This window comes from Archocentrus centrarchus, chromosome 24 (genome assembly GCF_007364275.1).
Source record: "Archocentrus centrarchus isolate MPI-CPG fArcCen1 chromosome 24, fArcCen1, whole genome shotgun sequence".
In the NCBI taxonomy this organism is placed as follows: domain Eukaryota; kingdom Metazoa; phylum Chordata; class Actinopteri; order Cichliformes; family Cichlidae; genus Archocentrus; species Archocentrus centrarchus.
Window position 1 is genome coordinate 32,269,395 of NC_044369.1, and position 72,089 is coordinate 32,341,483.

Consider the following 72,089-nt stretch of genomic DNA (forward strand, 5'->3'; position numbering starts at 1 on the left):
TTATTCGTGGACTCTAACTCTTGTTTGGGTTGAGGTATATTAAGTGTCAGGGTAATATTTTGGAGTTCATTCAGAGGGTGTTCAGGAGTGTGAATCAACCCCTCCCCTGGAGTTTATGTTTAACCGTCACTATGACTACACTTGCGCAACAAAGAGAAACTGAAGTGAGGTAAGATTTTTGGTCAGTTTTTGGTTTCTTTCTTTACCCTATTATAAAATGTTAGGTAGGTACAGAATTTTTGTAGATGTCGGTATGCTTGTTTTTAAGTTAATGAAAACCAGCATTATTACAAGTATGCTGCATTTGGTCTTTGACTGCTGTTAATAAGTTTAGAGAAATTCATTTTCCCTCCAGATTAGTGTGCATACCGATACTGAAGACAGGAGTCTCACTGGCTAAAGGAGTGTTAATGAGGTAAGAGTAATGCTAATGTTATAGTGATGAGCTAATGCTACAGTTAAATAAAATAACTCTGGATTATGATTTTATTTAGCAAGTTTTTTTTTTTGATATAACAGAAGAGAGTCAGGTTCATGAAGCTGCTGCTCCAGAGCTCAGTGAAGTCTTGGCAGCAGTGTTTGGCATCAGAGTAAGTAACCGCTAACCTACATTAGCTAACAATCCAATAGCAATTTCACAGTGATTCATGAAACAACTAAACATTGTTATTCTTGATCCTTTTAATGTTAGATGACCAAGACATTGATAAAGGTACAACTAGGGGCAAAGAAGAAATATGTGAAATTAGAGGACGTTTGCTTCTCTGATTTCGTTAGTGCTGGTAAGGTCTCAGTTTTGCGTAAAGCTATGGAATAGCAAGTAAGAGTACTTTGTACATAAAGTGTTGGTTGTCTTGCTACAGTCCAGGAGAAGTTTCTCATACCACAGGACACAATACTGAAAGTCACAGATGACCACAGTGTAGAAGTGGATGACGATGTCTTTCCAGAACTTGCAGCCAGAGAAATCTGTTTTGTCATCTATACTGATGATGGTAGGGCATTAAATCATTTCTAAGTTTGCAATAAAAAAATATGGTATTTGCATTTTAACCCAGAGACAGCTGGCTGGGTTGTTATTCTGTCTTGAGAATAACAAGAATCTTAATAAATATACAATTGTTCCCTCGTGAACTAAGTATGGGTTGTATTTCAGAACTTCCACTAGCTGAATCCTCCTCAAACTCTGCTGACTGCTCAGACAAGACAGAATATGGGACTCTTGGTAAGTAGTGCAGTATAAGGTGATCATGTTTTTTTCTTCAACCCAGTACTGCAGCCATGGTAGATTTATGGTATCTGTTCTAAGCCTTTGTGTGCATTATTCTGTTTTGTGATTTTCAGATCTATCTGTTGTGCAGCAAGGGGGTGAAATACCATCTTCTCCAAGTCTGACAGATACTGCATCTGTCTCAAGTAGTCTTAGCAGCGACACAAGTGATCTGGGATGTAAAAGGAGTGAATCTTTGGACAGCAACTATGCAAGAAATGTAATTATATCTTTCAGTATATACATAAAATGCTTACATGACAAATGCATTTTGCAAATAATAATACTTATAGTTAAAATGAAAAATAAGTTATCTAAAAATTTTGAAATTTAATTTGTATTTTTTTCCATTCATAATTTATGTTTTTTTAGACTGTGCAGCAAATTCTGACCTCAAAGCCAGCAGGAATGACTGTGATTAAAGAGTATGAAGAAACTGGGAGTTTGAAAGATTCCACCAGGCGATTAATGGTGAACATCATTGTCGCACACATGCGTGAAAAAGAAGGGTAAGAACACAGAATAAGACATGACTTTCTAAATTTTTAAAGGACACATTAACCCTTAATAATGATGTTTGTTTTGCTCTTTTTTTCCTTCTGTAGGAGTCGTGTTAGTAAAGCAACAAAGGAGTTTCATGCACTCGGGATTGTGTCACGGTTTCCAGCTTTGAAGGACCCATACTCAAACAAGGGATATGTACGTTTGCACAGCTTTTCATGTGTAAAATAATGATTTTGTGCACAAGCACTAAAAGTATAACAGATGTGCATGACATTTTTTTTTTAACACACAATGTTTTTTTTTTCTTTTAACTAGGAACACTTTTACGACATACAGAGCAACAAAGGCTTTCTTGAGTGGCGTTTAAAGACTGTGCAACGTCAGTCCAGAACAGCCTCTTCATCCCTCAAGAAAGTGGTGCTTAAAGGAGGTCCCACATCCTTAAGACCCACTGTAGTTACCACAGGGGACCAGCAAACAGGAGATGACTGTATGGAAGCCATATCTTTTCTCAACCACACAACAGACCGTGACTTAGTCTTCCACAAGATGAGAGATACCTTCCAATACCGTCAGCAAATACTGCACAATCCACAGCACTCAGCTGATGTACTACAAATCTTTCCTCGCTTCTTGGATATTAGACTGGTAAGCATTAAAAATTAATTTGTAAAAGTTGTATTAAAATGTTATTGGATGGCTAAATTAGTTTTCCTTCCCTTTTTAATTAGATTTTGCAAGACTTTTCACTAATGTTTGGAGAAGAGACTGCATCAAGGTTCCTGCGAAAATGGAACACCAGTTTTAAAGACAAAGTCACCCAGGAGGCCAAAAACCTAAAGGAGACTTCACTTCTAAAGCGACATCTGAGATCTGCTCTGAATGAAGGATCTGATACCACTGATGATCCAGGTACATCAAATGTTGTGGAGCAGAGTATCGTGTTGGACTGTTTGTTTGTGCAGGCACCCAAGAAAACTCACCACTTTTTAGCAAAATAGCCTCAATCATTTTGCACAATGATCAAGTTGTTTTTGCTTTGATTGAGCATGAAACTTTTTTTCATGACCATTTTCATGTTTATCAAGTGATTGAATGCATACCTAGGAAGATACTGGTTATAGAAAGGGAGCAGTTAAGACATTTTAAGTGTTTTGATGCCCAAATGTCATATGGGTGTGATTCCCAATTTTATGTTGTATCAGAAAATTGTATTATTTGAATGGCATTCATGTGAAGTTGTTCTTTCCTGATTTTTTGCACTTCAGCAGGACTAAATGGAAAAGTTTACCTTAGCACAATATTGCACTAGATAGACATTGCTGTTATGTTTTTATTTTCTGACAATCTAATGCAGCATTTATGTTATTGACTTTATACAACTTAAATTTCCCTGTTGTGAGCTTGAAGATGTTTGAATGTAAATGATTTGTTTTGAATAAAAATATCAAAACAGTGCATTGTGCAGCACTAATTTTTACATAAAAATATGACTAATATAAAATTGTTAACTGTAAAAAAGGGTTGAATGAAATCTATTTTGTGTTCCTCCTAACACTGGCAGTGAGTAAATATTGAAATTAACTCAGTTTTAGTGTTGCATATACTCTATATTGGTGTAGAACTTTAACACCTGAGGAGTAAAATTTTAACTCAGAAAAAGGGGTTCAAGATCAACTCCAAAATAATAGTTATTTTTACTCATCTCTGGAGTCTATGTGATGGTCACACATGTACACTAAAATTGAGTTGTTTTTGACTCACAGGGAGTTTATTCCAAAAGGCAAAATTTGCTGTGTAATATTTACTTAACTACACTGTGTGGAAATTGTTCACATAATTAGATTTAGTAACTCCAAGGAGAAAACCCAGTGGTTGTCACACTCATTTAAGATTGTTAATTTGAATTAATGGTTAAGTAAATCCAAAGAACAATTTTTTTTCGAATTAACTGCAGCTACACATAGTGGGGTCTTACCTTTCACCTTTACAGTTAAGTCACTATAATTACATTTAATTCAGTTTTCAAGTGTTGATTTCAGCCTCACCTTCACTCAAACATTCACATCATCTCCAAGAGTCAGACATTTTTCCATCAGTGTGACCTATTACAACTCAACAAATGATCAATCATTGATCAGTGTGTTCTGCTTCTAAAGCTTCATACAGATAAGTTTGAACAGTGATAGAGGAACGTACAGTAAACATTTCAAAGGAACTGACAGCTGCATTACTGTGCACAGAGTCACAGAGTTGGAAAGATGGAGACTACAGATGTTATTCTGAGCTGATTATAAATCTGTGATATAGCCTATTGACAAGTGAACGACTGTAAAAGCGCTCAAAAATAAATAAATCAATGAACGAACTAACGTCTAACTGGGATTTCAGTGCTTGCAGAAACATAAACATCTGCAGATGAATTCGCTCCTCTGACGCTCTGACTGCACCCAGACCCGTCGCTATGGGCGGGCCCTATGGGGCAGTGCCCGCCCACTGATACGCTTGGGCCCGCCCTGGCCCGCCCACCCAAGCCAGATCACTAATCAAGCTAATAATAGTAGTGCCCCCCTGTTGGATTCATAAGCCCCCCTTAAGACTGAGATCTGGCGACGGGACTGACTGCACCTTCATGAAAGAGGAAATGAATGGGAGTGTCAGACAGGTGGTGCAGCAGGAGGGGTGGAGTCAGAGAGACACTCAGAGTTGGTTGGATAAAACCTGCCAGCTTCACAGAGTCTGTTACCATGGTAACTGTGTCAGAGTTGGAGTTACCTGTTTCCTCCAGGACATCTGCAGGTAAAAAAATTTCTACCAAGAGGATTGGTGGTGTCACAGAGAAAGTCTGGACTTGTATTCACAGTAACACATAGGTAGGAGTAATGTTGAACTTTAATCTGGTGAAACCTAATCTACCGACCACCTTTGCTGCTGTTGGAAGCTTTTGCAAAGACTAAAGCAGGTGACACGGGGAGGTGAGTTCAGAGAAAGACGATAGTCGGGTTAGTCAGATGGAGGCAGTTGATGTGGCGACCCCCTAAAGGGACCCGAAAGAAAAACAAGAATACAGAACGTCTCACTAAATTACAGTATATGCTGAGCTGTTTGCCGGTGACTATTTTAACTTTCTACCAAAAACTGCCGCAGTAAAGACACAAGTTGCTCTTTAAAATTCGCCTGAAGAAAGTACAGAATGCTCCAAATTCCTGGGGGATCCCAGAAAATCTGTTTAATTATTAAATAGATTTTATTTAATGTTCGGGTCAAACATGCTATAAATCAGGCCGGCTACTTTTGGGTAATGACTGAATTTCAGCTCAGAACATGGGAAGAAACCTGGTATACACTCCATACCAGTTGGTGGCATTAACAAACTCTTTCGTTGTTTGCCGACCGATAATAAATCAGACGAAGAAGAAGGAGCTGTAGAAGAAGAAAATACAGACCCAGTCCCGCGTAAGTGAGCTGTCTGATGGTGGGCACGAAGGTTTCTCAGTAGAACGTGTTTCTGCGTTTGTGATTTACGGTATTTTGAAGTCTTTATATTATTACAGCGCTATTCAGGAGTTAAGTGGCAGGGTGCATAAGCTAAGCCGTAAAATATTCATAAGATGAGCTGTTTAGTATTTTCGTTGTGTTTGAAACATGCAGTACAACATGGAGAGCAATACTGATTACTGTGGTTGATGATAACAGTCCATATGGAATTGTATACTAAGCAAAAAACCTTTGTAAACGAATCAAACTGCATTTTTGTTATAAGTAGCCTTACTATTGAAAAGATGTGCTGTTATGATGCTTGAGTGAGGCTTATCGGTTTTCAGGGGCTATACATGCTATATGATGCTCCATGTTATTGAAGCTTGTAGTATTTGTGGAGAAAATTATGATTAAATGCCTCTCATTACTTTGCACTGACTCGGGTTGGCTGTGGCTCAGGGGGGTAGAGCAGGTCACTTACTAACGGGGAGGTTTGTGGTTCAGACCCTGGCTGCTTCAGCCTGTATCTGCCAAAAATCTGTATGTCCCCAAATTAAAAATAAATAAATAAATAAGCAAATATAAAAGGGAGCAAAATTATTTGTCGGGTTTTTGTGCTGTTGGCTGCAGTTTTAGGCAAGTAAACCTAATTTAATTTTTTTATAATCCTCGATCTAGTACTATTACCCTAAACCTTAAACTTGTTACCACTTTATAAAATTAGTAGAGTATGTACTTTATGCACAGCTCTTCTCTAGTCTTTTTGACCACACAGAGCATTTTAAAAATGCACAGTGCTTTATATTAGGTTAGGTTAGAATATCAGGGCATCCATACTGTAATATGCTTTTCCTCTCACACACTGCTGATGACTGCACGAGCTGTGTTGCTATTAGCCTGCATTTTGTGCTTAACCTTGTCATATTTTCTAATGTTACGGTTTTATGTTCATTTATATTTATAAAATGCCATTCTGCTACCAGTAGACTTGTCCATGTTTGTATTCTGGCTCTTTTATGTGCAGCTAGATTGAGTAACTATGGGTTGATTTACTGAGTTGATTAACAACTTTGTTTAACTTCTTAGCATGATTGCCAATGTTAGGGTAAGTGAAGTCAGATAAGGTAATAAGCAGTGGAAGACCCAGAAAAAACATCTTTAATTGTGAATGTAAAGTCTTAGAAAGCTGTTGTAAACTTGGCTGAATTGGTTTAGTTGATTGAAAGTCTAGCACATGGCCTTTGTGTAATTTTAATCTTTAGAAACATCAGTTGCATTGTTTGTCTATGTACTTGCAGGGCATCATATTGTTTCATCATGTTGATAAGCCCGGAACAGGAAGCCCTGATTGGTCGGGTGTTTGAATCCTATCTGACAGATCATCATCACAATGACATTCTCCAGCTTACTGCAGACACTAATGAAGTCACCCATCACCCCGTTGTGGTTAATGCCATGACACTGTTTGAAGCTAATATGGAGGTAATGGTCAAACTTTTTTTTTTTGTGTACAGAAGTAAGCCAGTTAACTTGAGATTTAGATGTCTGTTTAAAAAGTCATGTTATGGTAAAACTCAGTATAGTATTAATATAACAGAATGCAATGATTTGTAAATCCCATAAACCTGTTTTATTCACTATAGAACACAGGAAACATGTCAAATGTTTAAATTGACAGTCTACATTTTAAGAAAAATAGTAGTTCATTTTAAATTGATTGCAGCGAGGCATTGCAAAAATGTTGGGATGGGGATAACAAAAGGCTGGAAATGTAAGATTTACTCAAAAGAAACAGCTGTAGGAGCATTTTGCAATTAAGATTAATTGGCAACAGGTCTGTAATGTGATTGGGTATAAAAGGAGCATCTTAGAGAGGGAAAGTTTCTGAAAAGTAAAATTGGGCAGATTCACCCATCTGCAAAACACTGTCTACAAATGTTGGATCAGTTTCAGAATGTTTATAAAATTGTGAAGTCTTTGAATATCTCATGATCTACAGTAGGGTTGATTATTTCGGTAATCAAGTATTCTATCAATTATTCCACAGAGTAATTGGATAATAAATACTTTTTTCTTATTAACCCATTAACACCAAGCGTATCACCACTGAGACATCTAATCAAACACACGTTGGATATGGAATTACGCAACTGTTCGTCCTATTGGAAAATTTAAACAGTTTCGGAAAGCTGGGGGGACGTTTGAAATACGTTGCATCACAGACGACACATTTGTCTCTGTGTGTTTAAGTGTGCTAGTGAATAAGTGAGTGTGTTTTTTCTGTAAGCCACTGTAAGCAGTGGTGACTGCAGTGAAGCAAAATGAGCATGTCAAAACTAGAGTTTGCCCGGTGCTTTGATACAATGTTTCCTGCTGCAGAACATTTATGATGGTGTAGGTGTTATTTTAGTAATCGACTATTCTGTTGATTAATCGCATTCTTCAATAATGAATGCATTTTAATGCTTCTTTTAAATGCTTCTTAATTGTATGGCACCACATCAGGCAATAACAACACTACACGCTATACTCCAAATAGACACCAAAGAAAAAAAAAACACATTACTGCAAATGATGTTTATGCATCATTAACCTATGAGAAAATAACACTGGAAAAATGAATAAATTGCCACTGGAAAGTGTGGCGTATTGTGCCGCGCATTATTAACAGGGCTCGTTCTACAGTTTATGACACACATCTCAATAAAAGTTAAAATCTAAAATGATAATAATACAATACAAACATCCATCCATTTTCTACCGCTTATCCAGGGCTGGGTCATGGGGCTGTAGCCTTAGCAGTGAAGCCCAGACCCAGACCTCCCTGTCCCCCAGCCTCCTCCTCCAGCTTACCCCTGATTCAGACTTTAGTGCTGGGTCTTTGTAACCTAGGTAAGTGGCTGGTGTTGTTGCAGTGTTTATGCTTGTGCAGGTGCGTTGTGTGTGTTAATTACCTTTCGGTTGTGTCCTAGTGTTTTACATGCGGTGATGCGGTGCCGGCCAAGTGAAACATAAAATGCTGGGACTCTTTTCCCTTCTGGGTCCTACTCTTTGCTGTGGTCTTTTTTTTTTTTTAAAGCTGCAATACATTTGTCCCTCTAATAAGTAATAAACGCATGAATGAGCTTTTCAGCATCACTCTGAGAAAGGATGTTTCTAATTTTAGAAATATTGCGCAAATGCAAAAAAGCGGTCCTACATATTTGTTTAATATGTGCATTGAAGGACATATCCTGGTCAAAATGACTCCTAGATTTCTCACTGTGTTACTGGAGGCCAAAGTAATGCCATCCAGAGTAAGTATCTGGTTAGACACCATGTTTCTAAGATTTGTGGGGCCGAGAACAAGAATTTCAGTTTGATCTGAATTAGAAGCAGGAAATTAGAGGTCATCCAGGCCTTAATGTCTTTAAGACATTCCTGCAGTTTAATTAATTGATGTGTGTCATCTGGCTTCATTGATAGGTAAAGCTGAGTATCATCTGCATAACAATGAAAATTGATGCAGTGCTTTCTAATAATACTGCCTAAGGGAAGCATGTATAATGTAAATAAAATTGGTCCTAGCACAGAACCCTGTGGAACTCCATAATTAACCTTAGTGTGTGAAGAAGACTCCCCATTTACATGAACAAATTGGAGTCTATGAGATAAATATGATTCAAACCACTGCAGTGCAGTACCTTTAATACCTATAGCAAGCTCTAATCTCTGTAATAAAATGTTATGGTCAACAGTATCAAAAGCTGCACTGAGGTCCAACAGGACAAGAACAGAGATGAGTCACTGTCAGAGGCTCTAAGAAGATCATTTGTAACCTTCACTAATGCTGTTTCTGTACTGTGATGAATTCTGAAACCTGACTGAAACTCTTCAAATAAACCGTTCTTCTGCAGATGATCAGTTAGCTGTTTTACAACTACTCTTTCAAGAGTCTTTGAGAGAAAAGGAAGGTTGGAGATTGGCCTATAATTAGCTAAGACAGCTGGGTCAAGTGATGGCTTTTTAAGCAGAGGTTTAATTACAGCCACCTTGAAGGTCTGTGGTACATAGCCAACTAATAAAGACTGATTGATCATTTTTAAGATTGAAGCATCAATAATTGGAAAGACTTCTTTGAACAGTCTAGTAGGAATGGGATCTAACAAACATGTTGCTGGTTTGGAGGAAGTAACTATTGAAGTTAACTCTGAAAGATCAACTGGAGCAAAAGAGTCAAAACAAATACCAGCAGTGCTGAAAGCAGCCGAACATGAAGAATAATCTTTTGAGATGGTTATGAATAATTTTTTCTCGAATGTCTAAAATTTTATTTGTAAAGAAATCCATGAAGTCACTACTAGTTAACGTGAAAGGAATACTCGGCTCTACAGAGCTCTGACTCTTTGTCAGCCTGGCTACAGTGCTGAAAGAAACCTGGGGTTGTTCTTATTTTCTTCAATTAATGATGAATAGTAAGATGTCCTAGCTTTACGGAGGGCTTTTTTATAGAGCAACAAACTCTTTTTCCAGGCTAAATGAGCATCTTCTAATTTAGTGAGATGCCATTCCCTCTCCAGCTTTCGGGTTATCTGCTTTAAGCTGTGCGTTTGTGAATTATACCACGGAGTCAGGCACTTCTGATTTGAAGCTTTCCTTTTCAGAGGAGCCACAGTATCCAAAGTTATACGCAGTGAGGATGTAAAACTATTGACGAGATAATCGACATCACTGGGAGCAGAGTTTAGGTAGCTGCTCTGCACTGTGTTGGCACTGAAGAGCATAACAATGAAGGAATTAGATCCTTAAACTTAGTTACAGCACTTTCAGAAAGACTTCTACTGTAATAAAACTTATTCCCCACTGCTGTGTAATCCATTAAAGTAAATGTAAATGTTACTAAGAAATGATCAGACAGGAGGGGGCTTTCAGGGAATACTGTTAAGTCTTCAGTTTCTATGCCATATGTTAGGACAAGATCCAGAGTATGATTAAAGTGGTGGGTGGGCTCCTTTACATTTTGAGAGAAGCCAATTGAATCTAACAATAGATTAAATGCAGTGTTGAGGCTGTCATCCTCAGCATCTACATGGATGTTAAAATCACCCACTATAATTATTTTATCTGAACTGAGCACTAAATCAGATAAAAAGTCTGAGAAATCAGACAGAAACTCTGAGTAAGGACCAGGTGGACAATAGATAATAACAAATAAAACAGGTTTTTTGATTTTCCCAATTAGGATGGACAAGACTAAGAGTCAGGCTTTCAAAAGAATGAAAACTTTGTCTGGGTCTTTGATTAATTAATAATTAATTTCATTAATAACAATGAAATGAGATTCCGTGTCTTCTGAGGATAGAACCCAGAGGCAGTAAATATAGTAAGAAGAGCAGTGGGCCCAGAATTGAGCCCTGCGGGACACCACATGGCAGGGAAGCAGCAGATGATTCAGAGCCAAGAATGGGTTCAGAATCCAGATGGTTTTCAATCCATTTCAGTCCATTCAAGGGTGGAAATGCTATTTTGATGTACTTATATTTCATTATTTAATTTGCATTTACTCTGCCATCTTGTCTGTTGTCTTTTCACAGGTTGGTGACTATTTCAATGCATATCCCATTGATGTCCTGGCTATATTTGATAAAGTATTAAACAGGAAAGCCATGGAGTTAACAGATGATGGCTCAAGCAAAAATAATGGAGGGCACAGAAATCAAGAGAGGAGAATGGCATCCACTCTTCATGCCCGCATTACAGGTTAGACATGCAGCTACACCAGTTTTAGATTAGTTTGCATTGTGAGAAGACTGGATTATATCAACCAAAAAATTATATTTTGTATATTTAACCTGGGTGGCAACCTATGCAAAATATCTTAGTACTTTCTATGAAAGCACCAGATGAGATGTCAAAAGCAATTTTATGAAAAGACAGAGAATGAGTAATGTAACTTCATATTAACTCTGGCCAAAATGTCATTCGTGTGTGTTAGCGTGCCAGGCTGCGCTGCTGCGGATCCATCCCCAGCGTTTCCTGCCTGTGTCGTTATGCGCGCGCAAAGCCGTAAATACGGTGGCGTTGACCTGTCCGACACTTTTCTCGGTTCGTTAGATTATATTTAAAAGCAGTTGATTATTGCAGCTTTCAGGAGGCCTAGAAAAACCATTTATACCAATGATGCAAATATTCTCTCTATTAAAATGAAACCATCATAAGAATTAGAGACTGCTCATTTCTTTGTAAGTCAGAAAACTTATAAATTCAGCAGGGGTAAAATCATTATTTCTAGTAAGTATTTTTTTTTTAAGAAAGACAATAAAATTCCTAGGTTTCATAATTTGGTATCTTGTCTTTTTCCTATTTTACAACAAATGTTTTATATAAATTTATATTAATATACATTTTATAGTCATACAAATGTTATGGAATCCCAGCTTTTTGGTGACACTGTTGTGCTGACATATGACAGAATAATGAGTGAGTGAGATGCACTATGACACTTTAACTTCAAAGTTCATCAACCTGATGTGAGCATGGAAATGTACATTTGTTGTTGCCTAATAGGTCCAAGTGCCTGCAGTAACAACCAGACAAAATCGAACTTGGATAAACTGACTTGTTTTATCTAGTGCTTTTCTACTTGTACAGATATCTACAGTATCATTATTGTGTACATTCAATAGAGTGGAGGACTTGGCGATGAAACCAATGACTTTCTGAGTAGCGCAAAATTCAGTCTGACTCTTCAGCCATCACATCGACGGGTTTGATTTCACACAGACTGTCCTGATACAGGTTCAGATGTTAGCTGAGGGTCATGAATAGAGTGGAAAGATCCAAATTGCTAACTGCAAAAGTATTTAAGCCATCTTAATCTCTAGGTTTTCTGCTGATGCATTAAACAGTTGGGTCATGCCTACTGTTTTGTGTCATGAAACTATAATTTCATCTGAAAGTGGCCTTGTCAAAAAATTTTAAAAATATGCATGTGAAGCAGGGCAGCACGGTGGCATGGTGGTTAGCTGCTACTGCCTTGCAGCTAGACTGACATCTAGGCCTGGGTTCGATTCCACCTTGGCACCAAGTGGCTGTGTGGAGTTTGCATGTTCTCCCCGTGTTCTGCGGTGGGTTTCCTCCCACAGTCCAAAGACATGCAGTTACTGGGGTTATGTTAATTGGTCACTCTACTAGAATTGCCCATGAATGGTTGTCTGTCTCTCTGTGTTGGCCCTGCGACAGGGTGGTGACCTGTACAGGTGTACCCTGCCTCTCCTGTCAGCTGGGATAGGCTCCAGCCTAATAACGGAACCTCAGAAGTGTCAGTTTTGGTATTTTTATAACATTCTGGTAACTTAACTTTAACAAAGATAAATGGCAACATGCCATGTTGGGCTACTTGTGCTAAAAAATCAGCAATTGTTGTAAAAATAAATCATTTTGGATTGCTTTCTGTAGTAGAGGGTAAACAAAATACACTCATGGGGACTCCAATAGCACCGAATACTAGGACCCCGGTTTACTGCAATTTGATCTCCATATGAGATAACTCATAATAAAACTAATTCATAGCAGTCATTATTGATATAATACTATATAGTAATTGTGAGTGTAAACTTTCCTCTATCTTGTTTCCCCTTGTGACTTTGGTGACTAGTGTTTATTTATTTGCTAGTTGAAATAAATTAACTGTTTTTTTTTTTTCTCTTGTGCCTAGGTCTACCAGTGTGGCCCAGAGTTGACAAGAGATACATTCCTAGAACCAGAGATGTGGGACACTTTTTGTCTGTGACTGGTACTGTAATACGTACCAGTGTTGCCAAGGTAACAGTGTTTCATATGTTTAGTATTTAACAACTGAACTGATTGATGCATCCAACACCAACAGAAGCATGATGTTAATCCTTCCCATAAGCGACTTAGATATAAGCCACCAGTTAATAGTATGACAGTTAATAGTATATATATATATATATATATATATATATATATATATATATATATATATATATATATATATACATACATACATACACACACACACACACACACACACACACACACACACACACACACACACACACACACACACACACACAGGACTGTCATACTATTAACTGGTGGCTTATATCTAAGTCGCTTATGGGAAGGATTAACATATATATATATATATATATATATATATATATATATATATATATATATATATATATGTCTCTATATATATATATATATGTCTCTATATATATATATATATGTCTCTCTATATATATATATATGTCTCTCTATATATATATATATGTCTATATATATATATATATATATATATATATATATATATATATATATATATATATATATATATATATATATATATATATATGTCTATATAGTAATTATATAGACATATATATTAGTAATTACACAAAATATTGTGTAATTACTAAATGATTCGTTAGATGAATAAATTGAAAGAAAACAGAAATTATATGACACCTGAAAAGGCTAACTTTTATTAGTTTTATCATACCACACTTGTTAGTTTACAGTGGATCTATATACCTCTGTCTACACCTTAAATATGTTGTAACCACAAACCTTTCTGAAGGTTTACGTAAGTGTCACTTCTGTAAACTTTCATTCAGGAGGTGCTCAGCCAAGGACCAGACCTTTATGCCGATTGACTGTGCTTTGTGTTATTTGTTTTTGTTTATTTGTTCTGAACTTTACTCACAATTTGGACTTTTTCCTTGTCTCATAGGTTCTGGAATATGAGCGTAATTACATGTGCACAAAGTGTCATCATGTTTTCACGGTGCAGGCAGATTTTGAGCAGTTCTACACCTTTGTCCCTCCTGTGGCTTGCCCTAATCCTGATAGCTGTAACTCATACAAATTCACTTGTCTGTCTGGAGGATCTGAGCCTGATGCTTGCAGGGATTACCAAGAGATCAAAATTCAAGAGCAAGTATGGTGGTTTTGCATGTGATTCTTGATTATATTTTGTTTTATTTATTTATATATTTATATTTTAAGTTGCTAAACTTATTAAAGTGTTATATTGTGTTGTTTTATTCAAATAAAAAAGTTAACTTGCTGTATGCCTAAAATATGAAGTCATACCCATTTTACTACAGGTGCAGAAAACTGTCCGTGGGCAGCATTCCTCGATCTTTAGTAGTGATTCTGGAGGACGACCTTGTTGACAGTTTGTAAATCTGGTAAGAAATGTAAACAGCAAGAACTGGCCAGATACACTTTGCATTATTATGCCAGCTCCTCCAAATGCCTTATAATCTGACGCCAGCCCACTTTAAAGCCTCACTCGGTCACATGAGTTGCAAAGTAAACAGAAGGGTGTGCACCTGAAATGTCACTGTGGAAATCCACAGCATTAGTACTGCCTTACTATTGTATGATCAGAAATAAAATTTGATTAATTGCCTTTCTGTAATAAATACCTCCATATATTTACTTTTGGACTGTATGCTGCCAGGTGATGATGTCACTGTTTATGGAGTGATGTGTCTGCGCTGGAAGCCCTTCTATGATGGCGCACTTTGTGATGCAGAACTAGTCCTCAAAGCTAACAACATAGAGGTAAACAACCAGCAGGCTACTGCTGCCCTGCTTATAAAGATGCTCAGGAAGAATTTGAAGACTTTTGGAATAGCTACAAACACGATCCTATAGCTGGTAGGTAAAATTTACTGTGTAACCCCATTATTACCTTTGTGTTTGTTCTATGTCCGTTTATTTTATTTGCCCCTCTCTTCTTATGTATAGGTAGAAACCAGATCTTGTTGAGCCTGTGCCCACAGGTTTTTGGAATGTATGTGATTAAACTGGCAGTGGCCATGGTGTTGGCTGGCGGGGGTGCAGAGAATAGATTCTTCTGGGACCAAGATCAGGGGTATATGGTGATGTTTTTGTTTTATTTGTGATTTTTGTTTTTGACTAATTCATAGTATTCATAACTATCTCAAAAGAATGACTCCTATATGCCAATGACTAAACATTAAACATTTCTCTAACTGTGCGTTTTAAGTGGAATGTCTGGCCATTTGCAGTTCATTTTCCCTTGAACCCTGTCTTTTGGGCATCTACACTTCAGTAGCTGCATATATCTCTGACAGATGATCGCTCTGTGTTGTTTTTTGTGTGTTTTTAAAAATGTCCCTCTATGGAATGTGTGTATTCCCCTCAATTTGCTCTTTCTAGGTGAATGTCATATGTGTTGGTTGGTGACCCTGGCACAGGGAAGTCTCAGTTCCTGAAATATGCTGCTAAGGTTATGTCCCGTTCTGTACTCACAGCTGGAATTGGATCAACGAGTGCAGGTAGGTCCTGTTTGTTTGTTATGTTACGAAATTGGAATCTGTCATCATTCATCAAGAATATGTTTTAAAAAAAAAAAAAACCTGTATAGTGCTGTGAAAATTTGCTGCCTTCCTGTTTTTGTTTTTGTTTTAAAAAGTCCATGATTTAATATACTGGACAAGGGTAGCCTGCGTAAATACAAAATGCATTTTTACCTCCACCAAGGAGGTTATGTATTCGGTCGCGTTGGTTTGTTTGTCTGTCTGTTTGTTCCAGATTTTGTGGAGTGGTTGGAAATGACAAGAGGTGATTAAATTTTGGCGGTGATCCGGATCACGATCTGGATCCAGTAATTTTTTTAAGGATTCTTCACTATTGCGGGATAGGGGGTTATTGTTGTCTGGGAAAGATGAAAGATTATTTCACAGTATTTAGATACACGTATTACAGCATCAGTGACCCTATGGCATTGGCGGAGGTTTGCACTCTCTGAGTGCTTCTAGTTAAATGATGATTTCATTTATTAAGGGAAAAAAACCTACTCAAATTACCTAGTCCTATGTAAAAACATAAACATAAAAACAACCAGTTATTGGTTTAGGGGTTGTGCCACCCTTGACAAGCTCTGCTATCAAGTGTATGCAATAACTGGCAGTGAGTCTTTCACATCACTGTGGAGGAATTTTGGCCCACTCTTTTATTTCTTTTAATCCGGACACATTGGAGGGTTTTTGAGCATGAACAGCCTTTTAAGGTTTTAAGTTTGGACTAGGGCCCTCCAAGATTTTTATTCTGTTATGTTTCTTCAAATCATTGTCCTGCTGCATAACCCAAGTGTGTTTGAGCTGCAATATATGCATTACATAAGGCAAAAACAGTTTGTACCTTTGTAATGCACTTGAAGGGCAGTATTTGGCATGACCACTTTTACTCATCGATAGTACCGGACTTCTCTTAGGCAAGGTTTCTTCAAATTTTTGTTAGTCTTCAGGAATAGTTCGCCAGGCTTCTTGAAGGACATTCCAATGCTCTTCTTTGGACCGTGGGTATTTTTATCCCATTCTCTTTCAAGATGTTACTACACTGCTTCATTAATATTGCTTTTACTGCGCTGGCACTATGTGTGGGACCATGTTGAAAAAGGAAACCATTGCCAGCAAGACATTTTCCAGATGGTATTGCATGGTGAATCAAAATCTGATGATACTTGTTTGTGTTGAACACTCAGCTTTTTCTTCCTCTTTTCCTTCCTTAAGAATGTTGTCTTGACATTCTTACCCTTCCACTAAGACCATTTCTGATGAGACTTCATTAAACAGTATAGGGATCAACTGAAAGGCCAGATGTATCTGTTAGGTCCCCTGTCAGGCTCGATTTTCTTGTATTGCTTAAGACATGACTTTAAGGTAATGTTTTTACCGTTTTTAAATGTTTTTTTTAGGCCTGCCACTTTTTTTTTTGTCCTCTACTTCTCCACGTTTTTCTAATGTTTTTTTTAAGAGTTTTGCTGCTCACTTCAAGATACGCCAGATTTTTAGCTAATAGCGCTTTGTTGGTGCAAAAATACCATTTTGTCAAACTGTGTGGTCTTTGATATTTTGTATAGATGAAATCAAAGAAGGGGAATAAATAGTTTTTTTTTTTTTGTTTTTTTTAAAAAAAACATTGTTACAGTAACAAAGTGGTTAAAATACAATTTTAAATTTGTCTGTCTGTTTTGTGTAGACATAACATCCCTTGAGTTAGGTTCCTTTTTTCTGCTGAAAATGGTCAGGTACAAGGATTGGACTGAAAATGAGCAAAAAATCAGCCAGTGACTGAAGAAAACTTTTAAAAGACTCAAGAACAATTGCTCAATACCACTTTAAAAAATGACAAAGAAATGGGATCCTTGGAAGCAAAATATAAAGAAATGAGGGTGTCTCAAGACTTTTGCATTGTACTCTATATACATATATATCATTTATATATTACTATATTAACTGTGTCTTTGAAGGACTGACAGTAGCAGCTGTGAAGGATGGAGGTGACTGGCATCTGGAGGCGGGGGCTCTGGTCTTGTCAGATGGCGGTTTGTGCTGCATTGATGAATTCAACAGCATCAAGGAGCATGATCGCATCAGCATCCATGAAGCTATGGAGCAACAGTCTATTAGTGTTGCTAAAGCTGGGTAGGACTGTCATGCATATACATCCAAATTCACATCACCAGAGACCACAGAAAGTCCATGATCATATAAAGTGTAAAAAAGTATTTGCTTCCTTCCAGCCTTTCTGAATTTTTCTGTTTTTATTTTTTTTACTTATTTGTCACACTTACAGATTTCAGATAATTAAATACATTTTAATACTAGACAAGGATAACTCAAATAAATACGGAATGCAGTTTTAAAATAATGATTTCATTTACTACAGGAAAAAAGCTATCCAAACCTACCTGGTAACAGAACTGAGTTCCATTTCATTTGCTATACCCAGGCCTGATTACTACCAGACCTGCTGAATCAAGAAATTTAAGTAAATCCTAACAAAGTGAAGTAGGCTAAAAGATCTCAAGAAAGCAACACATCATGGCACGATCTCAAACTCAAGAACAGATAATAATAAGGTCAATGACATGTCAGATTGGAAAAGGGTTAAAAGTACTTTCTTAAGTCTTCAAACTCCAGTGAACCACAGTACCAATGGAGAAAACTTGGAATAGTGGTGAGTCTTCTCAGGAGTGGCTGACCTACTAGAATTTCTTCAAGAGGCCGGGGACTGCTTTACTGCCTCAGGACCTGGATGACTTGCTGTAATTGATGGAACATCAATTCTGTTGTTTACCAGGAAATCCTGGAGGAGAATGGCCACTTCAGTTACGCAGCAGGGCAATGATCCAAAACACACCAAAATCCACCTCTGAATGGCTAAAAAACCTCAAAACAAAAGGAAGATTTTGGAGTGGTTTATTTAAAGTTTGGACCTTTTTTTCTGCAGAGAAAAGTGGCCAAAATTCCTCCACAATGATGTGAAAGACTAATTGTCAGTTATTGCAAACACTTCATTCCAGTTCTTGTTGCCAAAGTTGGCACAACCACTTAATGTTGGAGGCAATTACTTGTTCACATAGGGCCATGTAGGTTTGAATAGCTTTTTCCTTTAATAAACAAAATCATCATTTCAAAACTGGATTATGTATTTGCTCAGGTTATCTTTGTCTAATATTGTTTTTTCTTTGTAAAATGGTCACAAACATCCATCCGTTTTCTTCAACTTATCCAATTCTGGGTCGCAGGCGAGCTGGATCCTTTCCCAGGTGCCTCTCACCTTATGGCAGCTGGGTTCTGAAACATTTGAGTGTGCTAAGCATGCAACAAAAACAAAAAAATTGGGAAGGGGGCAGATACTTTTTCACAGCAGTGTATCTATTAAATCTCAAAATTGCATTATATACACTATGGTGACTTGCTACATGAGGCTAAATAGGAGAAAGTTTGCCTTTGTGTTATTTTATGTGCACATAGCAACATCAGATGTAGATACTGAAATAAAAAAAAAGAATGGTACCATAAGAGGAAACAGACATTTCAGCAGTAACAACTAGATCTTGGTTACTTTGAATTCTGTTCACAGATCTGGATGCTTAGATTTAAGATGCTTAAAACACAGTTCAGTTTCCAACAAGCACTGGGAGGTTATGTAAAATAAAAATACATTTGCAGTGGTATTCCACTGATATTATTACAATGACAGCAAAAATGGATAGTGTTCCATAAATGTAGATATTAGGGCATGTTAGGGATGACCTAGCACCACTTCCTCCAGCTGTACAAAAGTGAAGCCAGAATTTCCTGTTCATGGGAGCTGCCATCTTGAATTTTTAGAGTCTGTAGTAGAGATTTGTGCTGGAGTGGCTGTCTTCAACTCCCACCCCCACACTACTTGTAGTCATTCAGGCCTGTCACTGTGGCACTCTTGGGGACCGGAGTGTTGGTGGTGGTCTTTTGGCAGGTAGGGACAGCTGCCTGTATGAGAGAGAAGTAGAAAATGCCAGTCAACACCCCAGAGAGTTGCTCTGCACAGTCCCTTAGCACCTGCCCACTTTGCAAGGATTAATCCCCTGTAGGATAATCCTCACTTCTGCTTGGGTCACACTGAGGGGCTCTTCTCCAGGTGGTGGGGTGAATCTGATGGTGGAGGGGGTGGTGGGGTCCTTGAGGCAAACGTAGAACCTGTTTAGAGTATCAGGCAGAGAGGGGTCCCTAGGTCCCCTGTGCATCTCTGGAGTTATAGTCTGTGATGCACCCAGTGCCCTTCCATATGCTCTGTAGATTGTGGGAGGAGAAGAGTCCCTGGTTCTTCTTAGTATATGTGGCTTTGGCCCTCTTTGTGCTAGCAGTCTGCTCTCTTCTGGCCGTCCTCAGTGTCTGTGAGTCACCAAATATGAAGGCAGCATCCCTTGCGTTCAGCAGAGAGCTATTAAGTGCATTAGCAGCTTGAAATTTGCTAATTTGCAATTATAGACAGCTTTGCTGTTCTCAGTGTCTGTATTTGCATGGATAGTCACTGATTTACATGTGTGCGCACATTTTAGAGAGGCCCAGAGTTACTGTAAAAATCAGTGATCTAAAAAAAAAAAATTTGTCTTTTGAGATTTTAGAATAAGAGAATGATTTAAGCAAACTGTTTAACAAAAAAAGTATATTAAAAAATGGGATCTATTTAAAAAGCCCTCTAGAGGGTTTCATAGAAGTAGTCATATTTTATTTTAATTTAATGATCGCAGGACACAATATCCACATTACTGTGAACAACCACATTCCCCCTGGAGAAAAACGAGGGAGGAAGACCTTGGGACCAACCTTTGTCTGAATGCCAAGGTCCAGTGGTTTGGAAAAACTTCCTACTCTTCTTTCATCATAGGTGTCCTGTGCCAGATGCAGTATTGATTTACTGAAGCAGACATCTTGTCAGAGTTTTCAGAGGGACTCAAGCTTATTGCATGGACTTAAAACCTTTACCAGAAGTTCCCTTAGATCTTTCTCAGATCCCCCACCGTTGTCCTCCACATCCCACCCCGAAGACGGAATATGTATGTGTATACACTAATACCTAAAAATATGTATTAAAAAATGTATAATACATTAGTCCCTGTCTGTTCCAGATGGTTCAGTGCAGTGTGGAGGGCAGTGACGTTATCTGTTGATCTGTTTGTCTTGTATGCATATTGATATCAGTCTACGGAGGATGGAATAACAACAACCAGTCTGTAGTGATTCAGTGAGTTAAACCTTGTTTAACTCACTGATTGGTTGTCTGTGATAGCACAGCTGATGTCAGGGAGTTTAACTCCCTGACATCAGCTGTCATCACTCTATTAGCAAGCAGGTCCAGCATTTATAAAATTTCAAAAGGAAAAAACAATATAGCATCCTTGATTGCACCAAAGAGTAAATCAGTTAAATGTGGATTATTAAACATTAGGTCTCTCTCTTCCAAGTCCCTGTCACTAAATTATTTAATAATTGATCAATATATTGATTTATTCTGTCTGGTTACAGCAGAATAAATAATGAATCAACACCCCTGAGTCACACTGTCAGAATCCTCAAAGCACTTGTCAAGGAGGAGCTGCAAGCTTCCACTCCACTAATTAACCAAAGACACTGTCATATTTTTAATTCATTTGTCCACCCTAACTGGAAAACTGAAAAACCTGTTTTATTTGTTATTATCTATCGTCCACCTGGTCCTTTCTGTCTGATTTCTCAGACTTTTTATCTGATTTAGTGCTCAGTTCAGATAAAATCATTATAGTGGGTGATTTTAACATCCATGTAGATGCTGAGAATGACAGCCTCAACACTGCATTTAATCTATTATTCGATTCAATTGGCTTCTCTCAAAATGTAAAGGAGCCCACCCACCACTTTAATCATACTCTCATATGCCATAGAAACTGAAGCCCTAACAGTATTCCCTGAAAGCCCCCTCCTGTCTGATCATTTCTTAGTATCATTTACATTTACTTTAATGGATTACACAGCAGTGGGGAATAAGTTTTATTACAGTAGAAGTCTTGTTTAGACTCTTTGGCTCCAGTTGATCTTTCAGAGTTAACTTCAATAGTTACTTCCTCCAAACCAGCGACATGTTTGTTAGATCCCATTCCTACTAGACTGTTCAAAGAAGTATTTCCAATAATTAATGCTTTGATCTTAAATATGATCAATCTGTCTTTATTAGTTGGCTATGTACCACAGACCTTCAAGGTGGCTGTAATTAAACCTCTACTTAAAAAGCCATCAGTAACCCAGCTGTCTTAGCTAATTATAGGCCAATCTCCAACCTTCCTTTTCTCTCAAAGATTCTTGAAAGAGTAGTTGTAAAACAGCTAACTGATCATCTGCAGAGGAACGGTTTATTTGAAGAGTTTCAGTCAGGTTTCAGAATTCATCACAGTACAGAAACAGCATTAATGAAGGTTACAAATGATCTTCTTAGAGCCTCTGACAGTGGACTCATCTCTGTTCTTGTCCTGTTGGACCTCAGTGCAGCTTTTGATACTGTTGATCATAACATTTTATTACAGAGATTAGAGCTTGCTATAGGTATTAAAGGTACTGCACTGCAGTGGTTTGAATCATATTTATCTAATAAACTCCAATTTGTTCATGTAAATGGGGAGTCTTCTTCACACACTAAGGTTAATTATGGAGTTCCACAGGGTTCTGTAGCTATGGTTGTGCTCTTTCATAAAAAAACCTTTCCAAAACGCAGACATTTACAGAATTTAAACTAGGAGCCCTGAGAGTGTCAGGAGTGCCCTCCTCATCTGACGTTCACTCCAATGTTAACTTTTCTCCTCTCTTTGGAGCACAAACTAAAAACAGAGGCACTTTCTAAACTGCCATTGGTCACTCAATTTTAGTGTTATACACACATGTCCTGCTTCAGAAACTCCTTGCGTTCATATTGTAAAAGGTTTGTCACTGGAACCTACAGTCTTTGTGTGGCAAGCTGTTTATGGGTAGATCAGCAGGATTTTCTACTGTTTCTCACTCATTATGGAGGGAAAGACATATCTTGAAGCAGCTTGTTTCTGATTGGTGGATTTAAATTCAGACATATGAGGCAGGTGGTTCAAATTTGGGCACTTAGTGCCAGTTGATGAAGGTCTTCTCTAGTATTGTGTTTATTGCAGTTCTTCATTTTGATGTGCTTCAGCTCCAAATATTGCTGTTTCCTAAACAACATTTTCAGCAAATCAAGTTAAATTTTGGTACTTTCTTGAGAATTTGAGCAGTTCTTACTTTTTCACGTTTTTCTCTTTCAGCTGGATAAGCTGGTTCAGCAAATCTTTAGGTATTTCATGTGTCATTTCATTTCAGGTCAGATCTTTCAGCTTCTGCATTTATATTGCATTTTTGTCATAAAATGCATTTTTCTAGTTGAACTATTGCATTTCTTATAGAGAGTCTGTGTAGCAGAAGAAAAGTAGTTACTGAAGCCAAATCTATGTAATGACTGTAGGATGAAGTGATGCTCTACTGTGTCAAAGGCCTTATAGAAACCTAAGGACAGAATAAAATGATCATTTTCAATCTTCTAGCAAAGATTAATGCAATATTTTATAATTGTTATTGAGTAACAATATTATCAATGGTTGTAGGAAGTTGTTTATATTCTACTCTTTCCAAATAGACCTAAAAACAAAAAGGGAGATGATTATTTTACAAAAGATATAAAATTGTGAAACCAATCCATCAGTGCCACATGACTTTTTTTTTTTTAATAGATTGATAGCATCTTTAACCTCGTCAAGTGTAATAGGACCATCACACAGCTCCATCTCATCTTCAGCAATGGTTTAAACTGATAAGAATTCAGAAAGGCATCAGCTGACTTCTGGCAAAATGTGGAACTTTACAACTCTGTATAAAAGCCACTACAGTATGCTCCTCTATTTTGGCTTTAGATGAAAAGTGAGTAGTCAGTTGCATCACCTCTCTTTCTTCTACCTTGTTTGCTAGTAATGAGCTGTTAAGTTTCAAGCATACTGAGTGGGCAGCACCTAATTGAGAGGCAGATAATTTTTCTTCTCTCAATAGCCAGTCTTGATAGCTGGGGATCGGTTCACCAGTTCCTCCACCCTTAACCACCCCCTGACAGTAGGTGGTGGGCCTACAGGAGGGTGGGCCCATGTCTTCTCTTCGGGCTGTGCCCAGCCGGGCATCACAGGCCAATGCGCTGCCACCAGACACTCTCCCTTGAGCTCCCTCCCCAGGCCTGGCTCCAGGATGGGGCCCTGGTAACCCTATCCTGAGCAGGGTATCTTTGGGGTATCCTTTGGTGTATCTTTCATAGGGCTCATTCCTTTGACTGGCACTGTTTATAGCCTTAATATCTGTAAGGGGAGTGGGGTGTATGTCCACCTCAATGTCATTTTTGCTAAAACCATGGGAAATCAACCAAAAATCAATTCTCAGTTGATTTGATCCTGTTTTACTACTCCATGTAAATGTTGTTTTAAGATATTTTACTCTCCATATATCTTCAAGGTTAAATGTATCCATGAATCCAGTGAGATTTGTATTTGTTTTTTTGTTTTGTTTTTTTGTTGTCGTTGTTCTATTTGATGAACCTCGAGGCTATTTATCCATGGAGCAATTAAGAGTAATAATAAAGTTGCTTCCTATCAATGAAGTAGCATTTGGGAATTTAAATAACCAGCTTAGCAGTATATCCTAGACTATCATTTTCCTGTTTTGTATTTTATCCATACACGTTGGATATTATGTTAACTCGTTCATTATGCTTTGCCAAATGACACAACCAGCAGAGTCACACTCAGAACATCTTTAATGCAGAGACCCAGGTCAATGTTCTGTGCCCCACTGAGATTTCCAGTAGTTGGTATCATTTGGCAGAGAGTGGGATTCTTTTAAATAGACAAAGTCTGTTCTGAACTATTTGGCAAAATTAAATAAAGCTTTGGTATTTGGAGATGAATTATGATGGAATTATGATGATGGTGATATACTAGATTTTATGGTATTTCAGTTGACAGAAAATGAAACTTTATTTACTTTTTTTTTGTTCTGTGCTCTGCTGTTCTCTCTTCTCTGCAGAATGGTGTGTAAACTGAATACTCGAACTACCATTCTGGCAGCTACCAACCCTAAAGGCCAGTACGACCCTAGCGAGCCACTGTCTTTGAATGTAGCTCTGGCCAGCCCTATACTGAGCCGTTTTGACCTGGTTCTTGTTCTGCTGGATACCAGAAATGCAGACTGGGATCGCATCATCTCCTCTTTTATTCTGGAGGACAGAGGTAGAGAAAATTTTTTAATTTGGATGTGAAATATTTCAGTACAACTAATACAACAAGTCTGGATGACAGAAATGTTTTAAGACATTGATTGTAATGTTGATCACAAAATTATCTACATTATGTATTTCAGTGGCATCGTGGAAATTGCTCTTTTAGTCAGTAAATATTATATGCAATATTAGAATATAAAATATGTAAGTGTTAAAAATATTTATCTTTAACATATAAAGAAATTTAGTGAAACTTTTGGACCAATAGACTGAGTTGGATAAGGACCAGTATTTTATAGTAATATATATTTACATTAAGGTATTTAAATTCATGGGTTGAGGATTTATTTTTGTTTGTTTTTGGTATTTATTATTTTAACATTGATAAAAATGTAATCCAGTAATAATTATTTGCTCTGTCACACACCCTGCCATGAGATGAAATTAGTGAAATGTTTCTCCTCTTGTTTTGCTTAAGGACTGCCTAATCACGCCTCCAGTCTGTGGTCTATGGAGAAAATGAAAGTATATTTCAGTGTGATTAAACAGTTGCGACCCCTGGTGTCAGAAGAAGCCAATTGCATATTGACACGTTACTACCAGCTGCAAAGACGGCGTGATGGTGGGAACGCTGCCCGCACAACTATACGCATGTTGGAGAGTCTGAGCAGGTTGGCTGAAGGTAAAATGAGAGACTGACTTCACGCTAATTCAGCCATATTTAAAGTTATTTACATCATAAATTAACATTAAGTTGATCTGAGTCGTGGAAGCTGAGGCATTGCTTGTCGTCAGTTCTTAAACTAATCTTCTGATTTACACACTGATTTGTTTTATTCCTGTTTTCTGTTAAGGCATTTTTTAAGTTGTGAATTATTATTATTTTTCACTCATGAGGCAAGACCAGCAATTCTGTTTTCTCCCTGAGATCTTGTTGCTATTTTTTCCCATGGGTGGGCAAATTTTTTTTTTTTTTTTTAAATAAACATCAGTGTAGCTTTATAATAGACACCCATAACATGTTTCTAGAAGGACTACAGACTGTTTATTTCCAGGTTTTAAATTACCACAATTTGATGAAAGGGTGGACTACTAAGTTATTAGGTAATGCTAACAAGCTTGGTAACAAAGCTGCATTCATGTGGGTACAGTGTGGGTACAATACACAGGTGTCCCCTAATTAGAGCTAAGTAACTGAATGATAAAATGCTAAAATTTCACTCAACAAAACTCTGTAAATTGCCCCTTTTTGCAACCTTTCAACAAACCATCCATTTAATGGTCTTAGATGTTTTACAAACCAGTTATTAATCAGTATTAATCATTTTGCTGTTTAAAAATAAAATCAGTATAAGCTAAAATTTAATTAACTATTAATTTGCCAGTTATTAATTATGAGTATTATAAAATGTTACAATAAATATTGTTTATAAAAATCCAGTATAACTATTCAGTGGCACAGAATTTCTTTGTTAATCTTGCAGCCCATGCCAGGCTCATGTACAGAGAGACCGTTACCATAGAAGATGCTGTCAATGCTGTTTCTGTTATGGAGTGTTCCATGCAGGTAAGGCAAAACTGAAATATCTTTGCTAACTGAATATAAATCACCAATATGATTTTGGCTTAGCGTGTTTCTTTGACAGTTAAAACTTTTGCAAGTGTTCTTCAGGGTCCAACGCCCTTTATTTGTTTTAGAAATGTGTTTAAGGTTGCACATTTTTTTGTGGATTGAATATATTTTTCCAACTTTGTCAAAATAGCCTCATAGAAGTTTGTCACACTACTACAATAAGACACACTACAAACATTTCACTGCTCTTGGATTCTGTGCACTTAGATATGGTAGAATATTAATGAAAAAGAGCCTTCTAGTGGCAGGCAAGGCAACAGCATGTTTTTGCTGTTTGTTTTTTAAATATAAGCTTAGCAGAAAAAGTAAGGAAATTTGTGTTTGGTTGATTATTTCTCAGTTGTAACAATGGTTCTTGGTAATAAATCTTATACTGTTGGAAAGCTTGTTTATTTCCACTTAAATCATGTGTCAGACCAAGGCCTACGAGATGATTTCATATAGCTATTATTAATGGACTGTGGGTAAATAGCGCTTTCACCACTTATACTATAAATCTCACAATCACTGCAGTGGCTGCTGCGCAGGCCAAGATCTGTGCGCTAACCCATTTTCCATGTTGCCAATGGCACACTGATTAGTGATCAGTGGATAAAAACATTGGTCAGCACTTTTTACAGTGACATTTCAAGGGAACATATCATGCTTTTAAATCTTTCATTTTCACATATAAATCATTGACTTGTGGTCTATATAAAGTAGAACTGCAATGCTTTGGTCTGAATTCCTTGTTACTGTAGCTCCACAGACCCCTCTTTTTACCCCTGTTCTGAGGCGTCTTAGAGCAGCTCGTTTTGGTGCGGTCTCTTTAAATGTGAATGAGACATTTGAGGCTCTGATGCCGGGGGATGATGTAAGGAATCGTGTGTGTTAATACACCCAACAACCGAACATTTTGACTTGTCTACTTGCAACTTCAGCATAACTGAACTTAGACTACAAAATCACTGTGAGAAAAAAATGGCGGATTCATGAAATCGGTAAGCCGGAAGTCCATGACTTTGTTTAGCATTTTTACAGCAAATACTGTGATGGAAGAGGAAAGAAAACATAACAGGGAATAGACAAAAACTGAAAAAAAAGTATGACCCAAAAAGAATATAAAGATATCTACGCAGCACCGGGAGAGAATATTTTAAATTTTCTGCACTCCGGGACACTCAAAGTACACAACAAAATGTATTTAAGGGCTAAAAAAGTGGATTTTGCATTAAGCACTGCCTGACCCCCAAAAATGGCCAAATGAAAAGTGGAAAAAAAGGATTTTTCCAAACAGGTGGGAGACAAAGTACCTGATCGCTGACATCGGAGGTAAACCATCTGTTCTTGCCTGCCGGGGGTGGGGGGACTGGTGGGACAGATACACAAAAAGGTGATGCAGAGGGAGACCTGCACAGGTGAGCTGACAGTGGATCACTGCGTCACACACCAGGAAATGCTGCCCAGCAAAGTCCTGAAGACAGAACACATCATACAACACAGTTTATAAGAAACAAAGGTTTAAATCACTGGCAGTTTCAGAGGAAATACGTTCTGAATTTGGTGACAAGCTCTATCACACAGGAACCATGAGCTACCTGAGGTAAAGGAAAAATCAGCAGGGCTCCGGGATGAAAGGTGGCAGTGTGAGTCAGGTTTTCTCTGCAACACAATGAAGCATCTTAATACATCCCTGGATGGGACCACGTGATTATATGCATGTGATTGTCCAAAAAAAAAAATAAAATAAAATAAAATAAAAAATCAGACCAGGTCTCCACCACTGTGTTTCCAGCTGTGCTATTTGTGGAGAAACTGGACACACTGTCCAGTTTACGCAGCGTTTTTCCGACTGCGAAGCGCAGAAATTCACATCACAGTTTATAACTGAAAAATCTGCAAATTTTCATCAGCTTGAAATATTCAAATTTTTCCTGATGTTCTTTTTGAAGAAAAATATAATTTTATATTTTATCAATGTGTTGAGGAAAAAGTTGCCATTTTCTGGCCATTCAGATTCATATTGCTGATTAAAATTATTATTTTTAATCCTGTTCGGCCCGCGACTCAGACTGTGTCCTCAGTTTTGGCCCATCTTACGATTGAGTTTGACACCCCTGCTTTAAATGGTGCAAATGCTGAAGGATGAGCAGGAGAGTTGAGTATGTGAGTTGTGCCCATGAAAAACTAACTAAATCTTCGCTGCTAGCTTATTCTGCTATTGACTCTTGTTTGGTGTAATTTATTGGATTTGATGATTGAACTCTGAAGAAACAAGACATAGACAAGGCAATTTAACATTTTATTAATTTAACAAACAGGGGCCTCAGTAGCATGTTAAAGAACCATATACAGCCTGGCACATCCTCATCATTTTGGTCACTAGCTTGGTCACAGACCGCTGTGGGATGGCATCCTATTCTTGAACCAACATTTGTCACCAGCCAGCCAATGTAGTTGTGTTGGTCAGTCTGGCATGAACACCACGCCCAAGCCCCACATATTCAATAGGGTTGTGGTCAGGAAAAGAGGCAGTAATCTTTGGAGGTCATCTCTGATAAACCCCCTTCCATGGGAGCGAGCATGGTCATCTTGGAGGATGGGGTTCAGCCCCAGACTCTGGAGATATGGGATTGCCACTGGTTGCAGAATCTCATCTCAATATTTCTCTGCATTGAGATTGCGTCCAATAATGACAGGCCTAACTGTCAGCACTTGGGGTACCAGAAGCTCAAAACAAGAATCTGTATCATTTTAAGCTGTTTGGCGTTGGCAGAGAAGGGTTGGCAGGTTTTTCATGGAGGCAACCGACATAGTCAACTCTGCTGCTCAACCCACAAACACATTTTCCTTACAAATGTGGCTCCATTAAAGGTTACATAAACAGGCTTTCCAAAGGTATAAGATTTATTGCCAAGAAGCATTGTTACAACAAATAAAAAAATAAACCAAACACAAATTTCCTAACACAAATTACTACGAAAACTGTCTTCAACTTAGAACTGCTGTGTGCTTGCGTGCACCATACCCATGCTTCTGTTGTCCACCATAGCTCTGCAGTTTGAAACTGTAACAGTCTGTAAACAAACTGCATTCATTTTTTAGGGTGGTGCTCTGCTGGGAAATGTAAATGCATTATTCACTTCATTTCCTGCTGACCCTATTAAGCAGTATCAAACTCAGTGTCGGATACTACTAGAAGGACTGAACCTCCCACTGTTCCTTCAGAAAGAGATGAACAGACTGGCCAGGTGAGTAAATGACTGCTCGGGCAATTAGGATGGACTGGAACTATTATCATTTTAACAGCAGGTTGTTTTTTCTCTAGGCTAAAGAGTAACATGCCAGAGTCTTCTGAATGTGATCCACCAACTACTTATTTGAAGCATCAACTCAGTGGCACAAACTCTAAAACACAATGCGGTGACATCACTAGCAACTTGGAGCGTGGTGTTTCAGTGAAAAGTCACTTGAACTGTTTCAACTCCACTCCATCACTGACCCCGGATTATACGACCCTGTCTATAATTACATCAATGCAAGAAAATCTGAATACAAAAACAATTTCAGGTGGGATGGATATGTCTACAGTAACCAAACAGTCAAGCTCTCAGTCTCGGAAGGAAACTTTGGGAAAGACTGACTCAACGTTAAACCAGAGTGTTGCTCCAAGTTTTTTTGAAACTGTTACCTCTATTTCAGAAGAACACGTACATGGTGAGAAAAATGAAGAGATGCTGACATATCAGGGTCAGAAAAATGATGCACATCTAGAGCCATTGGGATATGTGTCTCAGAAGGTTTCTAGAAGCACTATACACTCTAAGAATGTAGGAGACAAAGGTTTTAGTCAACTGGAGCTGAATCAGCAGCAGTTTCACAAAGAGATGTTTGGAGATGAAAGTAAAACTGTAAGTGATGATATCTTCCTTGAGGCAAACCTGTTCACTGACAGAGAAAGTAGCTATGTGAAGGAGGACAAACGGCACCGAACTGGAATTAGGAAGATCAGTGCTGTTCTAAAGGAAAACATGGCAGTTGAAACTGAAACACATACAGACTTGCACGCAAAGTTGTCAGGATTTATGTTCAAGCCAAAAAAAATGAGACCTTTAGCCGACAACTGTGACATTATTGCCAGCCCAGAAAAGCAAATGAAAAGAAGAGTAGATGTAAAGAAGCCAGTTAATCATAATGAATCTGCCTGCACGCTTGCAGCAGCAAACAAAAAACAGAACCAGGTGGGCTTCGTCTGTGAGGTGGAAGAAAGTGGGTCTAAAGGGAATGCTTGTTTTACATCAAAAGAATTGGATAATTACAGTTTTTCCTTTAGAAAAGATGGTGTGTGTCAAGGAACTGTAGGTAGAAAAGATGGGAGTGGTGACGCACCCCCATGTCAGACAACCAGCGTCAACACTGGTGATGACAAGAAAACGGATACTTTTACTTGCAACCCACTTTCAAAACCAAGTGCTTACCTCACTAATCGAACTACATTACAGTCAGGACAGATGAAGACTGCTGTGGCTTCCTCAACTTTGGATAAACTCTCAAGATTCTCATTCATCTGCACAGATGAACCCACAACAGCTCCAACAAAAAGGGAAAATGGTACACCTAAAAGAGGTGATACTGATTTTTTGAGAGCTAATTCAAAAGTCAGCAAAATTCTAAATTTTCCCAACCACAATGTCTTAGGACAGAAGTGCCAAACAACACTCCCTTTAGACAAATCAAAGAATGTACCTCTACCCTCAGCAACAGATTGCACATCAGCAGAGGAAAATGAACAAGGGATGGCGTCACCAAGTAAAACAGTGTCCAAATGCAAAGTAAAGCATACAGAGTTCAGTCATACTGTAAATAATATTAACCATGTAAAACTTACAAATGCTGGTTCAGTTAACTGTCAAAGCATTGTGAGCCTAAAGAGAGAGTGCTTTGTGAGTCCTCAGTGTAGTAATAGTGGTGGTTGCCAAGGTCTGTTCACAGGATTGTCTCTGTTTGGCTCTGCTGATTTAAACAATGATGTGCTTGATACTGACTGGGACCAAGAAGTCTAAAATTATATGCTGTTGTCACAGTGTTTGTGGATAAATGCAGAAGAACTCATACTCTAGTTGTAGCAAATTAATAAGCTTGACAGGATGACCAGAACCCCATCAGTCTAAAACAAACAATCAAACCTGGGTCCATGGATTGTTTGCATTTTACGTTTTTCAACTTCGGTTCTTCAGCATAAGGTGTAGTCCCAGAATTTTCAGCAGCTTTGAGCCTGAGCTCTGCTGTGTTCATACTTAGATATCCTTCCTTACACGAGCCAATACAACCTTTTTCTTGTCCTCTCCATCCGCTCCTATCACACCATGATGTAATCCTTGCACCATCTTATAACAGAGTGCAGTTTTAGCATTGTTATTGTCTGTTTACAGCAAAACCAGATTGTATAAACATGCATCTAGTTTTGGAACACTGAGGAAAAAAATTCATGAGTGATGATAGATTTTGTACTATCCAAATGTCATTTTACTCTTTTTTTTTTTCTGTTTTTTTCTCTTTTTCTAACTTCTGTGATACATCTACATGTATTGCTGGTGTATCACATACCTTTGATTTCTAAATACAGGTTGCTCACTTGTGATCTTTTTGGACAGGAAACAAAATAAATATAATGCTCACCACATCCATGTGTTTGGTTAATATTTGTCTCAAAAGGCTGGTATTTACAAATATTCTGAAGTTGTAACTTAAAATATCATGCATCTTTTTTTCCATCTTGAGGTCAGTTCACTCATCATTAACATGTCACTTTCTTTTATTTTAGTAAAATCATGGTTTTGCTTGAGGTTAACCATACAGTGGTCCCTCTTTATATCTAAATATATAATAAATATAACGCCGCGCTACTTGGTGGATTTTCACCCATCATGGGGTCTCTGGAATGTAACCCCCGCAAGAGGTGAGGGATCACTGTATAACTATTCAGCAGATCGCCTTGTTTGTTAGCATGCTTTTAGCCCAGTAGCTGGTAACATTCCTGACTTTATTTGAGACCAGTTTTCTCAAACACATACTGTGGACTGCAGTCAATCATAACAGCAAAAAATATATATCAGATTCAGATCTTTAACAGCATATTTAGCTATTTCAATCCCAGGCCACTGCAGCAGGGCCTAAGGCTTTGATTATACTTCCCACATTAGCGAGTCTGCTAGGATCCACTGGGGTCCAAGTCAGTAAAATTTCATTATGCGCATAATGAGCATGAGGGTCTGCAATTTTTTGTGACTGTGGGAACCTGTCCATGGAAACTAATTGCATTAAGCAGAATTCTAAGAAGTATGACAGGAATAACAAGTTGGCCATCGTGCCTCCATCTGTCCATGTCCACAACCTAGAATAATCAAGGCTTAGTACATGGGCCACTGCTCGACCATGTGAGATATGAAAGCCTCCAAAATCCAGAACAGGCCAGTGGTATGCTGCTCATGACATTTTGGCATATACAGATTCTATAGTGGTCAGACAATGTTCTGGACTGCATGCTGCTCTAAGATTGTATTCCACTTACATTTTCAAGAGACATACAATTTCCATGGGCAGGAGCCACTTGATATACTTTGAATTGTATCTGTTTTGACGTTTGTGACACGCATCACTCCAGTGGTTGAGCTCATAGGTGTTTAGTTGTAGAAAAATGGAGACATTGGGCTGGTTTATGAGTTGTGTTCAATAATTAATCAATTTGTTGATTTCTGTGACTTAGCTCTACTAAATCTATGATACTTCAAATGGTGCAACTTTTAATTTGAAGTTGGATGTTGAAAAGAGGTCACACAGTGATGTTCTTAATGGTTTGGGACATCTTCGTCCAAAATGGCAGTAAGACAGGCAAAGTTTTAACATTTAGGCAGTATCACCCAATGAAGAACAAACTCACTCTCAAGTAAGGTGGCTGTGGCTCGAGGTAGAGCAGAGTGTAATTGTGTATGTGGTAGTTAGAAAATGGCTAAAGCGCTGTTTGAATGTATCTGTGTGAATGGGTGAATGTGGCTTGTACTAAAAAGTGCTTTTGTGTTCAGAGTGTAGCAGTGCTGCATAAATACCAGTCCATGTAGGTCAGCAAAAGTAGTAAATATCCCATAAACAGATATTTCTTTGTACAACTTCACCAACAATTTTATTCTGTTATCCTTTATTTATCCTGGAAAAAATGTCCTTTTCAAGAGGACATCAGGCATTGTAGCAATTATACACATATATACAAATTTAACTGGGGCACATTACCATGAGTATGTGCAGTATACACAACATGTGACATAATGGACGAAAGTCAAAACAGTTACAATTCGAAGCATAAAGCAGCTTTCAGCATTGGAAATGCTATCCAACTTTAAAATACAAGCATAATACCATCTAGGGCAGTGGCATATATTCCTGACAGCATCAACTGACTGTCTAAGAGCAACTTGGACTGTCAGGTGAAACTGTAAAACTGCAGAGCAGCTGCGCTGTGAGCTACAGGGGCACACTGTGTTCTTATGGTTATAACCATTTTACGGATGTTTTTATTCTTTAAGGTGTCTGCTTTTGAAGCAGTCAAATTGGGGATAGTCAAAGCGGGATGGGATTTTTTTAAAAAGCTTGCCAAAATCTGACTTTACTGCTGCATTTATCCAAATATTGATTGCACTGAAATCAAAAATTCAGTTTTTCAGTATAGCACATGCACAGTTCGGCTTTTGCAGAGATGTGAGGAAATGTTTGCTGGTGTCTATGAAGGAGGACATGAAAAAGTTTGAGAACCAACAAACAAATTTCACTGACTTCCTTATTTTCTTTGCAGTTCACTTTTTGGGAACTTGAGTCAGGAAGTCATGCTGTTGTTTTTAGCAGTCCATGCTCTAAGAGGACATATGGGTTAGACAATGTTTTAATATATTATATTGCTGATATGATTTTTGTGACTAAGATAGTTCTGTGGAACTGGATAAAATAAACAGTTTATTCTTGTATGACATTTACAGCTGGATGAAATGCACTGACTTTAATCCTTAAGGTACTTTACTTCTGTTGAAGCACAGATTCAATTCAATTCAGTTTTATTTATATAGCACCAAATCACAGCAGATGCTTTATATTGTAAGGTCAAGACCCTACGATTATAGAGAGAAAACCCCCAAAATTAGACACCCTCCTATGAGCAAGCACTTGGCAAAATGCCCTGTTACCAGGAAGAAACCTCCAGCAGAACTAAGCTGATTATTCAAGATTACTGCCACCTTAAAGCCCTGCAGTATGCCTATTAATAAAGATAGATTGATCATATTTAAGATTGAAACAGCAATTAATGGTAGGACTTCTTTGAGCAGTCTTGTAGGAATGGGGAATGGATGAATGGTTTGGAGGAAGTAATTAATTATTAAAGTTAACTATTGAAGTTAGTGCAAAAAGATCAGCCAGAGAGAAAAACTAAATAAATAAATAGTATTGAAAGTAGTTCTACATAATGACTTGTCTATGGGATGGTTGTGAATGTTTTTTTTCTCTAATGGTTAAAATTTTATTTGTGAAGCAAAACAAAGTAATTACTAATTAAAGTTAGAGGAAGCTTCAACCTAAAACCTCTATGAAATGATAAAAGGATCACATCAGACAGTAGTTAGCTTCATGAAGGAAGAATATACCAGGTTAAACTATTTTAATTTGCAACTGGTCTGATATACTGTACATTATAAAAATGCAGTAAAATTAATAGATTGAGTGTTTTAACAGGTAAATTTAAATACTGATGATGACATTAAAATGTGAGTCACTATTATCAGAATGTCATTCATAAGAACCGGCGTGATTCATCTGTTTCTGTTTTTCAGATGAAAATTGATGTATAACCTGGAATATAATGTACATGTCTCGAGTTCTTGAGCAATAAACAGCATCTCTCCCACAGACATCAGCAAAAAATAAATAGCTTTTCATTTTCATTATGAAGGAGTGAAAGATTAAACTAAGATGAAATTAAGTTGTAATTATAATTGTATATTTATTTATTTTATTTTATTTATCCTTTACTTTACCAGGAAAAGATTTAAAATCTCTTTTACAAGGAAGTCCTGGCCAAGACTGGGAGCAATATACAGTTACATATATATATATAAAGTTACATAAAAACAAACATATAATAAACAAAACTAAAACCAACATATACAGCAACTCTTAACATAGAAGTGAATTAAACACATTTATATTTAACCAGACTATCCTATCTGAATAGAGTATCCTCCTGTGGATTTCTGATGGATGCACGATAAAAGATAAGAAAGGAGCAGATATAAAAATACACCAGTGATTCATTCTGTGGGTGGACAAGAACAGCGATCTAACCCGGGCATACAACACACAGTGATGTGTCAAGATTTTAAAATTGGTGATAAAACGCAGAGCATATCTGGAAATATTAGATTTTTTTTTTACTGGTAATTAAATCCTGCAGTTTACAACATAAACTTTAAACACAAACACGTTTTCATTTTCAGTAGTTTCTGAATCAGTGTTAAACTGTTGGCTACCTATGTTAGCTTCACAGACAGGGCTGATGTGTTTGAAGCCTGGAATAAAAAGTTAAATGGAGGTTAAGATGTACTGATAATATAACAAGACATATGCAGCAACCAGTAGTGGTAGTCACTTATGTTTATGTCTTACATTCTTTAGCAACTTGCTGTTCTTCAACAGAATGTAGCTCTCTCAGATGAATTGTGATTTGGTTTGTTGAGACTGAGGACCTCTGGGGGAACTGAACCACTGTTCCTCCTTTTCCTCACTTTCATCTTTGAGACCATCAGGTGAAATACCTCTACAATGTTTAAAATGACAGAAAAGCTAGCCATTGCTATCATAAAGATGATAAAGATAGTTTTCTCTGTGGGACGACTAATGAAGCAGTCCACCACTGGCTTACAGGGGTCTGTGGAACAGGAAACTTTACTTGGCATAAGTATGAAGCCATAGAGGTAGTACTGTCCTACAATGAATGCTACTTCAAGCATGATCTTGAACAACAATTGAATCATGTAGCTGGCCAGCAAAACACCTTTGAGCTGTACTTTGCCACATTCATTTGAGTATTTTGGGGTTTTAATAATCCCATTCTTATTTGTCTTCTCCTCCAGACGCCTTCTCAGCTTGTTTTCTTTACGAATCACTAGTAATACATGGCCCAGATAGATGAGTGTTGGTGTGGAGACAATGAGAATCTGGAGGACCCAGAAGCGTGTATGAGACAGAGGGAAGGACCGATCATAGCAAGCGTTCTTGCATCCAGGGGTGATGGTGTTACACTTCATGTTTGCTTGTTCGTCTCCCCATATTTTATCTACACCAGCTGCCAGAATGAAGACCCTGAAGAGAAAAAGAACACTCATCCAGACCTTTCCCAGTACAGTTGAGTGTAACTGCACCTTGTCTAACAACTCAGACAGGAAGGACCACTCTCCCATATTGACAGCCTCTAAGAGAGAAGACAAAAAACAACAATAACTATGCAGTTGTGTGAAAAAATAAGTTCAGCCCAAGGACACACATAGACAAGCAACATATTTAAAACAGAGTGGATTATTTAAGGTGATATATTCATAGAGATTTCTATAAAATTTATGTTGAACAAAGACAGCTCTTTAGAGGATAATTACATGATACTAATACCATTATGAATTCTGTTTTTTTTTTGTAACTTTCAGTACATAAAGATACTTAGAATAGAACAAGGAAGTAATGATTGGCACTCTTAAATTATATATATATTCTTATAATATGTATAAATGTATTAAATGTATAATCCATCTGTCCATTCACTTCCGCTCATCCTGTTCAGGGTCACAGGGGTGGGGTAAGGGGTGGAGCCTATCCCAGCTGTCATAGGTCGAGAGGCAGGGTACACCCTGGGGTGGCTGTAGCTCAGTAGGTAGAGCAGGTCACCTACTGATTGGAAGGTCAGTGGTTCAATTCCTGGCTACTGCAGGCTGCGTGCCAATGTATCCTTGGGCAAGATACTTAACCCCAAGTTGCTCTCCGACCGTTCCGTCGGAGTATGAATGTGAGTGAATGTTAGATGATTAAAGCACTTAGCTTAATTAATTAATCCTGGAAGTGCTTGTATGAATGCGTGTGCATGGGGTAAATGTGAATGTGTTGTATAAGCGCTTTGAGTGCTCATATCTGAGTAGAAAAGCGTTATAAAAGAACTAGTCCATTTACCCTGAACAGGTCGCCAGCCTGTCGCAGGGCCTGAATGTATAATCCTTTTCCTGTATTGAAAAAGTCATCTTTAATTCATAACTCTGCTGTTACTGTTGGCCGTAACCACATTAGAACTGTACAAGTATGAAGGAATGAACCTGACTGACTTTCTCACACTCATGCTGTCACTGCTTCACTTGATTACCACACACACACACACACAGTCTTAATTTCAGTCTCTTTTAACACAGATTATTCTCCATCACCACCAGCAGATATCTGAATGGTCCAGATTTATCACCTGCTGCTATCTTCAGCATCAGTTACCATGGTGATTTATCAGGTAAAAAGAGAAACACTTTGGTGACACAAAACTCTGAGTTTAAGCTCCACACAGCTCACTAACACATTAATCTGGCTTCATAGTTACAGCTTAGATGGTGATAAGGAACCTGCAAGAACAATTTAAAACCAGGCAGTCAGACACCTGAATGTGGTTGCCACAATCATCCAGGTGTTTCCTCTAATCCTCCCATAAAGCTCATTTTAAATATGGAAATGATTACATCTCTGATGCAGCCAGGTGTCTAAAAAAACAAGATCTCTGGCCTTAAAATCAAGATGATGTTACATTTCTCATGTTCTACAGCACACTCTGTTATTCACATTTTGTTTGGATTTGACACGTGATGAGTTTCAGAGACGGAAACACTGCAGAAAAAAACTGAACATCGTAAACATGTTTTTATGAATCCATCTGCATACCTGCTGCAGGTTTACATCACATCACAGATAATCACACACACATACACAGACACACGCACACACAAAAACTATTTGCAATCTTATTTGCAATTTGTCAAATGTATTTTCATATTGCAAAACACCACTACATATATATTTTTGGTCATTTTTAATAAAGAATTGTCTTTCTGAAGGACAGCAGCAGTATATGATTGTGTTTGCTATATTATTATATTAATATATTTGAAATCCTCTCACCCTATGACAGCTGGAATAGTCTCCAGCTGCCCTGTGACCCTGAAGAGGATAAGGATAAATCAATGGATAGATACTTGAAATCCCATAAAGACCATCTTGGGACATTCTTTCCTTCAGTTAAATTAGAAGTCAATTCCTGAACACTGTTAAATATAATCAAATAAATTATTTTTTTCATAATTCAAACTAAGAATAGTTTGCATTTGTCAAAATTTACTTTTCTTGCTTTAATAAATTTTCCTACCTTGATAGGGGTCCTTGTCTTGCTCTTGTGTTGTGACTTAGATTCTTCTCACTTCCCTCTTATAATTCAGGCTAATCTTGCCAAATCATCAAATTCCTCTTTGCTCTGAATGACCCACCCACATTCGACGTGACTGCTGTCACCCAGTTGTGATGAAATAGACAACAGTTTCGCCATTTTAATAGGAGTGAGAGTTATTCATCTAGCTCGGAATGGCTGACCGTCTATCAACAGGGCAGAGAACAGTGAACGGTCCAGCTTTCTGTTTGTGAACTGGTTACTGATGTAACTGATGTTACAGAAAACATATTAAACCAGCTTTAACTCTCAACAATGTCAGCTGCACTGACTTTTTCCCACGTGTCTGTGCACCTAGGTCACAAAAGCCCAGAGATACGGCTCCATGGCTTATGGAGCCGTATCTCTGGGGCTGTCTTTTGGTTCATGACTGGGGATCAGACTGAGGAGCACCTTCCACAAGCCCTCAACTTAACTGATCATGTAGTATATTGTGGTGGCATCATCCTGTTCATCAGCAGGTGTTCCAGTTTGGCCATCTTTGCCAAGGATTGTGGGGAGTATGGACAGGATGGTCTCCTCACCAATGCCAACATCCAGCAGAGCCTGGGAGTCTGCTCATCATCTTCCTCACCTTCTGCATCATCTTTAACTCTCAACAATGTCTTTCAGCAGCACAAGAGCATCAGAGACTCAGCCAAAATTATATTCCCATGGTGGGTGTGATGGACTCAAACTGCAACTCCAGCCTGGTGACTTACCATCTGCCTGGGACAATGACACTCCAGTTACCAGCGAGCTGCATTGTTGTTTATTTAAACTGACCATCAATGTGACAAAGACAAAAGGAGCTCATTCATGGTCTGTCGGTGCCCACCTTGCTGAACTCATGACTCTTGTTCATTCATTCAAGTAAGAAACATAAAAAAATGTATTTAAAGTAAAATTTGGCTTCTTCCCTCCATCTGTTTTAATGGTAAGCTGCAGCGTTGCTTTTATTTATGCTAGACTCTTAAAACATAGCTCTACATTCAAATTGGAGCAGATTTGTCTAAATATAAAGTTATAAATCCCTGATATAACAAAGTGACTTTGTTATATGCTTGTCTATGCTTGCTGTGTGAGCATGCATGTGAATGTTTGACAAAATAGTTAGGCATAGATAAAAGTACTGTATGAATGTGTGTGATTGGGTGACTGAGACTTCTAGCAGAAAGAACCATTTACCTTTCTTCTCCATTCTGATGCTCAGTTTGAACGTCAACCTTTAACCATTTTTACATGTCTAAATATATTTGGCTAACTGGTTGATTAGCAGTTGAGCAGGTATGCCTAATTAATTGGCCTTTAAGTGTGCATGTACTTGAGATGTGTGACCTAGGTGACGTTAGAGTTTCATACTGCCCATTTTATGTGAATACACATCTCAGCAGGGTGTGTATTTTTCCAAAGAACCCCACAAAAACAAAAAAAACACAAATACAGCCTAACTGTTAGGCGTGGACATACAGGACAGTATGATTTACACTGTGAGTAAATGATAGAAAATAGTATTGCTAAAGGTCATAATTCCACCCTTTACAGAAATTGATGGCGAAACCTCGTTGTCACACTCAAAAATCACAAGACCAAGAAGTGGTAGGATTGCTGTCATCAGCAGATTACCCATGCCTGAGTCAGTCAGACCAAACCTACAGGCCTCAGACAATATTTGAGTTTCCTCCTGGTCAGTGCATTCTGACTTTTGTCAACAGCACTCTGGATCTTCTGGGATGGCATAGAACTCTTAATTTTTGAATCTGGACAGGCGAGTACATTTGAGTTCCTACAATCTTAAATTAAAACACTAGTTCTTTACTATGATATTAGGCCACAGGAAGTATTTCAGTGTTTCTTTAAAACAAATCAGTTGCAATTCCTGCTTTGTGACGGAGCGTATTTTTGTGGTAGTAAATATTGAGTAACCCTCTACACTGCAAATTCCAATAGCTTTCCTGACTTACATAAATGAGTTAACCTTACTTGGAAATTAAGAATATTTGCTTTTAAAGAGCTTTTGTTAAGTTACTTACTTGCGTCAGTGCCAAAGATGACAGCAGGATCAACAGATTGATTCACAAGGCTGGAAACATCATTGGTCAGAAGTTGGAGGCGTTTGAGTCAATGAGGGACAGGAGGTCACTGAACAAACTGCTCTTTATCATGGACAACTGGTCTCACCCACTCCACACTGCTGAGGCAGAAGTGCACCTTCTACCTCAGACTCATTCAGCCTTGCTACCATAAAGAATGCTTCAGGAAACCAAACCAAACTGTATATCTATACCAAACTGTCTATACCAAACTGCATAACTCTTATCTATCTATCTATCTATCTATCTATCTATCTATCTATCTATCTATCTATCTATCTATCTATCTATCTATCTATCTATCTATCTATCTATCTATCTATCTATCTATCTATCTATCTATCTATCTATCGGCTAGACTGTGTAGTATACAGAATGATGAACATCAGAGTTCTTGGATATGTGATCATATTTAGAGGTTTGAAAAACAGTAAGTTGAATTGTCACACTTGTAGTATTTGTGTGTGTTATGTGTTAAGTATGTGTTTAAATTTGTTTCTTAGAGGCATTATTTAATGTTTGTTAATGTTAGCTTGCTATCACTAGATTAGATTAGATTAAACTTTCTTAATCCCTTTGGGAGGGTCCCGTCATGGAAATTAAAGTTCCAGCAGCACTTTTACATTATAGGCACACAGGCAGAAAAATAGTCAGAAATATACAGAATAAATAGTTAAATAATAAACAAAGATACAACAAAGACAAAGCAGATATTAAATGTCTGATAGATGATGTGGTATTGCACCTTGATAACTAACTAACTGGCTTAGCTGCTACACAGTTTGACTGTTTTATTGGATTAATGCATTTAGGCTTGTTTTGGCAGTAGAGACCAACTATCCTTACTATGGGCCCTCGAGTGTCTGAAAAAATATAATAAATCTTCCAGTAAATTATATTGTTTTGCTGAAATTGGCTCAGTGAATGTAATTTGGCCCTCCAGGTGTGTCAGCTGTACAGTTAACTCTAATGGAGCTTGTTCTAACCATATTGCCTGGTTAACAATCATATTGGACCTTAAGGTTTGAATTTTGATTTTAAATAAACTTTGTATAGCAACATTGTCATTTCTGTAGATGCCTGTTTTCTCTCTGTAGGATGTTCCCTCATTATTATACTAAATTTGCACAGCTGAAACAATTTCTGTCTTCTTACACACACACATACTCATATACTGCTAAAATAAAATTAAAGGAAGACTTCTTAGACTATAGCATCATGTTAGTTAAACATATGGGATATTGGTCAGTATTTAAATTGTTAAGATATCTCAGAATTTTTGAGTTCCTTTCCTGCAGAGAATTAAGCATTCCATTTTATTCTAACGTTAGGTGAACGTTGTTTAAATGTTTAGTGAATGTCTTAACCCTCTGGGGTCTGGAGTATAATTGGCTGTTTTTGACTTCTTTTGATTTTATCTTTATATTTCACCATAAAACCTCTATACATTGTCCTGTTTGATATCATTCTGCTCTGCACATCCTGAGATGTGTGACTGTAAAGACATTTTTCCATTTTGACATACTGTATTTAAAAAAAGTACTGTAAGAATCACTGGAGGTGCACTCATATGTAGATTACTTTGTTTATTTTGTTAGGGCATCCTATCTTTACTGTAATTTTATGTGTTATATAGGTGACGTTTGTACTATTCTCTGCTCTTTATTTTGTTGGATGTTTTCTGTTCTTACCTGCCTTAGGACAATGGGTGAAAACTAGCTTTTGTGCTATCTCTGGCATGTTTCCATTGATGCTCATTGCTGACATGTTGATTAATAGGCATTGTCCTAATTTAAACAAATAAATAAAGATAAAATAAGATCACAGATATAATTAAAGCAGCGATGATCAGGGCCTCACGCCTGATGTGAGTTGAGCCTTCTAGTCTCCTTGTTTTTTTCTTTTTTTTCTGTGCCTCTGTGCTCCCTGTATCCAGCCTTTGGTTCCATCGCCCCATGACCCTGAAATTGATAAGCAATGGCTGGGGGTTCAAAAAGCATCATAAAACAATGGTTAATAGAGCGTTTATTTTTGGGCTGTTTATTATTATATTTGATTTAATTTTTACATCTGCAAGAACTTTTCAAGCACATGTTTTAAAGGTTTTTATTCACCAGCTGGTTGCATAAATAACACTAAAAGGCAGGCTGAGATAATTCTTCATATCTGCCAACTCAAGCTTTTGCATAATCAGCATCCGATCTGGTTGTTTTCCAAAACAGTGGCTTTGGTCTTTGACAGACTTTTTAAAGAAGCAGGAAGTAGTTTTCTCACTGGGAGTATGAGGAAACACACAAAGCAGCCACTTTACTGGTAAATTGTGTTAACAAGCAGCTGTTTCAGTTGCTTGTTAACACAATTGTCCTCTGTCCACAATTGGTTCGCTCTTTTCTCTCTGCTTCTTCTTGCTCTCTCTCTCTCACACACACACTATGTGTGTGTGTGGGTGCATCTCAGTTTTGTTTACCTTTGTGCAGAGGTGGTCTCTCCTGGTTGCTCCGCCCATTGTCAAGTACTCACCTGAAGCAGATTACTCATTACTGATTACTCACCTGTTCCTCATGTATGCTGACCAAGATGGGCTATTTAAAGCTGAGGGAGCCTCTCAGTTGTCACTGGATTGTTGCGTCAGTGTAAGGTATGAATGTTGGTGCCGGTCATGGCTGTTTGCTTCCTTGTGGATGAAGCTGTCTTCTCTGCGCAGACCTTGCCTGCCTTGGACTTTTTAGAGTGATCGGTGTCAGTTTGAGAGTCTACAGATACATCAGCAGCCCTCATCCTGCTGACAATTCCCATGCATTTCTTCACTGAACAAACCAAGGTCAGTTGTGACTAAAAGCAGGTTCTGTGTCTGATCCACTGTTCAACAGTTTTTGTTCTTGGAAAGTTCCACCCTGGGCATGTTGAGAAAAAAATCTCAAAAGGAATATAAGGTTACAGTTAGATGGTTATAGAATGGTTAAAGATGTGTCTGTTCAAGGTCACTTTTCCTTGCCTTGGGCAGAAACTAAAGCTCAGAGCTTAAAGAAAGTGAACTTCAGAGCTGTCAGTTTAATTTAGGTTTACTGATATAACACCAAATCACAACTCTGCTGCTCAAAGAATGTGACTAAACTCACTAGTGTGCTTAATAATGATGGTGGATGTTGTTTGGTGTGGATCTGCCACATGTCCACAAGTTGAACTACAAAATATGCATCTTTGCTCTCTTTGACACTTTACCTGGTTTGTTCTCACTTTTGTATTCTGTGGTCCTGTGTGGACCTGGATAACCCAGTGAAACACAATGCATTACTAGGGTTTAAAAGGGCCTATGAACATGGTGAAATGAAATGGCTGAAGTTCTGCTTATGATACTGCACATGTTTTCATGTCCTGCTGTGGAGGTGGTCCACTTTAAATCTCACCTTCATTAAGACTTAACATCACTGAAATAAATTCTACAAGCAGGCAGTGGCGCACTGCCCAAAACAAAGGCATAAGCTGTGTAACTGAGTTATACTGCAGGCTTCATTTCATACTGATCATTTCAATAAAGTTAATCATCTTCATATGGAGTGCACTTTTCTAAGCCAATGTTCCAAAGTGCTTCACACAAATGAACAACTTCACAACAAGCAGCTTTTAAAATATCAGTGTAACATTCAGAGGTCACCTGTGGGATTTAACATAACTGCTTGAAACATGTTTTATTATGTTATGGCATATTTACTCATCACAGGACTGCATTATCGCCTTTCCTTTTAATAAGGATGCTCCAGAGTATACTATGCAAAAGCAGGTAATAAAGAAAGCAATGGCTCACCTTTCCCTAATATTGGGGTGAGTTTGACTAGCTTTTGTCATGACTGCCACACTTGTGTTATGTCAATTGAAGGTGTATGCATGATTTAATAACTTGATTACCACATGAGGGGGGAAAAACATGAAACCTGGTTCAATGATGAATTTATTGTAAATAGGAAAGTGGGTCTGAAAATGAAGGTACTGGTAATTTGAATGTTGATGGTGGTGATCTAGGTGGTGTTGATACTGATCCTAATGCTAGTGTTTCCAATGTGGGTAAGCATTCACCAGTAATGGGTCAAATATTGTTTCCTCTGCACAAATTAAAGCAGCAGCTAAAAGAGCTGCACTTGTGGCTTGAAAGGCAGCTTTAAAGGAACAATTAATACAAATGGGAAAAAAAGGAGCACCTCTTGTTAGAAACTGAGCTAGCAGCATCTACTGCTAAGTTGGTTCAGTGATGGACAGTGTTTCTCGCTGGCACCTACGATGGCATCAATTGCTTTTTTTTGAAAGGAAGAAGAGGAAACGAACATCAATCAAATCTCTTAATCTAATGGCAAAAGTTTACAAACCAGAAGCATGTAAAGTAACACAACAAAAGGACATGTCACTACAAAACTAACTGCAAACCATGGCATTGTAGTGGTTTCTCGCCCTCACTGAGTACGTTTCATGACAGAAAGATGCGCGCGCACACACACACACTCTTGCTCTGTTGTGTGCGCGCGCACGCCATCTCCATGTATGCTCGTGTAATCTAGCTCTGTCCCCTTATTTCTCTTTTCTCCTTTTTCTTCTCTCTCACACGAGGAGCCTATAGAGAACTTTATAGAGCTCTTCTTGTAAATTAAATATGTTTGGTACAACAATGCATTCGGATCATGATTCTGTTTGTGAAAACTGCCAGACATGACAGGCTTTAAAAAAAGAACAGAAAATTTTTATTTAATGCTGTCAAAGAAAACATACAGAACAGGTTCTCTTCATGCAGATAACCAGTCACTGTTAAAAATAGAAGCCCTGCTGGTCTAAGATCAGTATCCCTTTCCCCTTTTAATCCCTTTTGAATTTTGTTCCTCAGTAAGAGAGCTGCAGGTTTCACTGTGCTCATATTTGTACAGACAGATTCAGAATCATTAATAATAATTCAGACTGCTCTGCAATCTGGATATTTGAAACAAACAGTAACAAAGCTGAATGTCTTGAAAGGTTTGTGCTGGAAAAAGAACTCAACATAAATTTTGACTTAATACTTTGTCAAACAGCATCATTTGGCTTCAGCTCTTAAATATTTGGCTTTCTTCTCCTTGGTTTGGGTTTTTTTGTTGAGTAAGAGGAGCAGCATTCACTGTATAAACGCAATAAGATTTCACTGGAAAACTAAAATCAAATGGCCCAAGATGAAGTCCTACCCACATGCAACAAAGAAAGGAGGGACTTCCTTGGCCTTTGACCCAGTGTGAAACTCTGACTTAAATCTTAAGACACTGTTATAGTTTTTAATTAATTTAATCTCCTTCACATTTGTTTTATTTCTATATCTCATTGCCTTCTGACCTGTTTTTGGTCTTTTATGTGTGATGTTTTGAACAGCACTTTGGTCAGCCCTGTTGTTTTTAAAAGTGCTCTATAAATAAAGTGGTATGGTATGGTATGGTATCACCACCACTGGGGTATCCTAGCTGCCACAGGGTGAGAGGCTGGGTAACTAAATTAAATTCAGTTCAATTCAATTTTACGGGTATAGCATCAAATACCAGCAAACAGTTGCCCCAAGGTGCGTTGTGTTGTAGGTAAAGACCCTACAATAATACAGAGAAAACCCAAAAGTCAAAACGACCCCATATGAGCAAATATTTGGCAACAGTGGGAAGGAAAAAAATTTCCTTTTAACCGGAAGAAACCTCCAGCAGAACCAGGCTCAGGGAGGGGCAGTCATCTGCCGCGACCGGTTGGGGCTGAGGGGAGAGAGACAGATTAATGACTAATAATTAATGCCGAGTGAAGTAAAAACAGACTAGAAAGAGGTGAATAAGTAGAAACAGTGCATTATGGGAACCCCCCAGCAGCATAGGCCTATAGCAGCATAACAAAGGGATGGTTCAGGCTCATGCTAGAGAGAGAGAGAAACAGAGAGGGTGTCTGTCTTCCAAATCCAAACTGGGAGCTGGTTCCACAGAAGAGGGGCCTGAAAGCTGAAGGCTCTGCCTCCCATTCTACTCTTAAGTATCCTAGGAACCACAAGTAAGCCAGCAGTCTGAGAGCAAAGTGCTCTACTGGGGTGATATGGTACTATGAGGTCTTTAAGATAAGATGGGGCCTGATTATTCAAGACCTTGTATGTGAGAAGGATTTTTAATTATAATCCAGATTTAAGAGAGAGCCAATGAAGAAAAGCCAATATGGGAGAAATATGTTCTCTTTCTAGTTCCTGTTAGTATTGATTATTGTAGAATTTAGTCCACCCTAGAAGTAATAAATGCATGAATTAGCTTTTCAGCATCACTCTGAGAAAGGATGTTTCTAATTTTAGAAATATTGCACAAATGCAAAAAAGCAGTCCTACATATTTGTTTAATATGTGCATTGAAGGACATATCCTGGTCAAAAATGACTCCAAGATTTCTCACAGTGTTACTGGAGGCCAGAGTAATGCCATCCAGAGTAAGTATCTGGTTTGACACCATGTTTCTAAGATTTGTGGGGCCGAGTACAAGAACTTCAGATCAAACTGAAGTTAAGAAGCGAGAAATTAGTGGTCATCAGGGCCCTTATGTCTTTAAGACATTCCTGCAGTTTAACTGAGTATTGTGTGTAACAATGAAAATTGATGCAATGCTTTCTAATAATACTGCCTAAGGGAAGCATGTATACTATAAATAAAATTGGTCCTAGCACAGAACCCTGTGGAACTCCATAATTAACCTTACTGTGTGAAAAAGACTCCCCATTTACATGAACAAATTGGAGTCTATTAGATGAATATGATTCAAACCACTGCAGTGCAGTACCTTTAATACCTATAGTATGCTCTAATCTCTGTAATAAAATGTTATGGTCAACAGTATCAAAGCTGCATTGAGGTCCAACAGGACAAGAACAGAGATGAGTCCACTGTCAGAGGCTGTAAGAAGATCATTTGTAACCTTCACTAATGCTGTTTCTGTACTGTGATGAATTCTGAAACCTGAGTGAAACTCTTCAAATAAACCGTTCCTCTGCAGATGATCAGTTAGCTGTTTTACAACTACTCTTTCAAGAGTCTTTGAGAGAAAAGGAAGGTTGGAGATTGGCCTACAGTAGGTGCTCTGCACTGTGTTGTCACATGGTACTGAAGAAGATAATAGAGGAATTATATCTTTGAACATTGTTACAGTGCTTTCAGAAAGACTTCTACTGCAATAAAACATATTAAACTGCAGTGTTGAGGCTGTCATTTTGAGCATCCACATGGTTCCTGAAATCACCCACTATAATTATTTAATCTGAACTGAGCACTAAATCAGATAAAAAGTCTGAGAAATCAGACAGAAACTCTGAGTAAGGACCAGGGGCCTATTCCAGAAAGCATGTTCAACAAACTTTGAGTTGACCAACTCTGACATCGGCTACTCTAAGTTTCCTGTTCCAGCACAGCTGATCACAGTTCAATCAGCTCTGAGTATGATCACCCTGATTTAGCGCGTGCGTGAGTAAGGAAAAAAAGCCATCATCAATGGAGCTCTGATACCAGGATTCACCATGGCAACAGGTAAATAAAGAGCGGAGCCTCCATTTTAATCCGATGGATGGAGGATCGCACGTGTCAGTGTGGACCATGACGAGCCACTTTAGTCACGATTCAGCCTGACCCACTCTGACATCATCATAGACAGAATCAAAGTTTGTTATAAAATATATCATTTCTTTTATAATGTCTGCTGTCATCATTTACACAACTTGAATCTCCATCAGATGAAGCTGAATCCTAACTTCACATTTGATTTATAAAATCTAATTATTCAGCCTGACGGACAAACTGCAGGAGACAGAAAGTGAAGATAAAACTGTGGAGAAACAGCTCAGACTGAGTTTACTGACCGACCTGTGTGTTAGAGACTGAGACAGCAGCAGACCCCGGGGGGAGCTGACCTCAGGTCAGTTTTTATTTAATAAAAATTGTTTTTGCTGCAGTTTATGACAGTTCAGTTCCTGGCCATTTAATTGTTTAATCATGCAGTAAAACTGGAATCTATTAATGGAATAACAACATCACCTTATTCATTCTTTTAATGGAGAATTCAGGTGGACTCGGACACCGTTTGCTGATCCGTTATAGAGCCTATGATCACCAATTTAGGTGATTTTCAATGGAAAATATATCAAAATTCATACTCTGAATTACAGACATCATAACTTTCAAAATGTTGACATCTTTTAAGTCACTTTAAATCCATTTTGTTCAGTTTCAAGTCTTCAAATCCTTTCAGCGTCATCTTCACTTAAACATTCATATCATCTTCAGGATCCAGACATTTTTCCATCCACAGTGTGTTCTGTGTCAGCAGCTTCATCCAGATCAGTGTGATGTAACAGTGATGCTACAGTAACTACAGTAAATGTTTCAGAGGAACTGACTGACAGTCTGACAGCTGCAGCTGCCTCATTATAAATCCGTGACATCATCGCTGTCTCCGTCCTTACAGCCTGTTGATGAGTGAACGACTGTAAAAGCTTCATGTTACAAAAATAACAAACTAACGTCTAACTGGGATTTCAGAGCTTGTAGAAACATAAACGTCTGCAGATGAATTCACTCCTCTGACACTCTGACAGCCACTTCATGAAGGAGGAAATGAATGGGAGTGTCAGACAGGTGGTTCAGGTGCAGCAGGAGGGGCGGAGTCAGAGACACAGTTTGTTGGATAAAACCTGCCAGAGAGCAGAGTCTGTTATTGTCTACTTATTGTAATAAATCTTAAATGTTGACTGGCAATATGAATTATTTATGTGTTGTATTGATCAAAAATAAATGTGTGTGCTTAATTTAAATACATTTGTAGATGTGCAGCTTTAATATGAATACAGTTATAGTGAAAGAATGGCAATAGCAATTCTCAAATGCAATAGTGTTTTACAAAGTTGAGCAAGAATGCCACACATAAAATGAGGTGTAAATCATTAAAATACAGTGGATTAATCATGTTAGTTGTGTACATAGCAACATTTTGATGAGTGACCGACAAGTTCAACTCAGTTCAATTCAACTTTATTTGTATAGCGCCAAATCACAACAAACAGTCACCTCAAGGCACTTTGTATTGTGGGTAAAGACCCTACAATAATACAGAGAAAAAACCCAACAGTCAAAAGACCCCTTATGAGCAGCACTTTAGGTTTCCAAGTTAATTACAGAAAACAGAGTCAGTTCCACTGCCAAAAATTAGACTTGCCACAAATTACTTTCCACAGTATCAAAACATTCCAAGCAGCTGCCACAGGGGGACCACAGGATATGACAGAGATTTAGCTAACTACATAATAAAGGGTATATTTTACAGTATTTTCTTAACAATAGCCATGTGCTTGAAACAGCTTTTTGTTTCCATGTTAATACCCTTGTCAACAGTGACTGCTGAGAAACTCCTTCTTAAAGTAATTTTACTTAAACTGACAGGTGACATCATTCACAAATTTGTTCTATGCAACCAGAACAACCAGAGGCTGTGGGGATGTTAGACAAAGTGAGCATAAGTCAGATTTTAAGTTGTTTTATGTATTTATTTGCTGCTTTAACAAGAGGAAATTATTCAGTAATTATACCTAGTGTATTGTTTAACCCAAACTAATTAATCTCCATCTCGATTTTACTACACATAAACACTGAGTAAGTACAGCAAACACTGTAACCCAAAATATCTGAATAAAAGTAGTGGCAAGTATGTCGAGGAGTAACAGTTACAGCAAAAAGCTCACTTTATTAAGTTATTGTGTTGCATTACATGTCATTGCATAGTAGGTCAATGGCCCTGCTATATACTCAAATATGTACACACTGCTTACTGCACACATAGTACAAAAACATGTACAGTTACGAGTTCCCATACATCGACTTGCATTGCTTTATTTTCCTCACTAGATGGTGCTGTGTACTGTTGAAGTGCAAAACCGGAGCTTAGCGTAGTTTGATGGAAAGTTACTAAGAAGACTAAATGAGTAGAAGAATGTCAGTTTAAGTGATTGGTGAAGCCATGACTAAAACCTCTGTAAGGCTTGAAGGACCTTATTAGTATTACAGGTCATTACAGCTGTGTTGTGACAGTATGAATTATAAGCAGATGCGCTGTTAATGTCACCCGTGCACTGCAATATATTGAATACAATGATTCGATGAGACGATGCAAGTATTAGCCTATTTCAGAGTATGAGAACTGATGGATTGTTGATGGATTGTGGTTTTGGCTTGTTCACACTGAACTCCTTACCTTGGTTAAGAGTAAGTATGATCTGCACAATAACTATTTCCAGCTGTCAGATAAATTGTGTTAAGAAGAATTGTAGCTCTGCGTACTTTGCACATATCTGAGGGTGGCCTCTATTTTGTATTTTTAACACAGTTTCAAAGTTAGTTCTGATGATATTCTCTGCTCTGATCTGGTTATGAAGCAGTAAGCCTCAAACACCACACCTTGGCTGTTTCTGTAGGAGTCTTTTTTCCCCCCTTTGCCCTCCCAACAGCAGGAGCTTCGGTCTTGACGTAGAGATCAGGTGACTGTAACTCTGACTGCACCGTTATAAGGGAAGTTTGACAAGTTCGACTCACTTTTCCTCCTGATCCCAAACTTAGATTTCAACTTTGCCTGAGAGTAATTATTTCAAGTGGCGGAAAAAGTCCATCTGGAGCATCTTGTTTATCGCGGTAACTTTACAGGTAAGCTAAAGAATCTTTGGTTTAAAAAGAACGCGTCTGAAGGAAAACGCTGTCCGCCTGCGGTGCTCCTGTTAGAAATATTCAAACTCCGGTGCGCTGTAGACCACATGCGACTTCTCTTAGAAACTTTGAACGTCCCGTTCTCTGTAGGTGATCCATTTGTCAGCTTTGTTAGTTTTTCAGTAAATCAAATCTCTGACGACCAGAATGACAACTCGGTTTACCTATAGCAGTGGTTGATAGATTTATTTATTCTTTTCCATTTTTTACATTCCATATTTTTTAACGTATGTGGAGTGGGCCGTTGACCTCTTCTTAACTTTTAACTAATGAAAGTTCTTTTATATTTTAAAATCCCTCCCTCTCCCAAGAACAAGCTACTGCTTTGCCCCTGAAATCAGCAAACCCGGTGACAGGGCCCACTCTTTTGTTTCATTGAAAACCACAGTACCCTCAGTACTTTTGAGGGGTCTGCTGAGTAGGTCATTGTGTTTGAGTCTATTGTTCTGCTTTGTCTTAGTCATTTCCACCAGATAAACTCACTCAAGTAGAAAGTGGCGGGATGTATTCTTTAACAACAGTGAGAGCATAACTTTCCTTACATACTTAGTAGGTCTCATTTTTATATTTGAATGTCAAGGCTAAATAGATACAAAGTAAAGGTAATTTTCACAGAAAGAAAATGGATTCTGTATAACTTTGCATATTATGACAGACATGTATCTAGTTTAATTTATAATGAACATGATCACATGCAGTTATTTTGGCACCACAAGAATTAGACTGGTGTTTCACACTTCTCCACAACAAGGAAATTTAGAAACATCTTAATGTGCATTTAGTGTGTGGAGTATTTTATTATACCATTTACCATTTAAGAACTGTTGTTACTTTCAAAATACTCTTCAGGGTGGTTTTAATCTTGGCGCTGGTAGTGCACAAAGCACCTATTTTCCTTTGTAACGGTGGAGCTGTTAAGGTGAGACTGAAGCCTGAATTACAATTACACCCTCTGATTTGTCATTGAAAAGTAAAAGTAACACTATGTTCTGCAAATTTTTTGGCTCATCCACTGCTAAAGACTCAAAGATGCCTCAAAGTCTGAAAAGAATAAAACCTCTTTAAAGGCAGTTTTGTTAAACTGAATAGAATAAAATTATTTTGAGTACAAATGGCACTGTGCGGTCACATTAGCACACGATAGTCAACTGTTACTTTAGTTGGAGTGATATGAACGCAGGACCTTCTAGGAAGATAATTTAGATTCATTTTTTTTGTCTGAACTGTTCTATGAATGTCAGGAATAAGCAGGATCACACAGAATTTCAACTGATGACATACTCTTGCAACTGGACTATTTTTTTCACAGGAGATTCTGGGTGGAACTCTCTGTAAAGAAAGTAAAGAGCAGCTTTAGCTGCACTTTATGTTCTGCATGCACTTATCAGACTTAGTACACAATCAAGCAGCCTAGCAGCTTTTAGCAACATAATTCTGAACAGCTTTGATAAGACAGCAGATTTTATTGGATTTTCTGGCCATTTCAAATTTCTAAACTGGAGTTTTTGTCTCCTTTGGATCTTTTATACTGTCCTTCTTGGCCCGTACTGCACAGACAACAAAGATTTGTTATCACTTGATGTAGTTTGTATACCCGACAAAGGTGTATTAGAAAATGAGGATGTGGATGGACTACTCATGTCACTAAATTATATTTTAAATAATTATATTTCAGGCAACACTAACTCAGTCAACTGTGCTTGGCACACACACACACACACACACACACACACACACACACACACACACACACACACACACACACACACACACACACACACACATTTTCTCTCTTTTTTCCAAGGACCATGGTTTATACTATTTTAGCACTCAGTTATCTTCGAAGTTTTGTTACTGATTCAGCATAAAGCACTTATTGTTTCTTTCAAATATCCAAGTTTGTTAAAGATTTCCTTCACTGAATTCAATATTTTTGCATTAATGCTGTCATTTAAAGGACATTATTACACAAAAGGACCAGAATATGTTTTTTTGTCTATGATCTCAGTAATTGGATTGGCTTTTCATTATCGTTTTGATGTAACATTAAACTTTGTATCATTCAACACCTCACACAACTTTTTGTATGGTGACGAAAAAAACAAAAAACATCAAGAATGCTGAGGATCTTTCTTAAAAACACTTTCATTTGTTAGGCTCTATTTGTGTAACACTGAACTTTTAAAAGATGGTATACTACAACCAATTCAATATTGTCCATTTTTCCCACTAGCTAATTCTCCCTGAATATGGGTGATTGGAGTGCTCTGGGTCGTCTGCTGGACAAGGTTCAGGCCTACTCTACTGCTGGGGGGAAGGTCTGGCTGTCGGTACTCTTCATCTTCAGGATCCTGGTGCTGGGTACTGCAGTGGAATCAGCCTGGGGAGATGAGCAGTCAGCCTTCAAGTGTAACACCCAGCAGCCTGGTTGCGAGAATGTCTGTTATGATAAATCCTTCCCTATCTCCCATGTTCGCTTCTGGGTTCTCCAGATCATCTTTGTGTCAACACCCACACTTCTTTACCTGGCTCATGTCTTCTATCTAAACAGGAAAGAGCAGAAACTCAACAGGAAGGAAGAGGAGCTTAAGGCTGTTCAAAATGATGGGGGTGATGTTGACATACCTTTAAAGAAGATTGAGTTGAAAAAGCTAAAATATGGTATTGAGGAACATGGCAAAGTCAAGATGAAAGGAGCCCTCCTCAGAACCTATATAGTCAGTATTTTCTTCAAGTCTATGTTCGAAGTGGGCTTCCTGGTTATTCAATGGTACATATATGGGTTCAGTCTGAGTGCAGTCTACACCTGTGAGAGGCCCCCATGTCCACACCGGGTGGATTGTTTTTTGTCCCGTCCCACAGAGAAGACGGTTTTCATTATTTTCATGCTGGTGGTCTCACTGGTGTCATTGCTGCTCAATGTCATTGAGCTTTTCTATGTGTTCTTTAAGAGGATCAAAGATCGTGTAAAAGGCAAACAACAACCTACACTGTACCCTAGTGGAGGCACCTTGAGCCCTACCCCTAAAGAACTCTCCACTACAAAGTATGCCTACTATAATGGTTGCTCATCCCCAACTGCCCCACTTTCACCTATGTCCCCCCCTGGCTACAAGCTTGCCACAGGTGAGCGGGGAACTGGCTCATGTCGTAACTATAACAAGCAGGCCAATGAGCAGAACTGGGCCAACTACTCCACAGAACAGAACCGGCTTGGACAGAATGGTGGAGGAAGCACTATTTCAAACTCCCATGCACAAGCCTTTGATTTCCCTGATGATACCCACGAGCATAAGAAACTGTCTTCCTCAGCAGGACATGAGCTGCAGCCACTAGGGTTGATGGATGCCAGGCCTTGTAGCCGGGCTAGCAGCAGAATGAGCAGCCGAGCCAGGCCAGATGACCTGGATGTTTAAAACAAGGCCTCTCCTCTGTCCACCTCTCCCTGGCTGACAGAATTTGTGCAGCCAGAAACATCAGGAAACACTTGATCGCATAGGTTTATTTGAGAGTTGGGTCTAACCTCAATCACTGTCTTCAGTATAGAGACTTTTAGTCAAAGAGACATTAAAACCTATTATGTAATATTGTCAAAGGTACAAGTATTTTCTGACTGAGTTTTACTTTTTAGTGCTGTTAACCCAGCTTTAGGAGAATATTGCAGCCACATGAATTCTGATGACCCTAATCCTAAGAGTCAAACAGAAGCACCAGTCATAATTTGTTCAAGAACACAGCCCCACAGTGGTTAAATTGACAACTTTGGTTTTAATTTGGCAATGTTACATAAAGGAATACTTATTTTTCTTGTTTCATTCAATGTTCCTGCTGTTTTTCCAGTTGATATAATCTGAAGGTATAGCAGCAGCTTTACAGCAGGGTGCATTCATTTTAGACATCTGATACAAATCAGCCTAACAGACAAATTTTGGTTCATTTATGTTCAGTCATGTTCAGTGAGCACTGTACTTGTCTAATTAAAGATAGCAAGCTACAAATCATTGTACCTGTACATCAAAATGCCGTAATCTGCCCTAAAAATGATCTAAATGCATAATTTAACACTGAAAATGCAAGATGAAGGGGAACGCTCATTCACCCATGGAGAACTGGGATAACAAGTTTGCTGTTTAAACATGCATTTTATAGTGCAGGTAGGTAGTAGGTAGCAGTGTGGTACAGGGCTGCTATTCCAACCTATATGTCCTATCCTTAATGATTAAAACTCAAAACTATTTTCATTGTCCCAAAGATGTGTTAATCTCACTTGCCATCTTCTTATCTAATTTGTCAGTTTTAATAATATTTGTTTGTCTCTTAGTCACAACACAAAGTTATTGTCTGTGCTATTGTATGAAGAAATCTACTCTATACAAAGTGTTAATAACTTGGCTCATTCTCTGACAGTAACTAACACTAAGGGGTTTATATGTTTTGTAAATTAATATTTATTGCCAGACATCTTTAGGACAACCACTAAGACAAAAAAATTGACTACTATTCAGTATCTTTTACTCAAAGCAACCTTCCCACATCAACTGCACCCCCACAAATTGTTTATTTATTAAGAGTAAAACATGTATTTTGTTTTGTTTTGTTTGTTGGTTTGTTTTAACTTCAGTCATCACTATGGACTGTTATTACCTGATAAACTTTGAAATTGTGTAGTTTAAGGATTTAGCTCTTTTGTGTTTTTGGGGTGTGCACAAAAGTGGTAGGGATGATGGTTCAAATTGCTGTGACGGCAAAATCTGTCTGTTCTATGAAGAAAGGCTTTATTACTGTCTTTTTATTTGATGAAAAGTTTTTTTTTTATCCTTTGTGAGTCACAAAGACACTAGAATGATTATCTGCATTTTACATATTAGATTTTTTTGTTGCTCTGTAGGTATTATTTTTCAGTCTCAATGTAACAAATGCTGCTTGAGAAGTAGAGATTAGTACTGTAAATCAAGCTTACTGTGTCATAAAAAAATGTGAGTTTGTAGAAGACTGCTCATAGATGTGGACTAATATTTAGTCATTTATAATAAAGATATGCCAGTGTAGGTCCACAACTACCAAACACTAAGATAAATTGATTTGGATGTCTTTCATTGCAATTTTGCTTAAATTGTCAGTTGTTCATTATTTTAGCGGTACTTACATATGTAATGGATCTTTTGGCTACAATGGAATTTGCACTGAGAACTTGGCAGTAGACATGTAATACACACAGTATGTGGTAAGAGTTTTCTGAAAAACATGTTACTAATTTATTTTAGAACGCAGACATGAATATAGTGCATAATATCAGGCTTTTGACCACTGGTTTCACCAAATTATTTCTGTGAGGTACAGCAACGTTTTCCACTGACAGAACAGGAGCAATAATTATTTGTTGAAGTTATTCAGATAATGCTCATGTGTGGAGATCCACTGCTACATATGACAGTAAAAAAGAAAGTTCCTAAGTGTATTTGTGAAGAGCTGTTTGAAACAATAAACATTTTTCTTTCTTAAGCACTGATTGATTTTATTTCATTCCATGCCATTGTTAGTCATCATTAATAGAATTAATCACCCATTAATTAAGAAGTGCAACTTCACATTATCTTGCCATCTTTGATTTACAGGTTTAAAGAAAAACACTTGCTATTTATGTCCGAGCCAATGGCAATAACTAGAGATGTCGCATAGCATGAGCATAGCAATTTAGTGAAGTCAGATTTATATTTTAGACAGCTGTTATTACTTGTACGTTATTAATAAGCCATAAACTAGGTTGCCAACTGAAATTAATATTACTGTCTTAGATACAGTTCTTGAATTATTTTTTACATTTTTAGTGGCTAATTTCTATTTTTGTAGTTTGTTCCAGTTGTTTGGTTTTTGCTATATTGTTAAAATGGGGGACTACACATAAAAATGATTGTAAATCCTAAATAGTTAATGCAATAATTTTGTTAAACTCTTTGACTTATCCAAGTCTGCTCTTCAGCTACACCTTGATTGTTTCATTTAATATCCATGTTAGTGGCGTAGAAGACACGATTCTGCCAAATATAACCAAACTGGCAGTCATGCATCATCATCATCATCATCATCATCATTTCAATTTTATGATAAGATGTTTTATGTCTTCACTGTTGTAACATTAGTAGTGAACTGCATCATGTGCTAAAAAAAACCTAATGCTTTCAAGACTTTCTGAACGCCACTCAAACAAGTTGTAATCCAGATCCAGGAGAGTTGTCAGGCTCCAGAGGTATTTATTCCTTAAGCACACCTTTGATTAAGGCTTCCGACAGAATCAGTTAAATTTCATAATATGAAGGACATAGCTCTTTTTTGCATTTCCAACTTTCCCATTTAATCTTTCCACAGCACTAAATCAAACCACATGTGTGCGGAGAGCTGAGCTGCAGCTTGAAGACCACATGTGACTCAAGTTAGAAGGCAACAGAGTGTGTCTGTGTCTCGGTGCGTGTGCATGCACGCGTGTGTGCGTGTCTTTGTGTGTGCATGCATCTGTTCTGGTAGGGTCAGGGGTATATTGAACTTTCCATGGTGGCTTTTTCTTTTCTTTTTTTTCTGTAAACATACAGTACACTGACCTAGACTAGAGGACACAAGCCAACTTTTATCATCATCCATGGTGTTTCTACAGTCCACCAAACTTAATCACAATTGACTTCAGTGAATTTTATTTCAAATTTATAGAGCACCAGTTCTCAACAACAGTCATATCAAGGATCTTTATATTGTAATGTCACTCATCAATGCAGGAGTGATGTGTGCAAGCCCTTGGTGACAGTGGAAAGAGACCTCTGGCAGAGCCAGGCTCAGGGAGGGGTAGCCATCTGAATCAATCAGGTGAAGGGTGATAGGAAAATGAAAAGAAAAAAAGAGGCACATAGAGAGACTACAAACAAACGTGGCCCCGTGACCACCCCAGCCCCAGGTGCCTGAGAACCGCCCAGCAGAGCCCCCCTCCCCCACACCTAAGAGGCCCCAGCCACCCCAGGCCACAACCTCCAAGGGAGCGGACCAACAGCCACGCCAAGAAATAAGAGTGCATAGGAAATCCTGAGCAAGCCCGAGCCAATAGCAATATAACTAAAGGATGGTCCAGGTACACGCGGTTTAGCTCTAACTATAAGCTTTATTAAAAATACATTTGATTTAAGTATAATTGAGTATCATTTGCATAACAATAGAAATGTATATATTAATTACTCTCAGACAGCCTGATAGCCTAAAAGCTCCCTCAAAAGCCTGCAGCTGATCCAAAATGCTGCAGCTAGAGTACTGACAGGGACTAGAAAGAGAGAGCAGATTTCTCCCATATTGGCTTCTCTTCATTGGCTCCCTGTTAAACTAGAATAGAATTTAAAATCCTTCTCCTCACATACAAGGTCTTGTATAATCAGACTCCATCTAATCTCCTCATAGTATGGTATCACCCCAAAAGAGCACTTCTCTCTCAGACTGCTGGCTTACTTGTGGTTCCTAGGATACTTAAGAGTAGAATGGGAGGCAGAGCCTTCAGCTTTCAGGCCCCTCTTCTGTGTAACCAGCTTCCAGCTTGGATTCAGGAGACAGACACCCTCTCTATTTTTAAGATTCGGCTTAAAACTTTCCTTTTTGATAAAGATTATAGTTAGGGCTGGATCAGGTGACCCTGACCCCTCCCTTGGTCACACTACAATGGACCGAGGCTGCCCATGATGCACTGAGTAACTCTTTTTTATTCACCTCTTTTCACATGGTTTATACTTCACTCTGCATTTAATCATTAATTATTATTAATCTTTGACTCTCTTCCACAGCATGTCTTCAGCCTGTTCTGCTGGAGGTTTCTTGCTGTTAAAAGGGAGTTTTTCCTTCCCACTGTCACCAAGTGCTGCTCATAGGGGGTTGTTTTGATTGTTGGGTTTCCTCTGTAATTATTGTAGGGTCTTTACCTTACAATATAAAGCACCTTGGGGTGACTGTTGTGATTTGGCTCTATATAAATAAAATTGAATTGAAAGATCAGCATTCTGAAGTAATCTCCTAACTGTTGATAATGAGACTTTTTTTTTAATGAGTGCCATTTAATAAAGTAGCCAGTTCAGGACATGTAAGGCATGTGTTTCTCAAACTGAAGACTTATGCATGCATCCTTTTGCTCAGTGGCTTACCAAGCCTCTTTTTTTTTTTTTAATGGAGTCAATTTGTGCTTTTCATCCTTCAGCTTTTGAGTCTATAACTAGCAACAGTTACTGATTTTGCAGTCAGTTAGTTCTACACATTTTGGACAATTATTTTCTGGTTAATTCTTTTTATTTTGCCTTTGTACATCATGACACTAGTGTCGCAACCTGGCTCGTAAGCCCATGACAAAAAGGGCAGACACATCATTTGTTAAACAAGTAAATGAGGTGTGGAAATAGTAGGCTCAGGTTTCGTGTGGCAGGTTTTTAAGCACTATAAACCAATAGGTTAGTAAGGTAAAGTGCAAGCAGGTGACCCACAAATTCCTTGGGACTTGAGACAACTGTCCAACCAACTGACACTAACCTTGACAACACAACAGTACCAGATTGTGAAAGAAAAAAAAACACAAAACAAAAAAAACAAAGGGTAAATGCCACTATAGCCTAATTGGGAAAGCATCAATGTTTCTCAGTGTGGCAACACTTTCCTTTTCTTAGGTTCCCAACAACCACATCTGAGGCAGAACAAATGCTCCTACATCCTATAGCCATAAAGCCAAGTGCATCCACCCAAAATAAAACCTACCGACTAAATGCACAAATCTGCTATTTAGCCTAGTCTCAAATGCACCCACTAAATCAATCCAAACTTAAACAACTGAAATAGAGACGAGTGAGGTGTGTAAAACAGCAGGCTCAGTGGTGTAGAGCACGCATGTGTGTGGCGATGTTCTGCAAGTGCAGTAAATAACAAAAAAAAAAGAAAAACAAATATGATAAAGGGCGTGTTGGAAACTGTTTTCCAACACGCCCTTTTTCATATTTGTTTTTCTTTTTTTGTTTTGTTTGCTGGAGCCAGTAGGAAGTGCCTTCCCCAGATTTATATTCTGGGAACACAGGGCTCAGGTGTTGCCAGTTGGCATTGCCCTGGCGACCAATGACCTGAAACACCTGAAGACTGAAAACAAGGGACAGGGGTCATCACACTAGATTTTGAATCAAACAATCAAGATGTAATTGATGTCTAGATTATGAGCTTTAATTCAATTGGTTTAACAAAAGTATTGCATTAACTGTTTAAGAAATACAACCATATTTATATATAGTCCCATATTCAGAAGCTCAAAAGTAACTGGACAATTAAATGACAAGCAGTTTCACAACAGAGTGAGGCCTGTTTCCTCATTATTCCATGCCAGATTACACAGATAAAAGATCTGAAGTAGACTCCAGCTGTTGAACTTGCATTTGGTATTTTTTATTCTGGAATCTGGACCTGAGGAAAAACACAATGGCTAGCTCAGCAAAAGCTAAATACTACATAAAACATGTAAAGTGGACAGTCACAGATTTTCATGGTTGAGGAAACCCTTTTACAGGATTTAGTCAAGTTGAGAACCCTCTCAAGGAGGTGGTGGGCCTATCACTGTCAAAGTCTAAAAATGAAAGATGCCTTCATGAACGTAAATACAGAAGGTTTACAACTTTACAACAATAGAAAGGCCAGATTATACTTTACCAGAAAACATCTGAAACAGCCTGCCCATTTCTGGAAGAAAAAATTATTTGGAAATATGAATCCAAGATTAACTTGTACCAGAATGATGGGAAAAGGAAAGTATGGGAGAAAGAAAGGAACAGTTCATGATCCAAAGCATACAATACCATCTGTCACAGATTCTACAAATGCAACCCAGAAGTTTCCCAAGGCAAAAGAAATGGGATATTTTTCAACGGTCAACTCAGCCACCTCATCTCAACCATTAGAGCCTAATTGTCAGTTAATGAAGACAAACCTGAAGGCCGAGATGCACACAAACAAGGCCTGTAATAAAGGCCTGGTAGAGCATCTGGTTAAATCCCAGCTACCCCAGGTCTCTGCTCTGAAAGGGTATTACTCAGTTTAAGCCAGTGGCCAGTGAGACATGCCTAGCTTCTAACTGCCTATATCTGAATACCTACCCTTCTTCCTCTAGTAATGTACCTAATAGAGTAGTCAGATAAAGAGAGCCACACTCTCTTTATCTCTCCCCTCAATGATCTCTGCACTTGATGAATTGCTAGGTTTTACTTTCATATCCAGAAATTCAGCCATGGGGTAAAAAAAAAGTTAGCATCATTAAAAAGGTGTAATAGCGATACACAAGATTAAACTTTTATTGTTAGAATCCAAGAAGTTAGTGTGAACAAGGTATTCTTTAACTGCACGTTAAATATTTAAGTATTTAAGCAGCAACAAAGCAAGAAGCCCAGAGAATGAAAACATAAAAGTAAATTTGCAAATTACTTCGACACTAACAGCTGAAGCTGCATATCTGCTATAAATTTGAAGAGAGAGAAAATTGCTATTCCAAACTTCAACCCCTCCTTCTCTTCCCATCTTGAAGGTAAATGGACTAGTTCTTAGATAGCACTTTGCTACTCTACTTGACCACTCAGGCCGCTTTCCCACCAACAGGGTTCTGGAGCCCGTGCCATAATTTGAACCGATAGGCGGGTTTTCCACCGCCGAAGCACTCGGTGCTCGGCTGAAAAACGGGTTCAATTCCGGCCCCGCAAGCTAGCTGGTCTGGAACCAGGAACGCGTGATGAAAGCGGCAGAAGGGCGTGACTCTGCCGTCTCAACATCAAGTTTTCTACCATATTACATGTGTATTACATGAGAAAAGTGAAGCGATTTTCACGGCTGTGAATTAGGTTGGGCTCTAAGGCTGAACTTGCTGCTTTGTATCAGTTCATATCACAGATAAAAGGACACAAAGTGCGTACTTGTCTTCTTGCTCTAATCGCTGTCTGTGTTTCCCTCTGTGCTGCACACAGATGCTGCAGTAGTTTGGTTTGGACCGTAAAACGTATTTGCAGCACAAAAAAGGAGAGCGTGTTCTCCCACGTTTGTGCGCTTCAGCTTCCGTGTCCAATGAGGACCCGCCCACACTCATACGTAAAGGAGCAGTTCACAGAAACGCGGTGGGAACGCGGGCCCGTTCTTAATCATTTCGCCGGTTCCTTGGGATTGGCACGGGAACTTGCTCCGGCTCCGGAACCTCGGCGGTGGGAAAGTAGCATCAGCGTGCTTTGTACAACACATTTGCATTCACCCATTCACATACACGTTTTTCTACATCTAAGTGCTTTTTCTATCTAGCGTTCATAAACACATTCACACGCCAACTCGCCATTTAATATCTTTCCCAAGGATACTTTGGGATGCAGACAGGAACCACCAACCTTCCAATTAGTAGATGACCTGCTCTACCTCCTGAGCCACAGCCACACCAAAATGTCTGCACATGTCCCCTCATGACTCATACAGATTTCTATTTTACTTTTGCAATGCCTCCATTAACCATGGCATTGCACTCTTATTTACAATCATTATATAATTGTTTTCCTTCATTCATTGCATTTCTTAATGCTTGACACTTAATTTAAACTAAATTATCACGTGCATATTTTTGAACTCTGTGTTACATTGACCATTTTAAGGCTAGATATTAAGTCCTTTATTTTCCATCTAAACTTTTTTGACACTCCTATTCTTAGGAGGCTGCCTCTTCAAGGTACACAGAGGTGGATATCCTTCTCCTCATTCACCTGAAGGGTAAGGATGTTTTCTTCCACTGGTGACAGCTGCAGAGGCTTAGGTGTTGGCTTAGGTTGATAGCCCAGTAATCTACAACAAGCATCTCATCCATACAGGGTGTGTTCTGCACAGATAGTGGAGATATTAGCTCAAGTACTGGTGGAGAATTAGGTGCTAGATCAAGTTGCATTTCCACAACTCCAGACATCTCTTGAGTGCCTTTCTCAGGGCTGGTATGTGTTTTATCCAGCCTCGTATGTGGTTCTGGGGAGTTTTCAAACTGTGGGCAGCTATGGACTACCTGTCTACCTGCAGAGAGTGTCTGTTGTCAGATGGGGGCAGTGTGAAAAATATATGGTACAATCAGTCTGTCTCTTGCTTGTGCTGTTGTTGGTCCTTCAGCCAGTTGCAGAGAAGACAGAAATTACATTGTACAAAGAGTTGAAGTGAAACCGAGTGTTAAAAACAATGAAAAGTGTCTACTGCAGCCACTGTCTGTACTTTTCATAAAATATCTGTGTGTGTATGAGCATTGTGTGTGTTTTATTGTAACTAGGCTCCCATTTTAACCATTGCGCTCAATTGTATATGTTTTAACTGTGTTCTTTTCTTTTTAGTATTGGACAAGCCAGTGGCCGGAGGGTCCGTGTTTTGGTGGTGGGGGTCTTTTCTTTTTGTCACAGTTGTCGTGTGCAGCACTGGGTGAACTCGTGGCGTGATGTGTCTGTGCTGTGTGTTGTGTTTTGTTAGGGTCCCTCTTCACCGCTGGTAAGGCCATATTTCCTTTCTATTTTGTTGTTTTTGTTTAATTGATGTGCAAGTGTTATTGCAGCCCAGTCATTTTATGGTTGTTGTTTTCTTTCTATTACCATTGTGAAATAAAGTATTGCTCAAAGTTCAGAACTCTCTCTGGCCCTGGTGTAATTTTTTGAATCTGTGAATTTTTAAATATTATTAATTTAGTAATATTCCGGAAGGGTGATATTTTTCCCCCCTTCCGGTGGTGTTGTTGACTAAATTTTCTTAAATGATTTTACGGGAAAGGCTGCACTGTCATATATATATTAGGGTATATATATATATATATATATATATATATATATATATAAGATAAGATAAGATAAAACTTTAATGATCCCACGACGGGGAAATTTGCGCATTACAGCAGCTCAGTACAGAAAACTAAAAATAGAATAGAATAAAATAGAAAAACACTATACACATATACATAAGCACTATATACAGAAAATATATAGTCAATACACACATGTACATATACATATATATATATTAGGATTAAAAAAATTAATCTAATTAATTAGAAGCTTTGTAATTAATTAATCGAAATTAATTTGGATATTTAACATGATAAATATTAATTTAAGTTTGGTTAATGAATGAATCAATATACATAAGCTTAAACTTCAAAAATGTGTTTATTTTCCCACCAGTCTACTACACAGACTAATAATATAGTTGGAAATTAATCATACACTCAGCTGTATTCCTTGATATTGAAATGTGTTATGCTTGTTTTAACAGCTTATTTTGAGTTAAAGATTTAAAATTAAACCACAAAAAGGAGAAAAAGTTCGTTGTCCGTTTAACCAGCTGCTGTAGCTCAGTAGGTAGAGCAGGTCACCTACTGATCGGAAGGTCAGTGGTTCAATTCCTGGCTACTGCTGGCTGCATGCCAATGTCTCCTTGGGCAAGATACTTAACCCCAAGTTGCTCTCCGACCGTTCCGTCGGAGTATGAATGTGAGTGAATGTTAGACGATTAAAGCACTTAGCTTAATTAATTAATCATGGAAGTGCTTGTATGAATGCGTGTGCATGGGGTAAATGTGAATGTGTTGTATAAGCGCTTTGAGTGCTCATATCTGAGTAGAAAAGCGCTATATAAGAACTAGTCCATTTCCTTTTACACAGCTGTGCTTTGCACTCACGGTTGCTAGGCGACATGCAGAGTTGAGGGCAGGTGACGCTGATATGAAGGGCTCAGGACAGGCTATATAAATATATATATATATTTATATATATAAATATATATTTATATATATATATATATATATATATATATATATATATATATATATATATAAAATTTTGATGGTTTCTTTTTCTCAGACTTCTTCCATACCTGGTAAACTCCACTGTCACTCCCTTCCCTTTTCCGGCCCACTTGTCAACCAGTCAGCATTCAACTGATGTATCATGTCAACTTTGTCAAGCAAAATGCAGTTGGAATTTTTGAGAACTGGAAGGAAGCATGTTTATGTTGGTTGAAGAGACTTCTTTGATAATTGTCTGCTCAAAGTACTGTCTGTCCGTGATTCCCTCAAAGATGACCACGGGACCCACACCGTGTCAGGAAATCATTCCCCAGACATGGAGCTTCAGTGGATGTTTAGGCTTTGATTTGGCAACAAAGAGTTTTTTTTTTCTTTGGAAACTACACCGTGTGCAATGCTTCAGGGCCATGGTGGTTTCGTCAGTGAAGAGCACATCGTGCCATATCTCTCCTGACTCTATCCACTGAAGAGCCTGCTGAAGCCTTGCCTCCTTATTGCGCTTCTTTATGATCGGAAACGATCTGGTCTTTCCATACTTCCACCCAAGCTTTCTTTGAACATGACAAATACCTGTCAGACTGAGCAATGTTCCCATATCTCTCTCAGTGTTATGTTGTACCACTTGGGCAGTCATATCATCATTTGTCTTGGTCATGTTGTCAATAGCAGTCAGGACATCACTGTGGAAGTCCAATAAGAATAAGAATAATAAAACATTAGGCAACACAACAATAGAAAGCCTGGTTAGATAGTGTGCCATAAAACAGCTACTGTACTGCATACTGAATGTACAACATAGTAATTAATTTAATTGCTTACTTTTGCAGTTTCCTTGGTTTTGAGGGTTGGCGTCATCTTTCCTTGTATTGGTAGTAAACACATCACAGTGACACTTTAATTCCCAGGCTTACAAAATGCCTTTGAATATCCTGTGCTGATTTTCTACTCGCTGTCGTGAGCTGGATCTCTCGGGGGTTCTCCTTGCTGATGTTTGTCATCAACAGACAGGTGCTCACACCAGCCAACAAAGTCACTGATGACACACACACACCCCCCTCCGTATTCTGTAGGTGGCAGTGGTCTGAGTTGTACCTGAAGTCTGAAGTGTACAGACTGAACAGAAAGGGTGAGAGGACCGTGCCCTGCGGCGCCCCCGTGCTGCAGACTACCACGTCAGACACACAGTCATGGCACCTCACATTCTGTGGTCTGCTGGTGAGGTAGTCAGTGGTCCATGCTGTCAGTTGCCTGTCCACTCCGACTCCCTCCAGCTTCCCTCTGAACAGTGCAGGCTGGATGGTGATGAAAGCACTGGAGAAGTCAAAGAACATGACCCTCACAGTGTTCCCCAAAGGCTCTAGGTGAGAGAGGGTTCTGTGCAGCAGGTAGATGACAGCACCGTACACCCCGATGCTGGGCTGTTAGGGGAATTGCATGGGGTCCAGTGCTGGGCCCACCAGTGGGCAAAAGTACTGCAGGATGAGCCTCTCCATGGTCTTCATCAGATGAGAAGTCAGGGCCACAGGTCTGTAGTGGTTGGGCTCCCTGGGGTGTGCGATCTTTGGCACTAGAACTATGCAGGAAGTCTTCCACAGTTCGGGAACCCTCTCCAGATTCAGGGTCAGGTTGAATATATGCAGGACCACCTGACAAAGCTGGTCTGCACAGTCCCTGATCAAATTTATTGAAAAACAGATTCAGGTCATTAACCCACCCCCGGTAAGCAGACACTGTGTCTTTGAAGTGGCCAGAGATTTTATTCATGTTTCTCCAGACTTCTCTGACTTTGTTTTGTTGGAGCTGTTCCTCAATCTTTCTCCAGAAGCTTTCTTACCCTCTCCCAATCTTGTATTTAAGATCCTTTTGAACTCTACTCAGTTCCTCTTTGTCTCCTGATTTGAAGGCCCTCTTCTTCTCGTTCAACAGGGCCTTCAGATCTGGGGTCACCTACCGTTTATTGTTGGAGAACCACTGTACCTTCTTGGTTGACACAGACTGCTTTTCCACTAACAGGGTTCCGGTGCCGGTGTCAGTATTTGAACTGTTCAGCGTTTTTTCCACCGCGAACGCACTCAGTGCTCGGCCGAAAAATGGGTTCAACTTGGGCCCCACAAGCTAGCTGGTCTGGAACCAAGAATGTGTGATGAAAGCGGCAGAAGGGCGTGACCCTGCCATCTCAACATCAAGTTTTCTACCATATTACATGTGTATTACATGAGAAAAGCGAAACAATTTTCACGGCGGTGAATTAGGCTGGGCTCTAAGGCTGAACTTGCTGCTTTGTATCAGTTCATATCACAGACAGGCCCGGATTAAGGTGGGTCTGGGCCCCGGGGCAAGGAGATTGCAAGGGCCCCCCCCCCCCCCCCCCCCTCCCGCTCCGAGCCCATACCCCCCCCCCCCCCCCCCCCCCCCCGACACACACTCCCCTACAAAAGTCTCTTTCTGCTCTTCCTTCGTGCAAAATCATCTACCAACTCATCAAAGTTCAGCTGTTGCACAAACTGTGATTCAATTGCAAGAAGTGAGAGGGAGTTCAGACGATTTTGGGTCATTTTCATCCTGAGCTCATTTTTTATTCGAGCCATTCTGGAGAATGACCGTTCCCCTTCACAGTTCGTAATTGGCAGAGTCAAGAACAGTCGAAGTTGCCATATCCTGTAGCCCAGGGGCCCTTTGATTGCTGTCCCCCTAGGCGCTCTAGTCGCCGTACCGCATAGCCCAGGGGCCCTTTGATTGCCGTTTCCAGTGGCACAGGGGCCCTATGGTTGCCATATCCCGTGGCTCAGGGGCCCTTTGATAGCCGTCCCCCGTGGCCCAGGGGCCCTCTGATTGCCGTCCCCCGGGGCCCAGGGGCCCTCTGGTTCCCATATCCCGTGGTTCAGGGGCCCTTTGCCATCCCCCGTGGCCCAGGGGCCCTCTGATTGCCGTCCTCCGTGGCCTAGGGGCCCTCTGGTTGCTGTACGACATGGCCCAGGGGCCCTCTGGTTTCTATGTCCTGTGGCCGAGGGCCCTCTGACTGCTGTCACTCCCCCCAGCCCATTTCAGTTAACCCTTATAGACTAAAGAAGTACAACTAAAGAAGATCCTAGAATAGAGGGCTCTATCGCAATCAGCATCGACATCGGTATCTGGATTGTTGTTGGGCCCCCCCCCTGGGCCCCCTGGATCCATGGGCCCCGGGGCGCCAGCCCCACTCGCCCGGTCGGTAATACGGCCCTGATCACAGATAAAAGGACACAAAGTGCGTACTTGTCGTCTTGCTCGTAATCACTGTCTGTGTTTACCTCCGTGCTGCACACAGATGCTGCAGTAGTTTTGTTTGGACCGTGAAATGTGTTTGCAGCACAAGAAAGGGGAGCGTGTTCTCCAATGTTTGCACTCTTCGGCTTCTGTGTCCAGATGAGGATCCGCCCACACTCATAAAGGTGCAGTTCACAGGCCCATTCTTAAGTGTTTTGCCGGTTCACTGAAACCGACCCCAGCACTGGCACGAGCACTGGCACCCCGGCGGTAGAAAAGTAGCAACAGAAGTTCATGTAGTCTGTGATGCAGTGGGTGATGGCGTCAATGCAATGAGGGCTGCAGAGTCCATGCCAGTTTGTATATTCAAAACAGTCTCTCATAGCCTTACTGCAGTCCTCAGACCACAGCCTTATTTCATTCTTGGTGAGGGGTTTCCTCCTCACAATGGGGGTGGGGAAGAGAATGACCAGGTTGTGGTCTGAGTGGCCAAGTGGGGGGAGGGGTAATGAGTTGTAAGCTTCCTTTGTGTTGGCAAACAGCAGGTCTAAAGTTCTATTGTCCCTTGCATGACAGTCAACATACTGGTGCTACTTTCCCACCGCCGAGGTGCCGGAGCAAGTTCCCGTGCCGATCCCAAGGAACTGGCGAAACGATCAAGAATGGGACCGCGTTCCCACCGCATTTCTGTGAACTGCTCCTTTACGTATGAGCGTGGGCTGGTCCTTGTCTGGACACGGAAGCCGAAGCGCACAAACATGGGAGAACACGCTCCCCTTTCTTGTGCTGCAAATACGTTTTACGGTCCAAACCAAACTACTGCAGCATCTGTGTGCAGCACAGAGGTAAACACAGACAGTGATTAGAGCAAGACGACAAGTACGCACTTTTATCTGTGATATGAACTGATACAAAGCAGCAAGTTCAGCCGTGAAAATCGCTTCGCGTTTCTCATGTAATACACATGTAATATGGTAGAAAATTTGATGTTGAGACAGCAGAGTCACGCCCCTCTGCCGCTTTCGGCACGCATTCCTGGTTCCGGACCAGCTAGTTTGCGGGGCCGGAATTGAACCCGTTTTTCGGCCGAGCACCGAGTGTTTCGGCGGTGGAAAACCCGCCTACCAGTTCAAATTATGGCACGGGCTCCGGAACCCTGTTGGTGGGAAAGAGGCTTGGATGGAGTTAGGGAGCGTAGAAGAAGGTGAGGCATGGTTGAAATCCCCAGAGATAATAATCCGTGATCCGTGAGCCAAGACTCCATGAACAGCAGGAGGCTGCTCTGCTGGTACTTCCACTACAGTCTGGTTAGTGCAGTCAGCTCTTCCATCTTGCTTGGTAAAGATCTTATGTTACACATGAGAATAGATGGAATGCTCAGTTTGTACCATCTCCTCCTCTCCCGGCACTTTGCTCCAGCTTTGCATCCCCTTGCTCCTCTGGGAGTACCCTTTTGTTGCACAGCGCTAACAGCTGATCCCAGCTGTAAACAATCAAGTGGCTTACAGGTTCTCCAAATTAATTCGTGAAAAGTACCAAAAAGAATAGAAGGAATGCCACTACTCTAACAAAACTTTGCAGGTCCACAGTGGGTTTAATAGCAAGTGACTTCTGCTACCTCCTGAGTTACAGCCACCCTTATGGAGGTGCAGAGCATGGTCCATTCAGATTCAATGTCCTCAGCCTACCTTGGAATGTTGTTGAAGCTCTGCTCAATGTGAGAGTTGAAGATCTTGCAGACTGGGCCCTCTGCTAGGGGTTCCCAGTGCACCCTCATTAGACGTTTAGGTACACCAAGTGGGGTGGCTGTAGCTCAGTAGGTAGAGCAGGTCACCTACTGATTGGAAGGTCAGTGGTTCAATTCCTGGCTACTGCAGGCTGCGTGCCAATGTATCCTTGGGCAAGATACTTAACCCCAAGTTGCTCTCCGACCGTTCTGTCGGAGTGTGAATGTGTGTGAATGTTAGAAAAATAAAACTGAATTGAACTGAAAATGTGATTTAATAATTTTTAACTTATAAATAGCCTAACTCGCTAACATGGATGGATGTCAAAGACAGTAATAATATATACATGGCACAGAGAATAAACTTCCTTCCTTTCCTACAGTGTTCTTCCCTACCAAATTTCATGAAATGGACAGCATTTTGACAGTTTTGTGCAGTCTTGCCAACAGATTTAAAAACAAAGATGTAAAGCTAGAGAAACAAAAGACTAAACTGAATAGAGAGCAAAGTCTTGGTATAAGCATGCTCTTCCACCATTATCACCCATTTTCCCTTAGCACTAAACACTTAAAACTAATGTGAATATAACTTTTATATCTCAGTTTACATTACACCAACTTAAGTATAATTTAATATAGTATATAAATGAGCTTTTGACTTGCTCATTAAAAGCTAAACTTAATTTATAATACTCTATACTCTTTTGCTTAGTATTTGGGTCTTGTGGTTCAATTTTGTGATGTTTAAAACAGAATCCAGTGTTTCCATTTTTCACGGGTCATGATCAGGAGTTTATTATTTGTATCCTGGGGCAATAATCTTAGATTCTAAAATACTTTCCATTCTTTCATTTTGTATTTTGTAAATTTTCTATCTGCCCTCAACAAAATGCATAAGGACTTCAGTCAGTCCTCATCACTTTATGAAACACATGATGCTTGTCACACATTTCAATATCTACAGTGTTTGTGTGTGTATGTGCATGTGTGTCCAAAGCACTTTGTTGGAAAAAGGCTTAAAGTGCATTAGGAGGCTAAACCACATGACATTTAAGTCCAAACACAAGACCATTTGTAAAGGAGGAGAAAATGGAAACAGGCACAAATTTAGTTAAAGGATGTTCAGCTCTGTTTTCAGGGTAACCAAACTAGCTGATACACATGCCAAATAAGTGTTCCACCGTGACGCTTTTCCTTTACTGTGCATTACAAAACAAATGCTCCAGCCTTCACCTGTCATTTTCTTACTCAGGTAAAATTCTGATGGCACATCTTTCACTGGTTCTTTGTACAAAATGAGTGATCTGAGTCTAGCGCTTCTGCATTCCATGTACAACTCAGAAGTCATGTGTTCTGTTTTTGGCTTCTCTGTTGCCTTCCTGCTACTGCTCTGATTCTTCCACCAATGTGTGTATGTGT

At 39.0% G+C, this 72,089-nt stretch overlaps 4 protein-coding genes and 1 pseudogene across 6 annotated transcripts; 4 read left to right on the plus strand and 1 right to left on the minus strand.

The window, feature by feature from the left end:
* The first annotated feature begins 129 nt into the window (after positions 1 to 129).
* On the plus strand, positions 130 to 3,178 carry LOC115774866 (uncharacterized). Of its 3 annotated transcripts, none has more exons than XM_030722330.1 (11): positions 130 to 169; positions 356 to 415; positions 520 to 590; positions 692 to 782; positions 864 to 995; positions 1,157 to 1,225; positions 1,345 to 1,490; positions 1,643 to 1,779; positions 1,876 to 1,969; positions 2,090 to 2,422; positions 2,506 to 3,178. In XM_030722330.1, the coding sequence occupies exons 4-11, from the start codon at positions 692 to 694 to the stop codon at positions 2,773 to 2,775; spliced, it is 1,272 nt and encodes a 423-aa protein (XP_030578190.1). In that variant the 5' UTR covers positions 130 to 169; positions 356 to 415; positions 520 to 590; the 3' UTR covers positions 2,776 to 3,178. The 3 variants fall into 3 exon arrangements, with proteins under 3 accessions (XP_030578190.1, XP_030578192.1, XP_030578191.1); XM_030722332.1 differs by lacking the exon at positions 130 to 169 and adding an exon at positions 170 to 181; XM_030722331.1 differs by lacking the exon at positions 130 to 169 and adding an exon at positions 175 to 224.
* Positions 3,179 to 5,215: 2,037 nt separating this feature from the next.
* On the plus strand, positions 5,216 to 32,143 carry mcm9 (minichromosome maintenance 9 homologous recombination repair factor). The gene is given in 19 exon segments (XM_030722364.1): positions 5,216 to 5,300; positions 6,553 to 6,736; positions 10,828 to 10,993; positions 12,951 to 13,057; positions 13,995 to 14,206; positions 14,377 to 14,443; positions 14,445 to 14,454; positions 14,730 to 14,864; positions 14,867 to 14,929; positions 15,020 to 15,105; positions 15,107 to 15,146; positions 15,455 to 15,466; positions 15,469 to 15,573; positions 17,550 to 17,724; positions 24,667 to 24,869; positions 25,338 to 25,541; positions 26,344 to 26,426; positions 29,577 to 29,722; positions 29,800 to 32,143. Coding segments are annotated over 18 exon segments (3,714 nt in total). The 5' UTR covers positions 5,216 to 5,300; positions 6,553 to 6,571; the 3' UTR covers positions 31,535 to 32,143.
* Positions 32,144 to 35,589: 3,446 nt separating this feature from the next.
* On the minus strand, positions 35,590 to 39,012 carry LOC115774886 (gap junction Cx32.2 protein-like). Its single transcript, XM_030722358.1, has 2 exons — positions 38,956 to 39,012; positions 35,590 to 36,981 (listed from the first exon to the last, which is right to left on the minus strand). The coding sequence occupies exon 2, from the start codon at positions 36,968 to 36,970 to the stop codon at positions 36,200 to 36,202; it is 771 nt and encodes a 256-aa protein (XP_030578218.1). The 5' UTR covers positions 36,971 to 36,981; positions 38,956 to 39,012; the 3' UTR covers positions 35,590 to 36,199.
* Positions 39,013 to 39,365: 353 nt separating this feature from the next.
* Positions 39,366 to 39,866, plus strand: LOC115774890 (28S ribosomal protein S2, mitochondrial-like; annotated as a pseudogene).
* Positions 39,867 to 51,666: 11,800 nt separating this feature from the next.
* Positions 51,667 to 57,373, plus strand: gja1b (gap junction protein alpha 1b). Its single transcript, XM_030722335.1, has 2 exons — positions 51,667 to 51,804; positions 54,098 to 57,373. Exon 2 carries the CDS (start codon positions 54,114 to 54,116, stop codon positions 55,278 to 55,280), a length of 1,167 nt encoding a protein of 388 aa, XP_030578195.1. The 5' UTR covers positions 51,667 to 51,804; positions 54,098 to 54,113; the 3' UTR covers positions 55,281 to 57,373.
* Positions 57,374 to 72,089: the final 14,716 nt, after the last annotated feature.

What these genes read in the sequence shown, in the direction of transcription:
- LOC115774886 (XM_030722358.1), bottom strand. Translation starts at nt 36,970, where the DNA reads ATGGGAGAGTGGTCCTTCCTGTCTGAGTTGTTAGACAAGGTGCAGTTA.
- gja1b (XM_030722335.1), top strand. Translation starts at nt 54,114, where the DNA reads ATGGGTGATTGGAGTGCTCTGGGTCGTCTGCTGGACAAGGTTCAGGCC.
- LOC115774866 (XM_030722330.1), top strand. Translation starts at nt 692, where the DNA reads ATGACCAAGACATTGATAAAGGTACAACTAGGGGCAAAGAAGAAATAT. An exon ending in CACATGCGTGAAAAAGAAGG is followed by an intron (nt 1,780 to 1,875) that starts GTAAGAACACAG and finishes TTCCTTCTGTAG; the next exon opens with GAGTCGTGTTAGTAAAGCAA. An exon ending in GCTTCTTGGATATTAGACTG is followed by an intron (nt 2,423 to 2,505) that starts GTAAGCATTAAA and finishes CTTTTTAATTAG; the next exon opens with ATTTTGCAAGACTTTTCACT.